This window comes from Dendrobates tinctorius, unplaced genomic scaffold (genome assembly GCF_039654945.1).
Source record: "Dendrobates tinctorius isolate UK_male_01 unplaced genomic scaffold, ASM3965494v1 ptg000116l, whole genome shotgun sequence".
Lineage (NCBI taxonomy): Eukaryota > Metazoa > Chordata > Amphibia > Anura > Dendrobatidae > Dendrobates > Dendrobates tinctorius.
The window spans coordinates 31,185,863-31,257,951 of record NW_027361784.1 but is presented as its reverse complement, the minus strand read 5'-3'; the positions used below and the strand labels follow the sequence as shown (position 1 = coordinate 31,257,951).

The window sequence follows — 72,089 nt, the reverse complement described above, 5'->3', positions numbered from 1 at the left end:
AATAAACTTATTTAAAGGCTCAAATTTCAATAAGGGTACCGTTACACTTAGCGATGCACCAGCGATCCCGACAACGATATGGATCGCTGGTGCATCACTAAGTGGTCGCTAGTGAGCTGCCACACAGACAGATCTTACCAGCGACATAGCAGCGGTCGGGGGTCGCTACTTACCTGGCGATAATGACGTCCTCCCGCCCGCGTCCACGCGTCGCTCGTCGGCGCCACAGGAAGCCCAGCAGGAAGCGTCTGACAAGAAATGGTCCAGGCCGTTCTCGCGCGATCAGCAATAACCAGCGGGGGAGCCGGTCGGAGGTAAATATCACATGTAGCGATATCGCTAGCAATATCGCTGCTGCGTCACAAAACCAGTGACGTTACAGCGATATTGCTAGCGTTATCGCTATGTGTAACGGGCCCTTAAGTCGGCTAATTTAAAAATTTACTTTGGCTAAACAATCTTGATCAGAATTAAGGAGCAAATCCTTGGTGTAAAAAATAAGTCTTTGAAGTTAATCCGAGCCAAAAATTCACCAACTCATAGTCTATGAGTCCATTATGTATAGATCAAACTTCTAAAGACAACGTAAGGTCTACGGATGATCAATAGTAAAGGGATAGACATGGATGTCCAGGCTTCCAACTGGGTAAGTAGGAAGTTTTAACCCCATGCCTGTGATAAAATCCAGCAAAGTCTCTTTTTGGCTTATGGCAATCCTTTTTTGGGACATGCTGGACATAAAGAAACCTGGTAGCTCTAGTGATTCCATTTGGTGATTTATTAGGAGGCTTTTTTTTCTCAATAATCTAGCAAAATGTTTTAGGGTCTTCTCTTGTGTCTTTGAAGATGACATTCTGATAACTAAAGAATGAAAAGGCCATCAAAGGGCATAGCCATAGCGATGGGGCTCTGTAGGAAGAGCTCCATCATTGCACTCAACCAAAAATTTGGGGGTCTTGTCCAAGGTTTGCTTTCACCACCACAGAACCAGAAGATCCTGTATTAGGTCCAATGATGGGTCCCCAGGGTCCAACAGATTACAAATTGTTACTTGAGTGCATCTCAAAATAAATAAATAACCTATTAGATCGTCCTGATGATCTGCCCTGTGTATTGACTGCAATTACAGTGGATGAGCACAGGCTCTGTATAGATCAGAGGTGTACAACCTTTTTGACGTCTCTGGACTATATTGGAAGAAGAAGAGTTGTTTTGGGCTGCACAATAAACACAAAAAACACTAACGAAAGCTGATAAGCAGACAATAAGTCCGGGCGTAATGTTAGTGATTTATGCCACCACAGATAAGTTAAAAAAGTCCCTACACAGTAACTCTAACTAAGCGGGGGCCCATTCTGAAATTGTTTTAAGATTGTTATCACTAATACAGAAAATGTAAAATAAGGAACTATACTGAGGCTGGGGTATACATCACATACGAGACACTGAGATTGCAGTATATACATCACATAGGATACACTGAGACTGCTGAATACATCACATATGAGGCCCAAAGACTACTAAATGCATCACGTAGAAGACACTAATAATGCTTTATATACTGTACATCACATAGGAGACACCTAGATTGCTGTATATATGTCACATAAGATACTCTGAGACTGCTGTATATATATCACATAGGAGATATTGAAACTGCTGTATACACATCACATAGAAGATACTAAGACTGCTGTATGCATAATATACTATACACTGAGACTGCTGTTATACATCACATAGGAGAAACTAAGACTGCTGAATATATCAGTTAAGAAACACTGAGACTACTGTCTATATATCACATAGGAAACACCAAGATTGCTAAAATCATCATGTGGGAGACACTGAGACTGCTGTAGATACCACACATATGAGGCACTGAGATTGCTGTATACATTATATAGGAGACACTAAAACTACGGTATATACATCACATAGGAGACACTGAGACTGCTAAATGTATAGTATAGGAAACACTAAGACTGCTGTATATAGTTCACATAGCAAGCAACACGACTGCTAAATGCACTATATAGGAGACACTGAGACTGCTGTATATATCACATAGGAAACACCAAGATTGCTAAATACATCACGCAGGAGAAACTGAGACAGCTGTATATCTACATCACACAGGAGACACTGAGATAAATGTATGCCTCATAAGTACACTGAGAGCGCTGTATATAGACTCACCTAGATCATGAAGATGCAGAGCTATGATACTACAGAACTGCGATGGCTAAGCATGCTAACTCAACTAACAAAGAATGTCCTGACATTGACATTGGCCAGTGTTGGACTTAATCCAGTTTGCTGTGAGCCATGGCAGCGTTCAGAACACTGGATGTGCACACAACTCTCTGCACAAAAATTAAATGGCCGGTGACCGAAAAAAAATGAATCGACCGCCCACTATTCAATTAAACACTGCGGCCTAGTGAAATCTGTGTTGGAGTGCATTAACACTCAGCCAAGTTTATATGCAGCCCCCAACCTGCAGGTTCGACACCCCTAGTATAGACGAAGGGTAGAAATTGTAAATCTAGCAGTGATTTTTTTTATATCAAGATCTTTCTTTAAAAATAAAATTAGTTATATTGCAATTTTGACAAAAGCCACTTGGGCTATTTTTTAGACTCCTACTACATGCCCTTTTAGGAAGAGTTTTCATATGACTCATTTATCATCACAGACAGAATTACAATGACGGGTAAACTCTCCATATTTGATCTTAACACAGGATCCACCAATCACAATATGTGATATCACACCTTATCCTACCCTCTTCTCTTCTCAACGACCTTTTCACACCCTCATTAGAGGCTTTAATACAATAGATAGGGTCTAGGTCTGCTCATTGTGGCTAGGTACATATGTTGTTTCCTGAAACAACAATAAGTTAGAATGAAAAAAGCCCCAGTGGCCAGTGTGAGAATTGCAAGATTACTATTTTGTCTATATAACAACAAAAAAAATTGTTAAAAAATGTTCGAAAAATATGTTTAAAGCAAAAATCTGATTTAAAGGGACATTTCTGATGATAGCTTTCCCTTACGTGGAGGTTTTAGCAAATCCATTTCTTTCTCCAGTATATGGAAATACTTGATAATCGGACACTCGTTGACCCTAAAGAATGCAAAATTAAAAGTATTATGCCATAGTAATAGTTTTATTGGTTCTTCTTGACAGGTAATAATCTGCACCGTGATCCTCTTCGCTGAGCTTTCGCCTCTCTTGTTACCTCCACCAGTGTATGAAATACGTTGTCAGTGCGCGACATTACTACGGATATGCGGAATTGTGAAACACTCCATGAATTATTATTATGACTGTTATTTCCCCGTTACAGCTGCAAGCTTTTCTCCTCTTCTTGATCCTTTTTTATTTTCATTGTTGATAGTCCTGGCACGGAGCGCGCAGAATGGCAAATTGCCCACGAAGGGGAGGACGCGGCGGAATTTCAATCCAAGCGGCAGCGCAACTCGTACAAGCATTTATCTAAATTTTCCCAGCTGTTGTCAGTGTGAACGAGCGCTTTCCCCCCAGATGGTCTTACTATGTAGAACGGCTACAGAATGATATTAATACAGGCTGGGAGGCAGAGCCGCTGCCTCGCCCGTTACTGCTGTATTCCCAGAGAAACACATTGGGGAAAGATAATTTGATGCATCATTAAATCTCGGTGTGCATCCTAATACGCAGAATTCTCTCCGTGCAGCGACGAGCAGGGAGGACCATTGACATTCTAGAGACATACAAGCCGCTGCAGGCGATTCAGAGCCCCGAAACTGACTGTAGGCAAAAGAGGCATCCAAATGAGGCACAAACCAGGGGGAAGGTACAGCAGAGCTGAGGAGGCGACAGGCAGTAGAACTAGAGGGATGAGATTATTATGGGTAAAGTCCCATTGTATTATACAGTGAAAAGTCTACGAATATATAGGTATATACAGTGAAAAATTATAGTAGTTATATTCTTGTACATAGGGGCAGTATTATAGTAGTTATATTCTTGTACATAGGGGGCAGTATTATAGTAGTTATATTCTTGTACTTAGGGGCAGTATTATAGTAGTTATATTCTTGTACATAGGAGCAGTATTATAGTAGTTATATTCTTGTACATAGGGGGCAGTATTATAGTAGTTATATTCTTGTGTATAGGAGGCAGTATTATAGTAGTTATATTCTTGTATATAGGGGCAGTATTATAGTAGTTGTATTCTTGTACATAGGGGCAGTATTATAGTAGTTGTATTCTTGTACATAGGGGCAGTATTATAGTAGTTATTCTTGTACATAGGGGCAGTATTATAGTAGTTATATTCTTGTACATAGGAGCAGTATTATAGTAGTTATATTCTTGTACATAGGGGTAGTATTACAGTAGTTATATTCTTGTACATAGGGGACAGTATTATAGTAGCTATATTCTTGTACATAGGAGCAGTATTATAGTAGTTCTATTCGTGTACATAGGGGCAGTATTATAGTAGTTATATTCTTGTACATAGGAGCAGTATTATAGTAGTTATATTCTTGTACATAGGAACAGTATTATAGTAGTTATATTCTTGTACATAGGGGCAGTATTATAGCAGTTATATTATTGTACTTAGGGGGCAGTATTATAGTAGTTATATTCTTGTACATAGGGGCAGTATTATAGTAGTTATATTCTTGTTCATAGGGGAAGTATTATAGTAGTTATATTCTTGTACATAGGAGCAGTATTATAGTAGTTATATTCTTGTACACGGGGCAGTATTATAGTAGTTATATTCTTGTACATAGGAAGCAGTATTATAGTAGTTATATTCTTGTACAAAGGAGCAGTATTGTAGTAGTTATATTCCTGTACATAGGAGCAGTATTATAGCAGTTATATTCTTGTACATAGGGGCAGTATTATAGTAGTTGTATTCTTATACATAGGGGCAGTATTATAGTAGTTATATTCTTGTACATAGGGGAAGTATTATAGTAGTTATATTCTTGTACATAGGAGCAGTATTATAGTAGTTATATTCTTGTACATAGGAGCAGTATTATAGTAGTTATATTCTTGTACAAAGGAGCAGTATTATAGTAGTTATATTCCTGTACATAGGAGCAGTATTATAGCAGTTATATTCTGTACATAGGGGCAGTATTATAGCAGTTATATTCTTGTACATAGGGGAAGTATTATAGTAGTTATATTCTTGTACATAGGGGCAGTATTATAGTACCGTTGTTATATTCTTGTACATAGGAGCAGTATTATAGTAGTGATATTCTTGTACATAGGGGCAGTATTATAGTAGTTATATTCTTGTACATAGGGGAAGTATTATAGTAGTTATATTCTTGTACTGTACATAGGGGCAGTATTATAATAGTTATATTCTTGTACATAGGAGCAGTATTATAGTAGTTATATTCTTGTACATAGGGGCAGTATTATAGTAGTTATATTCTTGTACATAGGAGCAGTATTATAGTAGTTATATTCTTGTACATAGGAGCAGTATTATAGTAGTTATATTCTTGTACAAAGGAGCAGTATTATAGTAGTTATATTCCTGTACATAGGAGCAGTATTATAGCAGTTATATTCTTGTACATAGGGGCAGTATTATAGCAGTTATATTCTTGTACATAGGGGCAGTATTATAGTAGTTGTATTCTTATACATAGGGGCAGTATTATAGTAGTTATATTCTTGTACATAGGGGAAGTATTATAGTAGTTATATTCTTGTACATAGGGGCAGTATTATAGTACCGTTGTTATATTCTTGTACATAGGAGCAGTATTATAGTAGTGATATTCTTGTACATAGGGGCAGTATTATAGTAGTTATATTCTTGTACATAGGGGAAGTATTATAGTAGTTATATTCTTGTACATAGGAGCAGTATTATAGTAGTTATATTCTTGTACATAGGAGCAGTATTATAGTAGTTATATTCTTGTACAAAGGAGCAGTATTATAGTAGTTATATTCCTGTACATAGGAGCAGTATTATAGCAGTTATATTCTTGTACATAGGGGCAGTATTATAGTAGTTATATTCTTGTACATAGGAGCAGTATTATAGTAGTTATATTCTTGTATATAGCAGCAGTATTATTGTAGTTATATTCTTGTACATAGGGGCAGTATTATAGTAGTTATATTCTTGTACATAGGGGCAGTATTATAGTAGTTGTATTCTTGTACATAGGGGCAGTATTATAGTAGTTATATACTTATACATAGGGGCAGTATTATAGTAGTTATATACTTATACATAGGGGCAGTATTATGGCAGTTGTGCCATATTGACAGCATTATAGTAAAATATACTGAATGGTGAATATAAAGTTCTACATAGTGATAGACAATATGCTGGATTTATCAGCATTTGAACTGTTCCCTACTTTCGATTCTTTACTGACCGATCTACTTTTCCATCTCTTTATGTTTTCTGACCTCTTGGAAACCCACCCTGCAGAGAGGTCATTGACTAGATTTCCTCTAAAGGTCACTCCTAATTCTTTGTAATGATTGAGAAAGTAGGGACGTCTTTCTAAGGATAAGTTCAGGGTCTCCGACCTATAGATAGATGGAAAATAGTCCTGAGACTAAAATCCCTTCAATACCTGGGGTTAATTCCATGAACCATTTGAAATTGTTTTGTCTCTTCCATGAAGGAAAGCGTGAGATTTGCCCTTTCATCAGAGACCACAACAAACAACGAGGCTTCAGCCTCCTCCGGCATCAAAGCTCCAACCTCAGACCCAAAGGGTCAACATGGACATTTACTTTGGATTGTCGCTGGCTCTGTGGGTCAACTTTGAAGTTCAACATCATTGACGATCTTCTATAGGTTGAGCGAGTCTGATGGAATTCCTCTGATTTGACATCTCATGGGAACCCGAGACTTAATTTAACCAAAATTAAGCATTTTAAAATCAATATTCTATTAAATCTCCGTGGACTTTTGACCTCGGCTTCTCTGCCCTTTAAAGGTGTTAATTTTAATAGAAAAGCATAAATCAAAAACAGGAGCATGTGACTTCGGTGAACAGAATTTAGATCTAAGTCAGGATTTGGTTTTGTTTATTTTTTTTATAGTTTTTTTTATCTTTACATTTAATAGAATTGCTTAACTTCCTTACATAATATTCACTGCTAATATTTATATCAAAAAACACGAAATTATTTGTAGAATTTAAAGTTAGCCAAAAAAAATTTTGTTGAAAAATGTTGAATTTCTCAAAGCCAATAGGTAAGTTTCCATCGTTATTAGTTTTTCTCTTAAAGTACTGAGGTCTTTCCCATTGTAAATGACCCTTAATGGTGATATTTGAAGGTTTACGAGACTAAAAGTGCACAGTGACAGATAAGATAACGGTTAGTAGGACTCTCGTTTATGCAACAGCTATTTTGCCCTTACTGACGTGCACGCTCAGCACAGCAGAGCGTGCATGTGTTTTCAGTGAGTGAGGAAAGAGCTGCTGTAATCACCTCTGTGGTTACTTACAGTATCTTCTGAAAGAACTAAAGGCAAACACTGACTCTGACCGGCGGTAAAAATCATTGCAACCAGTCATAATTGCATGTAACAGGAAATTGTCTCTCCTGAGGAAGCCATTAGTGGCGAAACACACTTTGATGTATTTGATTATACTTGCCTTATTCATTACTATTGTGATAGTATTTGGTGGTTTAGTGTTTCTGCAGCTTTTTAGTATCCATTTTATGCAAATTAATATTTGTTTTAGTTGAAATTCGTTGTTCTTTGACTGTTGCTTCTCTGTTGTGTTCTATATCATTGTTAGAGTCACTTCTTTGCCGTACTTCCATCAATATGTGAGTTCCATTGAGCGCTGTGAAATGTACGTGTTCAGAGAAAGGTTTAGGGTTTTTTTGCGATAATTCTTGTTTTCTTTAAGTTAATAGGATTTGGTCCTCTCTTCAGAAGTGTAAGGCTATGTGCACACGCTGCGGATTCACCTGCGGGTTTTTCCGCGCGGATCCGCAGGTAAAACCGCAGGTAAAGTGACCTGCGGTTATCCTGCGGTTTTGCCCTGCGGTTTCACACCTCTACTATGTTAAAGGTGTGAAACCGCTGCGGAATCCGCCCAAACAATTGACATGCTGCGGTTTGTAAACCGCAGCAAAACCACGCGGAAAAAAACCTGCAGCATGAGCACAGCGGTTTTGAAATGCCATAGGCTAACATGGTACTGTACTATGTCTGCGGAACTGCTGCATTTCCGCAGGGCCAAAACCGCTGCGGAAACGCAGCAGAATTCGCAACGTGTGCACAGAGCCTTAATGTCTCAGCACTTGTAAATGAATCCATTTTTTATTCTAGGATTGTTATAGGAATGAGTCACTGGAAATATCTCTTGTGTTCGTTTACTTCAGTCAACTCAATCTGACTCCTGACTTTGCTTTTTGTCTGCCGCCTGCCCTGACCATCTTTACTATGACCTGGACTGTTCTTTCACTCTCAATTCAGGGGTGAAATCTGTATTCAGGGAAGACAGGTTGTTACATTACTGAGATAGGAGATGACAGTTGGCATTTTTTAAATTTTATGGAGCTTGGCGGAGCTAGAGGCAGACACAGTGGTGACAGTTACAGTTCTCCATAGGACCTTATAAGCACCAACTGTCATCTCTTATCTCAGTAATGGGAAAGTCTGTATTCATTGAGAAGACATATTTTCTTGTGAATTAAGAACTCATTTCTTGTGAATTTGAGAATGAGAAAATCAGTCCAGGAGGAGAAAGCAGCAGATTTTTTTTTTTTAATAAAATAGGTTATAATGTTTCTAATTTTTTTGTGTACTATTGATTTATTTAATTAATTAATTAAGTAATTAATTAAGCGACGAGTATTCTTTAATTCCCTTTTTTTGCCGAGTACAATAATTTTTTATAACCCCTTAGTAAACCTCTATAACAATTTTTTTGGTATGGCCCACTGCTGAATTTGCAAATGTGTGATATTTTTTTTTTCTAATTTGCATCATGAGTAATGATGATATTTTTGAGACGTAATGGCGACTGGAAAAACCCTTAACCTGAGAAATACCGTGTTGTATGGAGTAAAATAAAGATTCATAAATAAGTGCGTGTAAAGGGAAAGTACTGTGCAAACGTCTGCTGTATAAGAGAACAGAAAACCTCACCTCTATGGTTTCCTCCAGATCTCACATCATTTCCATGTAATGTACAGAGAATAGTCTTATATATAGCTCCGAACAGCTGGCCAGCCACAAACAGCACATCAGTCTTCACACCTCGTTTCCTCAGACTTGATATTTAAACTGGGTTTATTGAGGCAATTTTCTGGTTTTTTTTTATTTTTTCCTTAATAAAATATGATTGATTTTCCAATGACATGTGTAGATGGTGTATTATTATTGTAATTTTTTTTAGAATTCATATTATTTAAAGTGAAATCAGCAAAACGATCAGATGATCGCCGCAGGACCAGCTTGATGATCAGTGCTGGTGTCCAGCCACACGTTTCCCAAACAGCGGCCACTACAGGGGAAATGTAGTATTACATGCAATTCAGTGACACAGCGAGTCCTCCAGCATCGACGACGCTCTTTCAGCTATTTGTTCTGGTGGATGATTTTTATATTCCCAAACAGGACACGTGATATGACATATTTACCAACTATCCCGCAATATCTGGTAGGCTCCTGGAAAGGATCTCCCAGACTTGAAAAATACTTCTCAAATTTACTGGAAACTGTTCGAAAGCCTCTGGAATACTACATATCAGTGATGGAGAGGTACGACAACATTAGCTGCAGCCCCGGCATTAACACAAATATTATAGGTGTTCTCCATTACCGGACACCCCCTTAGGCCGGGATCACACTTGCGAGAAACTCGCACGAGTCTCGCACCTCAATACCTGGCACTGCCGCCGGTACTCGGGACCGGAGTGTGCAGCTGTATATTTTTCTATGCAGCTGCACACTCCGGTCCCGAGTGCTGGTGGCAGTGCCGGGTATTGAGGTGCGAGACTCGTGCGAGCTTCTCGCAAGTGTGATCCCGGGCCCTATTAATAGGGTGCAGGGTGCAGCACAAAATAATGAAAACCCTCTATAATTACCTTCCAGTCTGCGGTCAATCAGAGAATGAAGGCATGGTGCCAAAACTGGGAAGTAAGTATAGAATATTTTATTTTTTGTTGCACCCTAGGGCTATTAAGGAGTTGAGTCCTAACGGACAGATGTTTGAAGGGGGACTGAGCGTGGAGACAACTCTTGTGTTATGGCTAATTTTTTTCCTGTGGGACATATAGTTTTTGTTTTTTTTGCTTCATCACATTCAGCAAGCCATGGTCTTTTCCGCAATGTAAATATGTGAACTCTTAATTTAACATAAACAAGCCTTTGATCTAGTTGATGCTCCACATCGTCATTCCCCGGCTCTTCCGCATCGCGTGTCTCTGTTGTGCTGGCGCTGCCGGAACCTGGTATTGGAAATTGCTTGTTGCGCCTGGGACAGTTACAGAGGCGATTTTCCCTACCAGGAGGATTTGATACTCCTATGCATTCATATACAGCTCTATGGCTTCAGTGGCTGCAATGTAATTCCTCATTTCTCCAGTAGGGGTGCTATAGGGAGATTAAACACTTGCTGCCAGGTTCTCTCACTGATCGCTGAGATTCCGCTCATAAGGATACCCCAGTGATCAGCTTTAAAGAGGGAAATTGTCTAAATGTTAATATCCTGTTAACTTTAAACTGCTCTACAAAGTATAGAATGAAACAGTTTGTGGTTTTCCCCCCGGGCGATGTTGTACTTTTCTCACGTGTGGGAACGTACACGTCACACGGCCTCCTATTGTGTGTGTTCATTAGGTGCTGGGACTGTACCTGTGTGGTGTGTCGTAAAGGACAGTGCGGCGAAATGCTCATACAGCCGGCAAATGTCACAGCATTTCCAGAGTCCCCGTCGCTCGCATTGTGTAAGAAGGGATCGGTGTAGGAGTTACAAACAGCAACATCTGAAGATGAAACTTCCTACATGCGAAATATTGTAAACCACAAAGAAATGTAGAAGAAGGGGAAATGTATCACAGTTGTCAACAAGTCAATCAATGTAAAAGGATTCTGTCCACACAAGACGAATACGGGCGACCTGTGCTCGCTGCAGCCTCTGCATCACAGGAACGTAGGGCAGAACCAGAACATTACCCTCTGGATCTGGCCGAAAAAAACCTCGATTTTCATTTAGGTCATTTCGACTTTTGTTTTCGGAACCACAACAATCAGATAAAGATCGGCCATCAATATTACATGTCTGGAGAACCCCTTTAAGTACAAAATCAATGTTGATGAAGGTTCCAATATATTTGGCAGGGACTAGTCATCGTGCTGGGATAAGGGGTCATCTGAGCATGCTCGGGTGCTAACAGAGTGACATCGGCGCCCTCGAATAATATGTTCGAGTCACCGCGACTGCATGTCTCGCGACTGTTCGACAGCCTGTTTGTTAGGGAATCCCTGCATGTGTTGCGGCTGTCTTTTTTAAAAAGAAATACAAATTTAAATCATACATAAAATATTACTGCCATATAATCCTAAATAATGCCGTCATATAGTGTCCAGCTAACAAACAGAGGCTAAGTAATACTGTCAGATATTGCCCATGCTGTTCTGTTATCCAATGTAACACTAAAACAGCAATATATTGCTTAAATAATACTGCCACACAATGTCCACCTAATGCCGTATATACAGACTACATACTGACCAGTCCAGAGAGGAGTAGGAGAGGACTGTGCAGCCGCCACACTTGTCTCTCTATAGCTCCACTGTTAGATTGCTCCTGAGAGTCCGGTCATTAGGAGGAGCCCCCAGGTTACAGAGGCCTTGGGCAATTGCCTAGTTTGCCGCCCACTAAAACCAGCCCGGTGATTTGCACTATTAATTCGTAGTCTGTGCACACGCTGCGGTTTTTGCTGCGGTTCCGCTGCGGTTTTGGCCCTGCGGAACTGCAGCAATTCCGCAGACATGGTACAGTACCATGTAACCCTATGGGTTTTCAAAACCGCTGTGCTCACGCTGCGGTTTTTTCCGCGCGGTTTTGCTGCGGATTCCGCTGCGGTTTCACACCTTTAACATAGTAGAGTTGTGAAACCGCAGGGCAAAACCGCAGTGCAAAACCGCAGGAAAACCGCAGGTCACTTTACCTGCGGTTCCACGGGGAAAAACCCGCAGGTGATTCCGCAGCGTGTGCACATAGCCTTAACCTCAGATTTAAGCTTTCTGAAGTCATCCTCACTTTGGCTAATGCAAGTGTCTGGGAAGAGCTGGAGGAGCCGAGTAGACTGTTTTCCCCATAATTCGACCGTGCACACATGTATACACACAATATATGCGTATATCATGTGGGCAAAGTGCAGGTGTATTTAGGCATTGCATGGCAAAGTTTTTTTATGCACCGAATGACAATGCTATGGGAACAATATATCTAATATATAAAGCTCGATGTGTGTGTGTGTGTATGTATGTGTGTATGTATGTCCGGGATTGGCATCCGCACCGTCGCAGCTACAGCCACAAAATTTGGCACAGTCACACGTCTGGACCCCGAGAGAGTCCTAAGCTATGTTGTGAGGCAAAATTTTAACCCCGCGCGTTCCAATTCACCAAACAATTTTGCCCCTATCTACATACTGGGGAAAAAGTGAAAGGAAAAGTGTTGGAGGCAAATTGACAGCTGCCAGATGTGAACAAGGGGGACTGAAAGAATGAGAGCGATGGCGCCAAAGAGTATATACCATACAGTTGCTAAGGTGGGGCCCTGACATGGGATACTCACCACACACGGGGATATGAACACACACACAAAATGCGCCACACCCTACCACGTGCTTCACCACATATACCACCCTCAGCACACATTTCACCACATACACCAACCTCGCCACTTAAAAGTCGAAACACAAAGTTGCCACTCAAAACTCGCCACGCTGTCCCAGAGCTGTTTAACAGAAGAAAGCTGAGCTGCGATTGGTCGCTATCAGCAACAGTTTTCTTTGTAGACAGTTGTGGTAACTGAGGCCTATTATTCTTATCTATGGTGTTATTGACCTTCTGTAAAGCTGGAAATAACACAATTTATTACTGTGCCAACACAGACCACCCTCTGACACAGACTGCAGGGGGAGCCCAGTATCACACAGGATAGGATAAGATACACAGCTCAGCAGTCAGTATCACATAGGAGAGGATTAGATACACAGCTCAGCACACAGTATCACACAGGATAGGATTAGATACACGGCTCAGCAGTCAGTATCACACAGGAGAGGATTAGATACACAGCTCAGCACACAGTATCACACAGGATAGGATTAGATACACGGCTCAGCAGTCAGTATCACACAGAATAGGATTAGATACGCAGCTCAGCACACAGCATCACACAGGATAGGATTAGATACACGGCTCAGCAGTCAGTATCACACAGGATAGGATTAGATACACGGCTCAGCAGTCAGTATCACACAGAATAGGATTAGATACGCAGCTCAGCACACAGCATCACACAGGATAGGATTAGATGCACGGCTAAGCAGTCAGTATCACACAGGATAGGATTAGATACACAGCTCAGCAGTCAGTATCACACAGGATTGGATTAGATGCACAGCTCAGCAGTCAGTATCACACAGGATTGGATTAGATGCACGTTTTTTATGTGCAACTAGCTGAAGAGCCCGGCGCTGCCCGGGCATAGTAACTAACTGTGGTTAGTAATAACAATTTATAATTATCCTCCATCCCATAGTCCCGTGCCCATATACCCGTCATACATATCCTCCATCCCATAGTGCCGTGCCCATATACCCATTATGACATCATCATCACCATGGCAACCATTGTGACAGCATCTTCGCCATTGCAACCTATTATGACATTAGCGTCGCCATGGCAACCATTATGACATCATAATGAAGGGCGGGGCTTGCAACCTATGATGACATCAGAGTCGCCATGGCAACCATTATGACATCATAATGAGGGGCGGGGCTTGATACACACACTTTTTCTCCATTATGTAAATAGGGGCAAAATTGTTTGGTGAATTGGAACGTGCGGGGTTAAAATTTTGCCTCACAACATAGCTTATGACGCTCTCGGGGTCCAGACGTGTGACTGTGCCAAATTTTGTGGCTTTAAGCTGCGACGGTGCAGATGCCAATCCCGGACATACACACACACATACATACACACAGACATACACACATTGAGCTTTATATATTAGATATAATCATTATAATTTGTTATAACCAACCACAGTTGGTTACTATGCCCAGGCAACGCCGGGCTCTTCAGCTAGTGGCAATATATAGTATGACGACACTGTACGGCACTGCTAGAGCAGTATATGGCACTATTAGAACATTTTATGACACTATTGATGCAATATGGAGCATTGTGTATGGCAATATATGAGCAGTGAATGAGGCTACTGGAGAAATATGGAGCATTATATTATTATTATTATTATTATTATTTATTGTTATAACGCCATTTATTCCATGGCGCTTTACATGTAAGGAGGGGCATACATAATAAAAACAAGTACAATAATGTTAAACAATACAAGTCACGACTGGTACAGGAGGAGAGAGGACCCTGCCCGCGAGGGCTCACAATCTACAAGGGATGGGTGATAATACAGTAGGCGAGGGTAGAGCTGGTCGTGCAGCGGTTTGGTCGATCGGTGGTTACTGCAGGTTATAGGGTTGTCGGAAGAGGTGGGTCTTCAGGCTCTTTTTGAAGGTTTCGATGGTAGGTGAGAGTCTGATATGTTGTGGTAGCGAGTTCCAGAGTAGGGGTGATGTGAGGGAGAAATCTAGTATGCGATTGTGGGAAGAGGAGATAAGAGGGGAGTAGAGAAGGAGATCTTGTGAGGATCGGAGGTTGCGTGCAGGAAAGTACCGGGAGACAAGGTCACAGATGTATGGAGGAGACAGGTTGTGGATGGCTTTGTATGTCATGGTTAGGGTTTTGTAATGGAGTCTCTGGGTAATGGGGAGCCAGTGAAGGGATTGACAGAGGGGAGAAGCTGGGGAATAGCGGGGGGACAGGTGGATTAGTCGGGCAGCAGAGCTTAGAATAGATTGGAGGGGTGCGAGAGTGTTTGAGGGGAGGCCACAGAGCAGGAGGTTGCAGTAGTCAAGGCGAGAGATGATGAGGGAATGGACCAGGGTTTTTGCAGATTCTTGGGTGAGGAATGAACGGATTCGTGAAATATTTTTGAGTTGAAGTCGGCAGGAAGTGGAAAGGGCTTGGATATGTGGTTTGAAGGAGAGATCAGCGTCAAGGATTACTCCAAGGCAGCAAGCTTGTGGGGACTGGGGAGAGTGGGCAGCCATTTACTGTAATTGATAGGTTCATTGGGGGGGTCACATGAGTTTGGGGAAAGATGATGAATTCTGTTTTGTCCATGTTGAGTTTCAGAAATCTAGTGGAGAAGAAGGATGAAATAGTGGACAGACATTGAGGGACTCTGGTTAGTAGGGAGGTGATATCTGGTCCAGAGATGTAAATCTGTGTGTCATCAGCGTAAAGATGATACTGAAAGCCATGAGATTCTATGAGCTGTCCGAGGCCGTAGGTGTAAATGGAGAACAGCAGGGGCCCAAGGACTGAACCTTGTGGGATTCCGACAGATAGGGGGCGAGGTGAGGAGGTGGTGTGTGAGTGGGAGATGCTGAATGTCCGGTCTGTTAGGTATGATGAGATCCAGGATAGGGCAGAGTCTGTGATGCCGAGGGATGAGAGAGTCTGTAATTATATGGCAATATACGAGCACTCTATGGCACTATTGGAGTAATATGGAGCATTATACGGGCGGAATTGTGTGGTGATACTACTTGGAGTCATGTTAGAAATGTAGTATTTGATAAGAGAAGGGGAAATATTTTACCATGGAGTGAGACGGCTCAACCCCAGTGCATTTCCTCAAAAGACCCACTTTCTTTCCACTAGGGTCAAGTTATGTTCTGAGATAATAATAATAATAATAAATTTTATTTCTATAGCGCCGACATATTCCGCAGCACTTTACATTTCAGAGGGGATTTGTACAGACAATAGACATTACAGCATAACAATAATCACATAGATCATAACAGATCTATTATAAAGCAATAATAAAGGATTTTGGGGATATGTCAAAAGTAAAAGAAAAGTCAAAGATGCTATAGGATTTTTACAGGATGAAAATGATGAAATGGTAAGACAGGATGTTGAGAAGGCTGAACTTTTAAATTCCTATTTTGCATCTGTTTTCTCTCAGAAAGGAAATGTAACATCAACTGTTATTCACTGTCCTATTAAGGGAATAGAAGAATCCAGGATATCTATAAACAGAAAGATAGTGAGGAAACACTTAGCTAACCTAAATGTATTCAAGTCTCCAGGTCCAGATGAATTACACCCCAGAGTACTGAAGGAGATAGCAGAAGAAATTTTTGAACCCCTCTCCATAATCTTTGAAAATTCTTGGAGAACAGGAGAAGTGCCAGAAGACTGGAGAAGAGTAAATGTTGTTCCTATCTTCAAAAAGGGGAAGAAGGTGGACCCAGGCAACTATAGGCCGGTGAGTCTGACTTCTATACCAGGAAAGATCTTTGAACAAATTATTAAACAACATGTATGTCAATACCTGGATAAGAATGAAGTGATTAAACAGAGTCAGCATGGGTTTGTAACTAATAAGTCATGTCAGACTAATTTAATTTCCTTCTATGATGGTATTACTGATTGGGTGGATCAAGGAAATGCTGTAGATATAGTATATCTTGACTTCAGCAAAGCATTTGACAAAGTCTCTCATACAATCCTTATTGAAAAAATGACTAAGTATGGAATGGACAAGGCAACTGTTAGGTGGATTCATAACTGGCTTAGTGATCGGACCCAAAGAGTGGTCGTAAATGGCTGCACATCCAGTTGGAAGAATGTCTCAAGTGGGGTACCACAGGGCTCTGTCCTGGGCCCTGTATTGTTCAACATCTTTATCAACGATTTAGATGAAGGAATTGAGGGTAAACTGATTAAATTTGCTGATGACACAAAGCTAGGAGGGATAGCTAATACTAGAGAAGAGAGAGAGAGGATTCAAAAAGATTTAAATAAACTGGAGAAGTGGGCAGCAACTAACAGAATGGTTTTTAACAGGGAGAAATGCAAAGTACTACATCTGGGCAATAAAAATGAAAAAAGCATATATAGAATGGGAGGAATAGGGCTAAGTGACAGCACATGTGAAAAAGACTTGGGTATACTAATAGATCACAGACTGAATATGAGTCAACAGTGTGATGCAGCAGCAAAAAAGGCAAATGCAATTCTAGGATGTATTAACAGAAGCATACAGTCTAGATCACGTGAAGTAATTATTTCCCTCTACTCCTCTTTGGTCAGACCTCATCTGGAATATTGTGTCCAATTTTGGGCACCACATTTTAAAAAAGACATCAACAAACTGGAGCAAGTTCAGAAAAGAGCGACCAGAATGGTGACCGGTCTGCAAACCCTGTCTTATGAGGAAAGGTTGCAGGATTTGGGAATGTTTAGTTTGCAAAAGAGAAGACTGAGAGGAGACTTAATAGCTGTCTACAAATATCTAAAGGGCTGTCACATTGTAGAAGGATCAACTTTATTCTCATTTGCACAAGGAAAGACTAGAAGCAATGGGATGAAGCTGAATGGGAGGAGACACAGATTAGATATTAGAAAAAACTTTTTGACAGTTAGAGTGATCAATGAGTGGAACAGGCTGCCACGAGAAGTGGTGAGTTCTCCTTCAATGGAAGTCTTCAAACAGAGGCTGGACAGACATCTAACTGGGATGATTTAGCGAATCCTGCTTTGAGCAGGGGGTTGGACCAGATGGCCCAGGAGGTCCCTTCCAACTCTACGATTCTATGATTCTATGATTCTATAAGATACCAAGAGGAATGAGGGCCCTGCTCGCAAGCTTACAGTCTATGAGGAAAAAGGTAGACACGAAAGGTGGGTGGTAACAGTTGCCCTGATTGTTTGGATCAGCCATAATGTTAAGTGTGTAACAGTACAGACACAGAGGGCTAATGGATGCATAAAGCATGTGGGAACATGATGCGGGGAACCTGGTTATGGTCAAACTTTTGGCTGTGCCACACAGGGATAGATTAGGTTAATGTGTTGAGGCGATAGGCCAGTCTGAATAAATGAGTTTTCAGGGCACGCTTAAAATTGTGGGGATTGGGGACTAATCGTATTGACCTGGGAAGTGCATTCCAAAGAATTGGTGCAGCACGTGTAAAGTCTTGGAGACGGGAGTGGGAGGTTCTGACTATTGAGGATGCTAACCTCAGGTCATCAGCAGAACGGAGGGTGCGAGTAGGGTGGTATACTGAAACAAGGGAGGAGATGTAGGGTGGTGCTGAGCTATGGAGGGCTTTGTGGGTGAGGGCAATAAGTTTATACTGGATTCGGGAGTGGATGGGTAGCCAGTGTAATGACTGGCACAAGGTAGAGGCATCGGTGTAACGATTGGTGAGGAATATGATCCTGGCTGCAGCATTCAAGACAGATTGGAGAGGGGAGAGTTTGGAAAGAGGGAGACCGATTAGAAGAGAGTTACAATAGTCGAGACGAGAGTGAATAAGAGAAACAGTAAGAGTTTTTGCAGAGTCAAAAGTAAGAAAAGGTTGAATTCTAGAAATGTTTTTGAGGTGCAGATGACAAGAGCGAGCCAGTGATCGAATGTGGGGGGCAAAGGAAAGCTCGGAATCAAGTATGACCCCAAGACAGCGGGCCTGTTGCTGGGGAGTAATAGTGGAACCACACACAGAAATGGCAATGTCGGGTATAGGTACATTAGAAGAGGGAGGAAACACCAGGAGTTCAGTCTTTGACAGGTTCAGTTTCAGATATAGTGAGGACATGATATTAGACACAGCGTTTAGACAATCGCCGGTGTTTTCTAGAAAGGCTGGCGTGATGTCAGGAGAAGAAGCGTATAATTGGGTGTCATCAGCATAGAGATGGTAGTGGAAACCAAATCTACTGATTGTTTGACCAATAGGGGCAGTGTACAAGGAGAAGAGGAGGGGGCCTAGAACCGATCCTTGAGGAACCCCCAACAGTAAGGGGAGATCTTTCCGAGCCCCAAGAGAATAAAAAGTGAGGGGTTAAAAAATAAAACCTATTGTACCCACCTCACCCTTCACCTGTTCTGGTAGCACAGATCTCCCGATCCTCCTCCAGATTGCTTCCTCCCTCAAGTTCTGGATTTCTTGACATCATCTTAAATTTTCAGCACTTCCAGCATTCACTAGACCCCATGTGACGTCATGACGTTCATCACACGTGGACATCATGACGTACATCACACGTGGACATCATGACATATATCACACGTGAACATCATGACGTACATAAAACGTGGACATCATGACGTACATCACACGTAGACATCATGACGCACATCACACGTGGACATCATGATGTACATCACAGGTGGACATCATGACGTTCATCACACGTGGACATCATGACGTTCAGCACACGTGGACATCATGACGTATATCACACGTGGATATCATGAAGTACATAAAACGTGAACATCATGACGTACATAAAACGTGGACATCATGACGTACATCACATGTGGACATCATGACGTATATCACACATGGACATCATGACGTACATCACACGTGGACATCATGACGTTCATCACACGTGGACATCATGACGTACATCACACGTGGACATCATGACGTACATAAAACGTGGACATCATGACATACATCACACGTGGACATCATGACGTACATCACACATCGACATCATGACGTACATCACACGTGGACGCCATAATGTCACTTTGACCATGGACAGTACTGACCAAAGGGTGAAGAAGCAGCAGATCACCAGAAGGGGAAATGCGTCAAATTCAATTTATTTTTTTGCAAAATTCAAAGAGAATTCGATTCCCCACAAACCAATTTGTTCATCGCCTATAAAGTTATAAACTTTTACTAACTTTTTAAGATCTCCAAGTAAGTCTTCCCCTGAATTCACTTTTGGATTTTTATCTTTTTTTTAACCCTTGAGAATATAATCTATCCAGAATCCACTTTGTCATCCTTCTTCTCGGCTTAAGGTTCTTAGGTTGGATATGAAAATAAATTCCACCAAAATTTTTGCAAATTTTCCTTTTAGTATCACAAACGTGCAAAACATTTATCGGCTGATTCTGTAAATATTCACAACATTTGAACTCTAGGGGGTGCCGTTCTCTTAATATAACGCTCATGGTGAGTTATTCATAGGAAAAAAAAATTGTAAGAAAAAAGGAATTTTTTTTCTTCAATGAAACTGATACTACTTAAAAATGTATTGTTTGTAGCGTATTTCACACTTCGCTCCGGGCGTCTGTGAATGACTTATACTAGCAGACCTCAGCCTCAATGACCGCCCACCCGCTTCTTCCGCCACTTACAAAAGTTGTCATTAAGACTTTCACCAATTCAGTAAAAGCCCCAATTTTCTTCTCTACGTTCCAACGAATGAGTCAATGAAACACGAGAAACTCATTTCTTCACTGCAGTTGGTGGAAAGTCTCTTTGCCTGGTGTCGGCACAGGGGTTTCCAGGTGTTATCACCACTTTATCAAAAAGGAGAAGTAGGTGAGAGGCCGAAAACATTCCACCGTAGAGTTTCCATTCATACATTTTACTGTTACATTGTAGTCACTGGTCACACGAAATAATTGGGTCTACAGAGACAATTAGCTCTAAATCGATCAATTTGCAACCAATTTCCACCAAATATTCTGATTCTAGCAAATCCCAAATTTGAGGGATTCCATTTCTCGAAACCAACAAACAGTGTTCAAGAAAAAGTAAAAGATTAAAGATGAGAGAATTAATTTCAAGGACTCTGGTTTGGCGGCATTGTCAGTAATCCCTACCTCCCCTTCCAGGTGGCACCAATGGAACCTCATCTGATTAGGAGGCCCACCGCATTGACCTACCCATCTCATGCTGCTGCAACGTGACACTGTAATGAGTTTGACTGTTGTTGTCGCATTCCTTTCCGTGAAGACATCAGTCACGTTATTGTAAATACTGTGCCATGTGAATTGTGTCCTGGGTCTTTTTGCAAATGCTGTTGTGTGATGCTGATGTGTAGTTTGACCATAGGGAGAGTTAGCGTTAACATTTGGGACTATCCCAAAGTGGGAAGTGATAAACTGAACGGAAAGTGACGAATTCCTGGCAGAAAGTCAGATAGGGCCTGGAGTGCGTAGTGAGTGGACCAAAAGGTCCAAAGTGAGCAGTGCCGCATTCCGGGGTGATTCTAAGTGAGAGGAGACCAAAGGGAATGGATATAGTGATCCGGATTATTTGTAACTAAGAGACAGAGCGACCTTCCGGAGACGCATTGCCACAAGATCCTGAGCTTATAATGCTGAAAAGTAACGGACCTGAACAGGACTGAGTACGTGGGCCGAGTAGGGTGTCCAAGAACTTTAGCATTACATCTTGATGGGAAACATGGACTCGGAACCGCAGAACAAGTGAAGGACTCTTGTTAAAGGTGCGTTGTGGTGAAGTAGGGAGAAACAGTGGACATACATTAGAAAGCCCTGGAGTAAACTATTGAGGAAGGAAACTGTGTGGAAAAAGCTGTGAGCTGTAAAGGAAATGTCCATAAGACTTTGTATCCCTTGTATATAACCCTTCTAAAGTTCCTGATCAGTAGAGTTTATTTTTGAATGGTGGTCTCCCTCAATGAACAATGAAACATCTGGTCCTGGCTAACCAACAACATCGGTGACATGTGGCCTAGAGTGGCGTAGCGCCCCACAACACAAGTCCACACATCCATCCAGGACCTCCACTTTCATGCAACCTGCCAGGACGCAAGAGACGAGAACCTCACCCCGTGCCATATTACAACACAAATCAGAAGAAGCCACGGGGATTCCGAGGCTCCTAAGACTCCAGTCTTGAGGCAATGGGCTACCAACATGGCCACTGGACCAGATGAGGAAAGGGATAAAAGGTAAGCATAAAGTTTCGGTTCAGGCAGAAATAGAATCAAATCTGATGGAAGAATTCAGACAAATCTTCAGAATCGAATTTCTAGAGATTCTGTCATCTCTAGTTGGGGACTATTAAGATTTGGCAAGTCAGTCCCTTGTCCTGGTGCCGAATGGATGCAACTCATATAAAAGTACATTGCCATTATAAATAGCACCTAGTAGGTGGGATTCCAGATTTTGCATTTGTAACACCTTTTTAAAAGCTTGTCAATATTTTGGCCGCCACTTTATATTCAAGACCTTAAAAAGGGTCATTAGCAAACCTTTTGAAAATTTTGCAATTGTTTATACAATATTAAGGCCATTTCCTGGATGTATGGATGGATACTTACTGGGGGGCATTTGCCCCGGGCCCTGCACTCAGAGGGGCCCACTCACAGCCAGTGCTACTCTTCACTATATCGACATGCACAGAAACGATCTCCCACCACTACCGCTCTCCGATCTGTAGACCGCATTAAGCCTGTGGTGGTGATGTAATCGCACTGCTGGTGTTGGACCACTATACAATGTGGGAGCTAATGTGGGACCGTTATACAGCATCGGAGCTAATGTTGGGGCTATTATTCAGTGTAGTAGCTAATGTGGGGCGATTACACAGCTTGGGAGCCATTATACAGTGGGGGTCAAACAGTATAGGGACCCTCATAAAGTGTGGGGACTACTGTGGAGTCTATTTTAAAGTGTGGGGACTACTGTGGAGACCATTATACTGTGTTTGGATAGAGCTGTGGGCCCATGATACTGTGTATATCAGTTCCAGGGCAACAAACAGTGGAGGTGGCTTGGGTGAGGCTGCAAGAAGCGAGCGCTAGAGTGGACCCTCTGGACAGTGGAACTGACCTACCTCTGGGCGAGCGGGCCTAGTGGTAGCCGACACCTATACAGGGATCGTCAGGAGCAAGCCCAGAGGTCACAGAACCACGGCAGCCGATACTAAGAGGGGCCGCTCAAGCAGAGAATGGGGAGTGAGACTAAGTGTAGGACGGAGGCTTTGAGAGAACAGGAGCTCGAGACACGGATTCCAGGACACAGGTGGATACAGGAGGGACTCCGGAAGAGGACATCCGGACTGAACCACAGGGGACGCCTGCAACAGGAGGTAGCTGTAGAGAGAGTAAGGGGATAACGTGGGCTAGAAGAACACTAATGAACGAGAGTGCGGTAGCAAGCAGGGCAGCGCAAGAATGCACAGGGAAAACTGTAGAGACGCAAGCGTACAAGGCAGCAAGCGCAGGCCCAAGTTATAGAGCGGTATGGACTGAATAACCAGGCACCTCCCCATAGAGGAGGTGTCCTGAAATAGCCCCTGACTAACCCAGATTGGCTGCCGAGTCTCACAGGGCAGAGGCATCCGAGGAAATAACAATGCTTGAGAGAGGTGCCGGTGCCCTTAAGGGACCTGGCGCATGCGCAGACGCCGGGAGGAACGAGAGGCCAGAAGCAGAGGGGAGATGCGGCACGACAGTGCAGGAACAATGCCCCGAGCCCTGGAAAAGCAAGATGAAACACTACCCGCAGCAGCGGCGGCGGGCACAGCAGCGGGCACAGCAGCGGTGACATCTTGTATGCTTCATAATAGTAAGATCACAGATGTCCATGTAAGCACCGTGTAACACGCATTACACAAGTCTGGAATGGTGGCCAGAAAAAAGGTGAAGAAGCCTCAACTTCAGCATTGTCATGAGAAGCGTTGGTTCGAGTTTGTAAAAAGCTACGAAAACTGGACAGTAGAAGATTGGAAATGGGTGACTTGGAGCGATGAGATGAAAGTCAGTAGATGAGGCTCTGGTGGGTGCAAATGGGTCTGGAAGAAACAATTGAAAAAGGGGCTAATGGATCAAGAAATTGAAGGAACTGTCAATTTCGGTGGAGGAAGCCTAATGATATGGGGTTGTTTCACTTGACCAGCATCGATGGCAGTCCAGGTGCTGAGCTATATTTGAGTATCCTACAAGATGAGTTACTTCATACACTCGGGTACTATGGGTATGAAAAGGACGAGATAGTGTTCCAGCAGGACAACGATCCAAAGCATACGACGAGATTGGGGAAGAAATGGTTCAATGACAATGAAGTAGAGGTGCTGGATTGGCCCCCACAGTCCCCAGACCTCAACCAAATCAAACACTTGTGGGTAGAATTGAAGAAAAAACTTGACACATACCAAAGTGATCGAACATATGCACCAACATGGGGAACGTGTAGTAGAGACCTGGGATCAGATTTCGGTAGAGACATACTTGAATCTGACTGAGAGCAACCCAGAAGGACTCAGGCAGTGATGGAAGCCAAAGGTGGATTTACAAAATACAATGACACAATTATAAAAATTTAGATCTTTTTGAGCGAAACAGTAACAATGCAGTGACATGACGAGAATCTGCATAACGAATCATATGCTAAATAGATGTAAGTCAAATTTATAAATGAGATAGCCAAGATGATTGTCTATAAAGTGATGGCGGTCTCACGTTCGAAGCAGAAGTGAATAATGAGATATGGAGCCTGAAAGTCAGAAGTTCAAAACATTGTTATCCTTTTACTCATCAGTGTATGGAGACTGACAGGATATTGTGATCGTCAAAGGTGCACATGGGGCATTATTAATTTCTAGGTGCAAAATGTGGACACTTTTCTAGGACACTTGCCAGGGCATTAATATTTTTTAGGGCAATTTCATAATCTTGAGGGAACAAAGGAGGCATTTTACTTTGTAAGGAGCTCTGTGGTGGGCTTCATTATGTGGGGGCAGAGTGGTGGGCAATGGGCATTACTATGTTTGGAAGTAAGAGGAGAGCTGCTATTGCGCTCACAGCAGGTGCAGTAACATAGACTCATACGACAGCAGCGGCTCAGTATTGGGGTATCAGCAGGATGAGGGGTTTGTGAAGGTTTGGAATAGGTACAGACGGTGCTAGAAATGTGGGAAGTCAGATGTGTCTGTGCTGTAATCTCTGCAGACGAGTCCTGGCTGGAGAAGTCGTCATGTCTGTCTGGGCCAGATGGAAAAGAAGGGAAAAGTGAATTACTCCACCAGAATCTATTTGTACTGTAGTCAGGGTTATTCGTAAGGGGTCTATTTAGATTCCCCCTTTCTGAACCTCTAGCTAGGCCTCTGAGATAGATAGATAGATAGATAGATAGATAGATAGATAGATAGATAGATAGATAGATAGATAGATAGATAATTGTCACACACAGTGTGGGAAGACTAAGAGGGGAAGAAAGCCCAAACTCTAGGGAAATGGAGAGTGTGGACCCCTAGGCAGATCTAATAGCACCCTACTGTCCCTATATTGGTTCCAAACCAATCTCCAAGCAGGAACCTAAGCACTGTATATCCCTAGAGCGAGGCCCTGAATAGGGAAGGGTGAGGATGAGCACTGGTCATTCCTGTTATGATTGGGTCACCGAGGAGGAAAACAAGACCAAGCTAAGCCACAGAAAACCAGAGAGGTTGGTAACTAAGCGGATTGCAGACCCTCTGATCCTATCCACACAACTAGCAGTAGCCGTGGAGTGTGCCTACAATGATTCTAGACGCCTCGACACAGCCGGAGGACTAAATAAGCCTAAAGCAAGAAAAGGGGAAATCTAAACTGCCCCAGAGCAGACCCCAAAGGAATAGACAGCTCCAAAACATATATTGTCGGTGAGACAAGATGAAAACACAAACACAGGTAGGAAAATAGGCTGAGTAATGATGGGGCCCACACTAACTAGAAAGGACAGGAAAGGAAAGATACTGTCTGCAATCATGCCAAAAAACCCTGCAAAAATGTCCAACACTTCTGATAGCAAAAAAAGCCCTGAAGTCTGTCATGATCTGAATTTGATCTGACAGTTTTAAAAGCACAGAGTGAAATTTTTTTCCTTTTGGCAAGTTGCCAAAGTGACTTGACTGTCCCCGGTGGTGGTTAGTGGTATCGCACTTTAGGTTTAATGCGCACATAATTATGAATCAGGTGTGGGGCTCTATAAATGAGTCTCAGGGTGTGTAATCACTGCTGGTGATATTCATTCTTTCATGGATTCTGAGTTGGTGAGAGCCTGGTGGAAGGATGGAGCTGAGGAGGAGTCCTGTGCAGCTTAGCCAGGGGGGAAGAGTGTCAGCTATGGTGTCTGGACGAAGGGCTGGCATGGCGTGGTGGGGTCGCAGTGATGGTGTCAGCGGGAAGTGTCTGCATGGACTGGTGGAGTGGCGACTATGGAGAGTGGCACTCACCATGTGGGACTTGGCTGCTGAGCTGGACTCAAGCATGCTTGACTTCGTGTCAGAAGCTGAACTCATCTTTGGGACTCTGTTACTAAGCAGCAACAACTGGTGGTGGACTCTGCTCCAAGGCTGCACTATGGTGAAGGATCCTGTTATGGTGATGGATCCGGGTGGAGGAGAAGACGCACGCAGGTGGAGGGCTCTGTTGCAGGAGCATAAGCACAGAGCATAAAGCTAAGTGGTGTCCCCCTGTATTGTCTCTTTCCCTCATGTGTGTTGTTAGTGCAGTGGTGGGATTAGTTTCCGCACCGACCAATTCCCTAGTGAGGGTTTAGGGTCAGGGCGAGCAAGGGCGTTGAGGTACGCATGCGGCGCCCGGTGCGGAACCGGCATAGGGAACCTTAGGAGTGCAGGGACACTGGCTCAGGGGAGCTCAGGAGGTCTCCATTTCCCTTTTCCCTATCGCAGGGCCCACCATTGTTTATGTTTCCCAGGTCCCCCTTATTATTTAAATTCGCCGTACTGGAGGCGGGGTTTCCAGAATTTATATTAACGTGTAATACCTAAATTCGCCAGGTGGAGGCAGTGTATCCATCTGCACGTTTTATTATTTAAATTCGCCCCACTGGAGGCGCTGTATCCAGGGTCACGTGTGTTATGGGTTCGCCTTGCGGTAACACCTGCGTCCAGACACACAGTGACCGTGACAAAGTCACTAGACTTCACCCACTATACCTCCTGCAACCACCAGAGGGAGCCCGTAAAGAGAACTCACTACTCCTCTGTCAATACAACCAGCTCCACCACCCTCAACCAGCAACCAGAGGCAGACCAGAAAGTGAATTCACAACACATTCCCCTCTGTACACTAGAGAGAAGGAAGACCAACAAGGTGGAATAAACTTCTCTTGAGCAGACTCAGAGAAGTAGCACCAAACGTCCTCCAACAGCACCAGAGAGGAAGTAAGTCGACTGCTATAGCTCCAAGCCTTCACAAGGGAAAATGTGAATATCACCGGCGACTCCCTGAAACAGACTGAGGATTTATAAACACCCAGGTCCAGGTGTGTCAACTAGAGCCGGAGGGAGGTTTCCACTGGGTCCAAAAGTCAGAAGGATTAAGAAGGTGTCTGCAATGAGCCAAACGCAGAGACTTTCTGCAGCCAGAGGCAGAGAGACTGCCTGTAGCATCTGACACAGCTGTGACAACAATAGGTAGGTAGATAATAGATAGATAGATAAATAGATAGATAGATAGATAGATAGATAGATAGATAGATAGATAGATAATGGGTAGATAGAAGGACGGATAAATGATTTTACCTGACACCAAATTTTTAAACCTCTATTTTACTATTTTTACTTTATTGGTTCCCTTTCGTTGCACAATTTTTATCATTCTCAGCTCTGACGAGTGATCGGTTGATTGATGATACCTCTGGTTTGTACAGTGTCAGTATGATATGAACATCGCAGTCTGGCATGGAAGAACCCTAGATGAAATACCTGGAGGAGACTTCGGAGCAGGATGTCTCGCTCAGGCAATGGTGAGAGGACAGCTGTGTGTCGCCGGCACAGGTCACATGTAGCACAAATGTCAGTCGTCTCTCAGCTCTGCACTTGAGAAACACTCTGTCTTGTAAGATTTGCTTATTTTACAGAGTGGAATTTTTAAAACAACATGAGTGGGTGGGACATGTCTATTCATAAGAAAAAAATGGCTAAAATTTTTCTAAGTCATTTTTTGGAATTTTCTATTAGAAATCTGAAACTTTCTAGAATTGTTCAATAGGCGAGAAACTGAAGATCCGATTTGGTATTTGGTGGAGCATTTCAGTGTGTTCCAGTAATTGTAAGATGATTAGGACTGAAGTTACGATACATGGCAAAAAAATGAAAAGTTCAACCGACTTTCTTTTAACTTTTTTTTTTTTATTGTGATACAAGTTCATTTAATTTGAAATGATTGGGATACAGGGGGCATTCGTAAAATAAAAATGAGAATGCAGCTGAATTACTGCTTTATAAATGGGGCCAGAAGAAATAATATTGTTTTTTTTTTATTCCCCTGGGGAGAGAGTATCTATTCACAGCTCGTTCCCATCCTTTCCTTCTCTAGGGTCTTGATACTGATTCTTTAGCCAGGAGCCAGTGAACTTCTCATATAGGGCCCTGTCGCTGCTTCTAACTTGTCAGCTTCAATTGATACTCAAATTCCCCATAAAATAACAATTCTGAAACATTTATTTCCTAATTCTACATTGTGACGTTCTTCTGTTGTTACGACTGAATATTAAAGTATCGTTTGACAGCTCGGCATTTCCAATCCACTTGTCCCAACAGCATCTGAGAAGATCAGCACTGATCGGACAGTGCGAGAATAAAGGAAGGAAGCCAGCTCATGGAACACAGAACATTGGGCAAGGAACATGGAGTACGGAACACAGAGCACAAAACAAACACAACAGAGCACGGAACACAGAACACGGAGCAAGGAACATGTTGTACGGAACACGGAGCACAGAACATACACAACAGAGCACAGAACACAGAACACGGAGCAAGGAACATGCAGTACGGAACACGGAGCACAGAACATACACAACAGAGCACGGAACACAGAACACGGAGCAAGAAACATGGAACTTGGACCACGGAACAAGGTGCATAGAGCAAGGAACATGGAGGACAGAGCATGGAACACAGAACACAGAGCAATGAACATGGAGTACAGAACACGGAGCACAGAACATACACAACAGAGCACGGAACACAGAACACGGAGCAAGAAACATGGAACTTGGACCACGGAACAAGGTGCATAGAGCAAGGAACATGGAGGACAGAGCATGGAACACAGAACACAGAGCAATGAACATGGAGTACAGAACACGGAGCACAGAACATACACAACAGAGCACGGAACACAGAACACGGAGCAAGAAACATGGAACTTGGACCACGGAACAAGGTGCATAGAGCAAGGAACATGGAGGACAGAGCATGGAACACAGAACACAGAGCAAGGAAAATGGAGTAAAGAACACGGTGCACAGAACATACACAACAGAGCACGGAACACAGAACACAGAGCAAGGAACTTGGAATACGGAACACGGAGCACAGAACATACACAACAGAGCACAGAACACAGAACACAGAGCAAGGAACATGCAGTACAGAACACGGAGCACAGAACATACACAACAGAGCACGGAACACAGAACACGGAGCAAGAAACATGGAACTTGGAGCACGGAACAAGGTGCATAGAGCAAGGAACATGGAGAACAGAGCATGGAACACAGAACACAGAGCAAGGAACATGGAGTACGGAACACGGAGCACAGAACATACACAACAGAGCACGGAACACAGAACACGGAGCAAGGAACATGCAGTACGGAACACGGAGCACAGAACATACACAACAGAGCACGGAACACAGAACACGGAGCAAGGAACATGGAGTACAGAGCACAGAGCACAGAAGATAGACAACAGAGCATGGAACACTGAGCACAGAACACGAAGCAAGGAGCTTAGAGTACGGAACACGGAGCCCAGAACATGGAAAACGGAGCACGGAACAAGGAGCAGGAAGCATGGAACATGGGGGGTGAAGCAAAGAACACAGAACACGAAACGCGGAGCACAGAACATTGCACACAGATGACGGAATATGGAACCCGGAACCCGGAGCAAGGAAAATGGAACTTGGATCATGGAACAAGGAGCACAAAGCATGGAACACGGAGGGCAGAGCACGGAACACAGAACAAGGAGCGGAGCAAGGAACATGGAATATGGAACAACGAGCACGAACCATTGAGCATGGAGCGTGGAACACAGATTACGGTGCACAGAACATGGAGTACGGAACATGGAACACGGAGCATGGAACACAGAGCACGGAAAAACATTGTAGGGTGCAGCACGCACCAGAAGCGCTTTGATTTTCCAGGCTATGGACTACACATGAATGTAGCAATATTATAACACTGTGTTAATACAGTTGAGGATTTTAGCTATTGAGTGTGAGAGTATACAGAGACACTCCGCCAACTGGCAACGCCCAGTTGTCAATTTATTCACGAAATTACAGGAGGAATAAAAGCACAGTGGAACAATACAGAGATCTAGGAGAAATAATAATTTCAAGAACAATAAAGGATATTTACTCACAGACGTGTCAGGAGCAGTGACAGATTCTATGTGAAGGTTACGTCCATCTTAGTGGCCACTTTGCTCCAATGTATCAGATAAGAGGGATAGTTCAAAAAATAAAATCTTATTGTTTCATGCTTACAGCGCCTATACAGGCCTATGTGTCACCATGGTCATGAATATAAACACTTTCATTCTTCCTTCCATCTATTGCTGTTTTCATTTCTATTTCACAAATCAATAGTCTACGTGAAATTAAGAAATGTTATAAAATGCGTTATCAGAGAATTTTGCATCTTTTCAGATAAACTGATTTTTACTCTCAATTAAAGGGGTAAAATCTGTAAAATCTCTATTCAATGAAGGACAGTTGGTGCTTTTAGAATTCAATGGAGAGAGAGGAGGCGCTAGAGGCAGGGACAAGATTTTACTTTTGGATTGTGAATTCTGAGAATGAAAGATCAGTCTAGGGGGAGAAAGAAGCAGATTTCACTATAAGCTACATTTTATTGCATTTTTGCAGCGTTTTTTTTTCTTGTTTGCTGCGAATTTTATGAAAATTAAAACCTATGAAATTACAGAAATCTCCTGCACACGCTTGTTTTTTTTCCCCCTGACTGAATTGCAATTGCAGCATGTCTATTATTGTAGTTTTTTTTTTACAATAGAAAGCAATGAAAATACAACCATGCAATTTTGCTGCTTTTTTGCCGCTTTTTTGGAGCATAAAACTAATTTTGTTAATCATGTACTGTAGACAAATGACACATATAATCCGTACCAAAAAACGCAGGAAAACCTGCTTTTTGTAAGAAGTTCTTTACTGCCAAGAGAGCAGGTTTTGCCTGCAGAAAAAAAAACGCAGCAAAAATGCAATGTGTGAACATAGTCTTATAAAATTTCTTATTTTGACCTGTGCTATTGATTTATTAAAAAAAAAAAAAATTGTGGTTATTCTTTAGGGAAAGTGTAAAGACCAGAGATGGCTTTAGAATCAGACTACACAGTGGTAGTTTGTAGTCTGTAACCATGGAGACATATAGATCTGAACAAGAAGCTGCATGCATAAAACAGTTGAAGATTTTTTTCCAAAGTGCATCAGTTTTTACTTTAGCTAGTTCAGGATTATGAAGACATGATTGGACAGAAGCATCTTATAGCGGCAGATCCTGACCACCTGCAATGATTTCCTGCCCCAAAGTGATCTGTCTCCCTGTAGTAGATCACTTATATGTGTAAACGGTATTATTAGCCCTTGTAATAAAATTTGACGCCTATTTCAGTTATTTAGTGACTTCCTTTCGGTTGAAAATAGGGCTAATCAGATAATGACTCACAATAAGACCCATATCAAAGAAAAGTGACGGATAATTAACCAGCGCGTTTGACTCATCTCTCATAATGGTTTAATTCTTCCTCTGCTCCCACCACGACTTGTGATCTTTCCAGTAGTTCTAAACTGTAGTTTGATATTTGGAACAAGAAAGATATTTCTACCTAAGATATTTGTGCTACGTCCTTTGTAAATAGCATAGGCGCGCCATCGCAGCGTGCTGCAGCCGTCGGGTTGTGAGTCTCTTGTTGACGGTGATTGACACTTTTGGCTATAGGGTAGATGTTACCGGTTTGGTGCAGGCTAAACCAGAGGATTGCCTGGTTTTGACCCTTACAGTCTTCAGAAAAGTGTGGTCTGCAGGATGATCCACTGGTCATGAACCTAAGAGTGGACTCCTGTTGGCAGTTGGATGTGTGGCACCCTGCGTCTTTGCCGCCACAAAAGGGTTAAATATGTACTGTTTTGTATGTGTTTTGAGAGCAATGGTAGTTATTTTTTCACTGCTAGAGACCACAACACACACACACAATTTACCTCACTCCCTTACTTGTCTGAAGCTTAGAGCTTTGCAGACATGCCCTAACAGGGTGGGGGAGGAGTCAAGTAGTTGCTCTCAGTGAAGAAGGTGGAGGAAGATGGAGAACACTACTGGAAGTCATGATATGGGCTCCCTCCAGGAGTAAAGCTAACAAGAATCACGGAATCAGCCCCTAGGCCATCCATGCTTTAGAGCAGGGTGGTAAGCTGAGAGACTGTGAGAGTTTATACAACCAACAGCAGAGTGTTTCCCCCAGGAAGACTGCAGCAAACTAGGATCAGTGAAGGATTGTGCAAGAAGAAACTTGTGCTTCACACAGGATCCAACCTGCAAGTTGCCAGAGGAGGAATACACAGTGAGTAGAGGCTATACTGGAAGTTCCCAACTCCGGGAAGCCTTGGTCCCTGAAGGGATTAGAATAGCAGGAAGCTTACACCGAGTCACAGCAGAGAGAAGGATGGTGAGAGTTGTAATATCTCCTCTGAACTGCACCTGAACTACAGTAAATGATAAAGTGACTTTTCTTGTCTCCTGCCTGATTACTCCGTGCCTTCTACTTCCATCACAATCTCTGGGGGTCAGCCCTGGTTGGAGAGGGTTAAATATCTGCACTGCCATCACCATCTACTCCCCCAGGGATCATCCGCAGTGCCTGCTATACTACAGTCGAACACTCCAACTGGAGTCACGTACTCTTTTCCAAACTTCTTTTATTTTTACTTTATTTTTCAACACCCATTTTACATGACCGCCTGGGGCCACGGACTGGGTCACCGCCACTGTGATACATCCCTTTAAGATGACCGGCCCGGTACCGAGTATCCCACAGCCCCTGGGGCGCGTCAGATGCACCTGACAGGGAAAGGGGTGTGGAGGTGAAATGGGACTGGTAGGTAGGATGTTGCACTGGAACGCACAGGAACATAAAGCCAATACACAAGTGTGAATCAAGTACAAGAATTTTGGAACAGAGGAATAAAATCTAGAAAGTGAAAACAAGAAAAGGCAAAATACAAGAATAGGTCAGAGACCTAACAAGGAAGGCAAGCACAGGAACAAAAGACAAGGAAAAGCAAAAATCAGAAAAAGAAAGGGAGGACTATGGAAGAAAGCTGGAGACAAAGAACACAGCCATGAATAGATTAGAAAACCAAGAACTACGCAAAGGAACTAGAGATCAAGGTCAAGAACAGAACAGGTCCAAGAATTAGGGAAAATAACTGGAGACCAAGAACACAGAAGGAAGCTAAGAACTAGGAAAATTAACTAGAGACAAAAAAATTAGGCCAAGATCACAAGCAAGAACTAGGAAAAGGAGTTACAGAGCAAGAATTAGGACAAGAACAGACCAGAAAACCAAGGACTAGTGGAAGGAGCTGGAGACCAAGAATTACAACAAGAACAGACCACAAAACCAAGAACTAGGGGAAGGAGCTGGAGACCAAGAATTACAACAAGAACAGACCACAAAACCAAGAACTAGGGGAAGGAGCTGGAGACCAAGAATTACAACAAGAACAGACCACAAAACCAAGAACTAGGGGAAGGAGCTGGAGAACAAGAATCGGGACAAGAGCAGAAAAGGAAACCAAGAGCTAGGGAAATGAACTGGAGACATAAAATTAGGTCAAGATCACAACAAAGAACAAGGAAAAGGAGCTGGAGACCAAGAATCAGGACAGTGAAAAATGAGGATGAATGAACTCAAGGAGATCAACATCCAACACTGCGGAGACACCATCACATGTTTCTCAACGCAGTGATTCTAGAGCATTGCCCCCATCCCTTATGGGAAATATGTAAAAACATGCAAAACACAAGCCGCGGAGACACCTTCACATGTTTCTCAACGCAAGCAATGACTAGCCAGGTCTTTCCCCGGGAAGGAACAACCACGGGAAAGGCAGTCTCCAATGAAGGAAACCACCTATGCTAAAACATGGTATCCATCCACAGACAGCTGTTTCGGGGTATTGCCCCTCATCAGTGTGGAGTAGGAAACTGGCCAGTAGGAGCAATGCCTAGTAGAAGACTGTGAAAAATGAGGATGAATGAACTCATGGAGATCAACATCCAACACAGAATCAGGACAGACCAGAATACCAAGAACTAATGGAAAGGAATTGGAGAACAAAAGTAAGACCGGGAAACCTACCAAGAAACTAAAAGTTAGGAAAAGGAACTGGAGACCAAATAAGAGGCCAAGAACAGACCAGAAAACCAAGATTTAGGGAAAGCAACTGGAGACCAAAAACAAGACCAAAAGACAGACCAGGAAGAACTAGGGAAAAGAACAGGAGACCAAGAACAAGACCATAACAATGACAAAGACCATGGGAGGAGCAACTGGACAGCAACAGATCAAGAACTAAACTTCACAGACACTCACCGGAATTGAATTGAATGCTTACTGGCAAAAGTCAACGGCATACATTTGTTGCAGAGGACAATGCAGGAGAATGGCTTTGGAACATGGAGCGGAGTACCATTGGTGTTATTGTAACAAAGCAATTATAGGAATGAGTGAACCCGTGAAAGTTCAGGTTATGGAACCTGACCTGAACTTTATTCCAAAGTTTGGTTCGAGTACCACAACTGTGCTGGAATTTGAACCAGAAACAGAACCTGACCCGAACTTTTGAGCCTCCTAGACTTCCCCCAAAAATCAGAACATTGTGACGGACTTCCAGTAGAAGTCCGTGTTCAGCGTTTAGCACTGGGCACTAACTGTCCAGTATGAACCCTGAATGTTTAAGTTCAGGTCCGCTCATCTCTACTTATTAATTGAATCTTCTGAGGCAACTGTATAACAGTTTAATAATTGTGCCGTGAGAAGTAATAGCAGAAAGTGAAGCGATAGCGGTAATAGCAGCTGCAAGTATAGTAGTGGTAGTAAAATTATCATTGCTATTATTAGTACTAATGGCAGGAAACAAAACTATAATGCTAGCATAACAGCAGTGCTTATAGTAAAACTGGTATCAGTAGTGGTCAGGTAGTGATAATAGTGGTAGCAACATGACCGAGTAGTAAAACTATTAGGAGCAGTAGAAAAGTAGTAATGGTGAAATAGGAATACCGTAATAAATAATTGTAATCTCAGTACCAGCAATGATAGAACCTTTACAGTAACAATAAAAAAAAAGCTGGGAAAGTAATAAGAGTTTCAGCAGAGCAGCAAAAATAACAGAAATGTGAGTAATTGTAACTTAAAAAAGTAATAAAATAAAAATAAATAAAATAAACCTACATTCTGTAGCAGCAAAGGCAGTATTAATATAAGCTGTAATATAATGGTAATTGTAAATAATAATCAGGAAGTAATAAAAGAATAAAAGAGAAATACAACATTGTAAATTGAAAATTATTAATAATCAAGAGTGATTTCTGCAGCAGCAAAGATAGCAAGCAGTAATAGAAGTAGTATAGTAGTGGCAGTAATTTATAGGAGGTGCTGGGTGCGAGTAGAGCTGGAGTGACCGAGGCTTCAGATCTACCATACACTCCCTGACAGAAGTTATGTCGCTTATCCATGTTATGTAAATAAAAGCTTATAACCTGAGGGTAAATTCATCCATTGGTTGTATAAATTATTCTTTTGAAAGCTGAAACCCTCCGAAATGTGGTTTACGTTAAGAAAATAAATTGGCATCAAAGAAGAAATATTGATCATTTAATGGACACAGAATGGTCAGATTTTGGCAAGACAAAAGTTTTGTCACCCACAGAAAGTAATGTGATATTCAAACAAATAATTAACTTAAAATACAAATATATGTTGCATCAAATTGGTGAATGAAGTTCTGGTGCTATTAGAGTCATATTTAATATTTTGTGTGACTTCCATGAGCTTGAAGGACTGCATCCATGCGGTTCAACAATGATTCATACAATTTATTAATGAAGTCATCAGGAATGGCAAAGAATGCAGTCTTACATGCCTCCCAGAGTTCATCTGGATTCTTTGGTTTTGTCTTCCAAGCTTCCTCTTTCATCCTACCCCAAACCTGCTCAATGATGTTCATGTCTGGTGACTGGCCTGGCCAGTCATTGAGCACCTTGATCTTTTTTGCCTGGAGGAACTTTGTTGTAGAGATGGATGTATGCGATGGAGCACCATCCTGCTGCAGAATTTGACCCCTTTTATGATTTGGAATATAAGAGGTAGCTAATACTTCTTGATATTTTAGGCTATTGATATTGCCTTTCACCTTGCAAATGTTTTGCACACCCCCATACTGAATGTAACCCCAGACCATGATCTTTCCACCACCAAATTTATCTGTTTTCTGGGTGTATTTTGGATCCATGCGGGCTCCAGTAGGTCTCCTGCAGTATTTGCGGCGGCTGTGGTGTAATTCTACTGAAGATTCATCAGAGAAATCCACCTTCTGCCACTTTTCCAGCATCCATCTGTTTAGCAGGCTGTGGGACTTTGCAAATGCCACACGGTTTTTTATTTGCCTTTTGTTTAGTGCTGGCTTCTGGGCACTGATTCGACCATGGAGGCCATTTTGAGACAGAATCCTACAAACTGTTCCAGTTGACACAGGGACTCGAGGTGACCAGGCCAGTTGGAGCTCCGCTGCAGTGGAAGAGGGGCTTGCTTTGGATTTTCTAACCAACAAACGTTCCTCCTGAGCAGTTGTCTTGCGGGGTCTGCCGGACCTGGGCTTGTCAAATACATCTCCAGTCTCTTCGAATCTTTTTTTAATTCTTTATACTTGACGCTGAGACACATTAAAGGTGCCAGCCACCTCTGCAGTGGATCTGGTCTTCAGCCTCTTGATAATCCAGGCTTTGGTCGCAGGGTGGATTTTTGGCATGTTGTCAGAGCTCAAGTGAAGGTCTGGGGTGCTGGGTTTCTTTTTATACACACCCACTAATTAACAGATCATTTACTGAGCACAGGTGAGGATGTTAACTAGGATTGGGTGCATTATATGACCAGGCGACAAAACCTTTGTCTTGCCAAAATCTGACCATTCTGTGTCCATTAAATGATCAATAATTCTGCATTGATGCTAATTTATTTTCTTAACCGAAAACACATTTCGGAGGGTTTCAGCTTTCAAAAGAATAATTTATACAACCAATGGATGAATTTACCGTCAGGTTATAAGCTGTTATTTACATAACATGGATAAGCGACATAACTTCTGTCAGGGAGTGTAGTCCTTCAGCCTCATTTACATACCAATAGAAAAGCTGATTTCTCAGTGATGGAGGAAGGGGCTGAGCATGTGAAGGTATTGCTGCACTAGACTGAAAAAGCTACATGCATAAAGTTTTGGGGGGGGTGAAATCCTGAAGACAGGAAAAATGTCAGGTAGTAGTAATAGTGTCTTATAATCAAAAAAGTAATAAAATAAAAAAGTAATTTGAATAGTATTAAAATTAATATAGTAAGAGTATATATTAACAGTAGAAGTAAAAGGTTTCAGAAGCGGCAAAATTATAGGATTGGCAATAAGAATTTAGTGAAAAAAAAGTTTTAATTTAGTGATAATAGCTGAAATTAATAAAAATAATTGTAGGTTTAGCCGAAGTAAAATTAGTCATAGAAATAAAGCAGTAGTAAAAATGATAAAGGTAATAGCAGTCGTATCAGTTATAGTGTAGAGGCAGCAGCTGAAATCAATGAAAGTAGTGGTAATTTCTGCAGCTGCAGAAACAACAAAAGGCCCATACAGTAATATTAGTCTCAGCAATGCGAGTATCTACAGTAGTAGTAGTGGTAGTAATAATATTAGTAATATACGAGTAGGAGTAGTTGTAACAGTATTCAAAGTAGTTAGTGTAGCAGTAGTAGTAAGAGTAGTAGTAGTTATAGTACGAATAGTAGTCGCTGTAGTAGTATTAAGAGTAATTGCTATAGCTATAGTACTGGTAGTTGCAGTAGTAGCATATCAATCATAGTAAGAGGAAGGAGTAGTAGCAGTTGTAAGAGTAGTAGTTATAATATTAAGAGGATTAGGAGGAGGAGTAAGAATAGTAATATTAAGAGTAAGGGTAATAGCTGTAGACTATACCCTATGAGGAGGGCAGCATTATTCCCTATGAGGGGGTGCATTATTCCCTATGAGGGGGGCAGTATTATACCCTATGAGGGGGCAGCATTATACCCTATGAGGGGATGCATTATTCCCTATGAGGGGGGCAGTATTATACCCTATGAGGGGGTGCATTATACCCTATGAGGAGGGCAGCATTATTCCCTATGAGGGGGTGCATTATTCCCTATGAGGGGGGCAGTATTATACCCTATGAGGGGGGCAGTATTATACCCTATGAGGGGGGCAGTATTATACCCTATGAGGGGGCAGCATTATTCCCTATGAGGGGATGCATTATTCCCTATGAGGGGGGCAGTATTATACCCTATGAGGGGGCAGCATTATACCCTATGAGGGGGTGCATTATACCCTATGAGGAGGGCAGCATTATTCCCTATGAGGGGATGCATTATTCCCTATGAGGGGGGCAGTATTATACCCTATGAGGGGGTGCATTATACCCTATGAGGAGGGCAGCATTATTCCCTATGAGGGGGTGCATTATTCCCTATGAGGGGGGCAGTATTATACCCTATGAGGGGGGCAGTATTATACCCTATGAGGGGGCAGCATTATTCCCTATGAGGGGATGCATTATTCCCTATGAGGGGGGCAGTATTATACCCTATGAGGGGGCAGCATTATACCCTATGAGGGGATGCATTATTCCCTATGAGGGGGGCAGTATTATACCCTATGAGGGGGTGCATTATACCCTATGAGGGGATGCATTATTCCCTATGAGGGGGCAGTATTATACCCTATGAGGGGGGCAGTATTATACCCTATGAGGGGGGCAGTATTATACCCTATGAGGGGGGCAGTATTATACCCTATGAGGGGGCAGCATTATTCCCTATGAGGGGATGCATTATTCCCTATGAGGGGGGCAGTATTATACCCTATGAGGGGGCAGCATTATACCCTATGAGGGGATGCATTATTCCCTATGAGGGGGGCAGTATTATACCCTATGAGGGGGTGCATTATACCCTATGAGGAGGGCAGCATTATTCCCTATGAGGGGGTGCATTATTCCCTATGAGGGGGGCAGTATTATACCCTATGAGGGGGGCAGTATTATACCCTATGAGGGGGGCAGTATTATACCCTATGAGGGGGCAGCATTATTCCCTATGAGGGGATGCATTATTCCCTATGAGGGGGGCAGTATTATACCCTATGAGGGGGCAGCATTATACCCTATGAGGGGGTGCATTATACCCTATGAGGGGGCAGCATTATACCCTATGAGGGGATGCATTATTCCCTATGAGGGGGGCAGTATTATACCCTATGAGGGGGTGCATTATACCCTATGAGGAGGGCAGCATTATTCCCTATGAGGGGGTGCATTATTCCCTATGAGGGGGCAGTATTATACCCTATGAGGGGGGCAGTATTATACCCTATGAGGGGGGCAGTATTATACCCTATGAGGGGGCAGCATTATTCCCTATGAGGGGATGCATTATTCCCTATGAGGGGGGCAGTATTATACCCTATGAGGGGGTGCATTATACCCTATGAGGAGGGCAGCATTATTCCCTATGAGGGGGTGCATTATTCCCTATGAGGGGGGCAGTATTATACCCTATGAGGGGGCCAGTATTATACCCTATGAGGGGGCAGCATTATACCCTATGAGGGGGTGCATTATACCCTATGAGGGGGGCAGTATTATACACTATGAGGGGGGCAGTATTATACCCTATGAGGGGGGCAGTATTATACCCTATGAGGGGGCAGCATTATACCCTATGAGGGGGTGCATTATACCCTATGAGGGGGGCAGTATTATACCCTATGAGGGGGGCAGTATTATACCCTATGAGGGGGGCAGTATTATACCCTATGAGGGGGTGCATTATTCCCTATGAGGGGGGCAGTATTATACCCTATGAGGGGGCCAGTATTATACCCTATGAGGGGGCAGCATTATACCCTATGAGGGGGTGCATTATACCCTATGAGGGGGGCAGTATTATACACTATGAGGGGGGCAGTATTATACCCTATGAGGGGGGCAGTATTATACCCTATGAGGGGGCAGCATTATACCCTATGAGGGGGTGCATTATACCCTATGAGGGGGGCAGTATTATACCCTATGAGGGGGGCAGTATTATACCCTATGAGGGGGGCAGTATTATACCCTATGAGGGGGTGCATTATTCCCTATGAGGGGGGCAGTATTATACCCTATGAGGGGGGCAGTATTATATTCTATGAGATGGCTGCATTATACTATGTGAGGGGGCTGCTTTATATTCTATGAGGGGGCTACCCCAACTCCTGCTACATAATTAAGACATGTACAACCTTATACCCGGATATTAGCGTGTTTTACCGCATAATTGGTGGTCTGGTATTTAACTCTATGCAGCTACATAGTGGGCCCCAAGAATGATTTTCTCTGGTGGGCCCAAGGTGTTCCAGTCTGACGCTGGCTGTAGTGGTGGTAGTAATAAAAATAGTAATAGTAGAGGTAGTAGTAGTAATATCAGTAAGAGTTGTTGTAGAATAGCTAGTAGTGGTAATGTCAGTAAGAGCAGTAGCAGTAGAAATATTAGTAGTAATGTCAGTAAGAGTACTAGTAGTAATATCAGTAAGAGTTGTTGTACTATAATTTGTAGTTGTAATGTCAGTAAGAGAAGTAGTAGTAGAGGTAGTAGTAGTTATGTCACTAAGAGTAGTAGAGATAGTAGTAGTAGTAGTAATATCAATAACAGTTGTAGTATAGGTAGTAGTAAGTAAGAGTAGTAGTGGTAGAGGTAGTAGTAATATCAGTATGAGTTGTTGCAGTATAGGTAGTAGTAGTAGTAGTAGTAATGTCAGTAAGAGTAGTAGTGGTAGAGGTAGTAGTAGTAATATCAATAAGAGTTGCTATAGTATAGGTAATAGTAGTAATGTCAGTAACAGAAGAAGTAGTAGAGGTAGTAGTCGTAAAGTCAGTAAGAGTTGATGTAGTATAGGTAGTAGTAGTAGTAGTAAGCAAGAGTAGTAGTGGTAGAGGTAGTAGTAATATCAACAAGAGTTGTTGTAGTATAGGCAGTAGTAGTATTGTCACTAAGAAGTAGTAGTAGAGGTAGTAGTAATAGTAATGGCAGTAAGAGTAGTAGTAGTATAGGTAGTAGTAAAGTCAGTAAGAGTTGTTGTAGTACAGGTAGTAGTAGTTATGTCAGTAAGAGTAGTAGTGGTAGAGGTAGTAGTAGTAATATCAATAAGAGTTGTAGTATAGGTAGTAGTAATATCAGTAAGAGTTGCAGTATAGGTAGTAATAATGTCAGTAAGAGTAGTAGTAATGTCAGCAAGAGTAGTAGTAGTATAGGTAGTCAGTAAGAGTTGTTGTAGTACAGGTAGTAGTAGTTATGTCAGTAAGAGTAGTAGTAGTAGAGGTAGTAGTAGTAATATCAGTAAGAGTTGTAGTATAGGTAGTAATAATGTCAGTAAGAGTAGTAGTAATGTCAGCAAGAGTAGTAGTAGTATAGGTAGTAGTAAAGTCAGTAAGAGTTGTTGTAGTACAGGTAGTAGTAGTTATGTCAGTAAGAGTAGTAGTAGTAGAGGTAGTAGTAGTAATATCAGTAAGAGTTGTAGTATAGGTAGTAATAATGTCAGTAAGAGTAGTAGTAATGTCAGCAAGAGTAGTAGTAGTATAGGTAGTAGTAAAGTCAGTAAGAGTTGTTGTAGTACAGGTAGTAGTAGTTATGTCAGTAAGAGTAGTAGTGGTAGAGGTAGTAGTAGTAATATCAATAAGAGTTGTAGTATAGGTAGTAGTAATATCTGTAAGAGTTGCATTATAGGTAGTAATAATGTCAGTAAGAGTAGTAGTAATGTCAGCAAGAGTAGTAGTAGTATAGGTAGTCAGTAAGAGTTGTTGTAGTACAGGTAGTAGTAGTTATGTCAGTAAGAGTAGTAGTAGTAGAGGTAGTAGTAGTAATATCAGTAAGAGTTGTAGTATAGGTAGTAGTAATATCAGTAAGAGTTGCAGTATAGGTAGTAGTAATATCAGTAAGAGTAGTAGTAATGTCAGTAAGAGTAGCAGTAGTTGTTGTAGAGGTAGTAGTAGCTATATTAGTAAGAGTAGTAGAAGTTGTAGTAGTAGCAGCAGTAAGAGTAGTTATAGTATTTGTAGTAGTACTAGTAAGAATACTTGTAATAATAGTTGTAGTCACAATAAGAGTAGTTGTAGTAGTAATATAGTAGTATTAGTAAGACTAATAGTATTTGTAGTGGTGATAGAATTAGTGGTAAGAGTAGTAGTAGTTGTAGTAGAGGTAGTAGTAGTATCATTAACAGTAGTAATGGCTGCTCTGACCTGTCTGAGTTCTTGACAGCTTGCGGCCTCCATTGAACAGACTAGAGGCCCCTGTGTAAGTCCAGATCCTTCTACAGAAGTTACAGGGTGAAGGCAAGAGCAACCCCTAGGATCTGGAAAACAAAGTAACTAGTACCAAGCCTGTTTGTGGAAGCCATATTGGAGCAGCCAGGTGCCCTCATGACACAAATATATAAACTCTGCAAATAAAAAGGAAAACAAAATACATAAACATTGAAAATAGCTTGACTTTTTATTCTTTTTTTGTGTGGTAAATGTCTCAATGAAGAAGGGAAGTGACTCTTCAGGATGGTTCAGATGTTGGACAAGGAAGCAATGCACATCTCTGGAGAGGTAAGCTTGGTGTTTGTAATCGGAGAGGATTAGAAGGCTTGATACAGGAATACCTTCCCGGGACCCCGCGGAGAAACGCTGGCACAATCTGCCTCCTGGTCAACCGTTCAACCATTTCTATTGTGCTTGTGATCTTCACTAATAGACATAAAGGCAAGGGTCAAGGAAATAAATTGCTGCGGTTTGGAACGTACGACTAAATCTGGGCACCAGGACAGTAATCAAACAATGCGGCTGCCGGGATGAAACATTCTGCAGAGTTCTGAACCCTACTGGTCTTTGTCATCTACGACTGATCCAATATAAAGTATTGATGAATGCTCCCGACAAACAAAAGACTAATAGTCTCCTGCCATTGTTGGAGATATCTATGAACCCCAGGGAAGCGAGGAACCGTCCTGTCGGTTCTAAATAAATAGTGAAAAAATAATAGTATTAGTAACCAAAAAAAGGGGCAAAGTAAATAAAAAGAATTGACCAGATATACTTTTCTTGTGTTTGTAGATCATGTCTTGATGCAGATCACAAAAGCATAAAATTCTACTACATTCTGTCTTAGATTGTATTTATAGATAGGTCTTGATGCAGATTATTATTATTATTATTATTATTATTATTATTATTTATTTATTTATAAAGCACCATTGGTTCCATGGTGCTGTATATGAGAAGGGGTTACATACAAATTACAGATATCACTTACAGTAAACAAACTTACAATGACAGACTGATACAGAGGAGAGAGGACCCTGTCCCCGGGGGCTTACATGCTACAGGATGGTGGGGAAGGAGACAGTAGGTTGGGGGGTTGCAGCAGTTCCGGTGTTGGTGAGGCGGTAGCTCCGGTAGTGGTGAGGAGGTAGCAGGGAGCATTGCAGGCTGTAAGCTTTCCTGAAGAGGTGGGTTTTCAGGTTCCGTCTGAAGGATCCGAATGTAGTTGATAGCCGGACATGTTGGGGCAAAGAATTCCAGAGGATGGGGGCTATTCGGGAGAAGTCTTGGAGGTGGTTGGATGAGGAGCGAATAAGTATGGAGGAGAGAAGGAGGTCTTGGGAGGATCGGAGATTACGTGAGGGAAGGTATCGGATTAGCTCAGAGACATATGGGGGAGACAGGTTATGGATGGTCATGTAGATCAGTATTAGTAATTTGAACTGGATACGCTGAGGGAATGGAAGCCAGTGAAGAGATTTGCAGAGGGGAGAAGTGGAGGAGTAGCGAGGAGAGAGATGGATTAGTCAGGCAACAGAGTTAAGGATGGACTGGAGAGGTGCGAGGGTGTTAGCAGGGAGACCACAGAAAAGGATGTTGCAGTAGTTGAGGCGGGAGATCATGAGGGCGTGCACAAGCATTTTAGTAGATTGAGGGTTGAGGAAAGGACGGATTCTGGAAATATTTTTGAGCTGGAGGCGACAGGAGGTGGAAAGAGCTTGGATTTGCTGTTTGAAGGACAGGCCAGAGTCAACGGTTACTCCGAGGCAGCGGACTTCCTGTACTGGGGAAAGCGTGATGTCATTAATTGTGATAGGTCACGTAAGGAAGATCTGTGAGAAAGAGGAAAGATGATGAGTTCGGATTTGTTCACATTGAGTTTGAGGAAGCGAGAGGAGAAGAAGGAGGATATGGCTGATAGACATTCTGGGATTCTGGACAGCAGAGAGGTGACGTCTGGGCCAGAGAGGTAGATCTGAGTATCATCGGCATAAAGGTGGTGCTAGAATCGGTGGAACTTTATGAGTTGACCCAGGCCAAGGGTATAAATTGATAAGAGTAGGGGTCCTAGAACAGAGCCTTGGGGGACTCCAACAGAGAGAGGGCGGGATGAGGGGGTAGTGTGAGAGTGGGAGACACTGAATGTGCGGTTTGAAAGGTATGAGGAGATCCAGGATAGGGAAAGGTCTTTGATGCTAAAGGAGGAGAGGATCTGTAGTAGGAGGCAGTGGTCAACTGTGTCGAATGCAGAGGACAGGTTTAGAAGCAGGAGTATAGTGTACGTCTAGACGCAGGAGTATAGTGTACAGTATTGTCCGTTTGCTTTGGCTGTAAGTAGGTCGTCAGTAATTTTGGTCAGGGCTGTCTCAGTGGAGTAATGGGGGCGGAAACCAGATTGTAGATTGTCAAAGAGCAAGTTAGATGAGAGGTCACATAAGCATAAAATTCTACTACATTCTGTCTTAGATTGTATTTATAGATCAGGTTATTTATATTTGTTTTTATTGATTTTTTATTGACTTTCAAAGAGAAAAGTAGCGTATTTTACACATAAGTAGTAACAGGAATAATGTTAAGATGCATAAATTTAGTTTTCCTTTTAGCCCTGGAGGGGCATCAATTTTATGTAGATCTATGTACTGTGACAGCTTAAGGCCTCTTTCACACATCAGGTTTTCGCCGTCAGGCGCGATCCGGCGCTTTTGACAGAAACCGGATCCGGCGAAATGCAATGCCGGATCCGGTTTCCCCCCCATTGACTTGCATTAGAGCTGGATCGAGCCGGATGGCCATGCGTTTCATCCGGTTTTCGCCGGATCCGGCAATGTGTCGCGATCCGGCGTCTGGAAAAAACGGCTACTGTAACGTTTTTTGTCTCCGGTGAAAAAGCCGGACACGCCGGATCCGGCGTGTCCGGCTTTTTCATACAATGAAAGCCTATGAGCGCCGCAATGCGCCTGATCCGGCGACAGCCGGATCCGGTGGCCGGATCCGTTTTTTTTGGTCTGAGCATGCTCAGTAGCTCTGCCCACAAGACATATATAAAAGCAAGACAGTGGGACCCTCAGCCACACCCAACATGCCACCCAAGAAAGCAACCAAGCGCAGGAGAAGGCAGGAGACCACTGCAGCACCATCAGCACCACCACCACCCCAAATGGAGCAGCAAATGGAACATGCTGAGGAGGGGAGGCCAGCAGCAGATGAGAGACGGTAATTATCAAATCCCCCATTCCTCCAAACTAGGGCTATTGAATATCAAGATATTCATTGGCCCTTTGTTTCTCTTTATTCAACAGCCGCCCAATAGATGCAGCAGCAGCAGCAGCAGCAATGGCAGCAGCAGGAACACCACCCACAGCCATGGAGTCTGGCCAGCAGGAAGACAGCACATCTTCTTCTGGGAGCCCTCCCTCACATCGTCAGCATTTGACGGTAAGTTTTTATTTCCAAAATCCATCATCTCTGTAATATATGTCTATTCATTGCCTTTTATTTCAAAACAGGAATCACAAGATGAAGAGGAGCTCCCAGAAGAAGAAGGAAGGGGTGGACAGACACCTGGAGTGGGCTCACAATTGGTAAGTTTTTGGCATCAAACGCAGAAACACAACATCACACTACACACAACACATAGAAAACAATGTTCTGCAGACCACACACAGCAAACAAATGCCTACATCCAAAAACATAACATTTTTTGTTTTCTTCTCTAGTCTTCCCAATCTGGTGCTCGGCCAAGAGGTCCTCGCAGTGCCTCCCAGGGTCGTCGGCTACAGCAACGCGGCGGTCACCAGCGTGTAAGTATAAATATTTTTGCTTTGTTTTTTTGGCTTTTTTATTTCATTTCTTTTGTGGAGGCTAATTATGTTATTTTTGTCTTTTTCTTTAACAGCCTTCACAGCGTGCTCCCGACTCTGACGGTGAGGATGGAGGACTCGATGTGGACCACCTCATCGATCTCGTCAGAGAAAGGGAGCCGCTCTGGAATATGGCTGACCGCCGCCACGCTGACCTGATCGTTACCCGACGACTCTGGGAGGAAATCTGTTCGCTCCTTGTGGACCGCTGGGAGGACCTCGATGCTCGGGCCCAGATTAAAGAGCGTAAGTATATACAGTACCGGTTGCTTGATGTAAACCAGTGTTTCCCGAACTCCAGTCCTCGTGGTCCCCACGGATCATGTGTTCAGGATTTCTATTTACTTTGGAAATCCTGAAAACATGACCCCTGGGGACCATGAGGACTGGAGTTTGGGAAACACTGATGTTGTATACTAACCACTCCTTTCTCGTTTCAGGGAACAGAATTGTGAAGCGGTGGCGGTCTGTGAGGGATCGTTTCAAGAAGGAGTTCAATAAAGAGATGCGGGCCCCGAGTGGATCTGGAGGACGCAGGAGCAAGTACAAGTACGCCCAAGCCCTGTCGTTCCTCCGGGATACAATGGTCACCAGAAGGTAAATATTACACACCACATGTGACAAAAAAATCTTTAGATGTAAATTTTTTTTTTCAGCCAGGGCCATACCATGTCACTATTTTAATTGTTTTTTTCTCTCTTTATTCCACAGCACGGTGAGCAGCACTCGGGAGCCTGCACGATTGAACCCTTCTGAGGCAATCCCTGAGGAGACCGGCACCGAGGGACACTTCGACCGCCCCGGTACATCTGCACCTTCCCAGCCTTCCCACACATTCGACCCATCTGTCCCATCCACCAGCACAGGAGCATCGTGGCCGCCTACATTACATGAAGCTGCTGGTGAGGAGATCGCTTTCCCTTTACCCCACCCTTCTGCCCTTGCCACCTCTAGTACACCTGCGGGTACTGGGCGGCAGCGGCAGAGGGGTCAGGAAAAGACTTATGCACCAGAGTTCTTGCATCTGAATGCATCTTTCCAGAACTGTCTAAAAGTCTTGTCAGAGCAAATCTCCGCAGGCTATCAGCAGATCAACTCCAGCATTCTGGAGGTGAAGACACTTCGGCAAACCATGCATTCAGAAGCAAGATCTTCGCCAAACCACACCTTTTTCAGGTCTGTTGTGGAGCGCATGGAAACGCTCTCTCCTGCCCAGCAGATGCATGTAATGCATTCATGCCACGCTGCTCTCCAGCAAGTTACCTCCCAACCTCCTCCTCCCACCACAGTAGTTCCTCCACCTGCACCCCCTCCAGCCACTTTCCATCCTCCCCCTCCTATTACATCTACACCCCCTCCAGCCACTTTCCATCCTCCCCCTCCTATTACATCTACACCCCCTCCAGCCACTTTCCATCCTCCCCCTCCTATTACATACCATCCACCTCCCCAGCACCAGCAACCTCCCCAGCACCAGCAACCTCCCCAGTACCAGCAACCTCCCCAGTACCAGCAACCTCCCCAGTACCTGCAAACTCCCCAGTACCAGCAACCTCCCCAGTACCAGACATCTCCCCACTTCCAGCAACCTGCCCCATACCAAACTCCTTCCCCATACAACTTGCCATCAACATCATCTTCTCCTACAGTCCCTGCCCAACCCTCCACTCCACCGCCCACCACCTCTTCTGCTTCCCACATGTCCACCCATTCTGTAGCTTTTTCCACACCTTCACCTCTAACTGTTCCTTCCCCACCACGATCCCAGTCCTCTCTCCACACTCCCAGTGTCGAAGTGTCCCGCAGCCCCTCCAGCAGTATTTCCACCACACACTACACAGATTTATAATGTGTGTATTTTAATAAAAATGACCAGTTTTATGGTTTCAAAGCTTTATTAAAAAAGTTTATTAAAATTTAAAAACAGTTTACTAAAAAAAACATTTTTCAATAAAAGTTAAATTATTTTACACTGGTTGTCTGTCATTTCTTTCTGCGGCCAAAAAGGTTAAATACAGGGTATTTAAAAGGTAAAATGGTATTCAAAACTAGGTATATAACTGTGGGTAAATTTTAGCTTTTTGCCACAGTTGTGTTCCTGGTTGTGTTTGAAGCAAAGTATTTCACCTAAAAAGTTGTGTTTATTGTTGGTGATTTCCTAACAATGTACACAACTTTTGTTAAAAGGTGAAATACTTTGCATAAAACACAACCAGGTACACACCTGTGGCCTAAAGCTAAAAATAGTAAGACCATGACAAGATAGCCAACTTTGGTTGGCAAAGGTATATACTGTTGGTACAGAAGGTACACAAGTTTAGGGCACAAATCTTTCACACTCTGTCATCCTGACAGTGTACTCTGCCTTGAGGTGACATAAAGTATAGTGCAAAATTGTCCCTCATTACTGAAACCGTCACAGAACTTCTAGTGGTAATGTCCTGGTAATCTTGCAAGGTGGTTTCTTCAGAGGTGTCCTCAATGGAAATGGGTTCCTTGCAGATAACAAAATTGTGGAGTACCACGCACGCTTTGATCACCTCGTCCACAGTTTCTGTCTTGAGGTTGATCGCAGTCAATAGGACCCGCCATTTGGCTGTCAGAATACCAAAGGTACATTCAACCATTCTTCTTGCTCTTGTGAGGCGGTAATTAAAAATGCGTTTTGGTCTTGTCAATCCTCTGCTAGAGTACGGTTTCAAAAGGTGTTCTGACAGCTGGAAGGCTTCATCCCCTACACAGACAAATGGCATAGGTGGACCAGATGTTTGCGGCAGCGGTCTAGGTGGTGGGAACTGGAAGGTGTTTCCATACAGTTTACGCCGCATGGCAGACAGTTTGAAAACTTGAGAGTCATTGGAGCGGCCATAGGCCCCAATATCAACAGCAATAAATTTGTATTCCGCGTCAGCGATGGCCATGAGGACAATGGAAAAATATTTCTTGTAATTTAAATATTCCGATCCCGATCCGGCTGGCTTTACAATGCGGATATGTTTCCCGTCCACAGCGCCCAAGCAGTTGGGAAACTGACATATCTGTTGAAACTTGTCAGCAATTTCAATCCACCTCTCTGTTGTGGGCTCTGGTAAAAACTCTTCAGCTAAGGAGTCCCACAGTGCACGGCATGTGTACTTCACTATTCCAGATATGGTGGAAATCCCGAGTCTGTACTGGAAATGCAGTGACGAAAGGGATTCTCCAGTTGCAAGAAATCTGTGGGGAATTAAAAAACAATAAATTAGTTTTAAATCACAGCATTACATACCAAAACTGAGCTATAACACTTGGAGATACAAACTACCACCAACAAGATTGCAGTGAAAGTGTGCTCTGATGCGATCACATCCAATAAATGTGGCTTACCTTAAAGTCACCATCAGACGCTCTGCGGGTGAAACAGAGAAGCGGCAATAGGTGTCCGCTTTTCTTATGAGGTGTGCAATGCGCTCCACCAAGTAATCAAAATTCTCCATTTTCATCCGAACATATCCAAAAAATTTATCCGAGTTTCGTCGAAGGTCCACGCAGAGTGTAGAATAGACCCCACGCGTCATTCTCTTGGCTGTGATGGGGTGGATCCACAAACGTCGTCTACGATGCCTGATGCGCTGCTGTCTCGCTCTCTCCTTCTCCAGAACAATCACCCTCAAACGATTCGCCTCCGCTGTAAAATCCGCCAAATTCTTCAAAATATTTGCAATGACAACATCCATCTTCGCCAGTAACTTGCTCTTCTCTCCAACCTGCACTTTCTCCTCTACAACCTGTCAAAGAAGGGCTGTAGGAACACGCTATATATAGTTTTCCAGTAGCCAATCCCGTTCGGAAGGCCACAAGGGTCAATTTTAAAAACCGGATCCGGCGTAATCCGTCGAAAAACGGATAGAAAAACGGATGAACCGGATGAGACGGATCCGGTTTTGTCTGTCAAGAACAAGACGGATCCGGCAGAAAACCGGATCCGGCACATCAGGTTTTACAAAACATTTGCCGGATCCGGCATTCCGGCACGACGCCGGATCGCGCCTGATGTGTGAAAGTAGCCTAAAAAAAAAGTTGTAAAAAGTTTCAAGTCCAAAATTTTTTTAAAAAGATGAATGTATAAAAACAATGGCGCCGATAAGCTTTTCTTATGCTTTTAGATCAGGTCTTAATGCAGGCCACAAAAGGATAAACTTCTTATGCTTTCCGTCATAGATTGCTTTTACAGATTGGGTTTTTTATAGGTTTGTTTAGGGATTTTTTCTGAGACCTTTCAAGGAGAGAGTGGATTTTGCGCAGGAATAATATTATGGTGCGCACATGTCAGTTTTCATTTTAACCAAGGAGGGGTCTCGGTTTTAGGGCTCGTTCTGATCTGCGTATATATACAAGTGCAATGTGATAAAAGAAAAATCTCATTGCGCTCGCACCAATGTTAATCAATGAGTCAGTGCTGATCTGCAGATTTTTCTTCAGCTGAGAAACAAATGGCAGCATGCTGTGAGGGGCTGCGGACATCAGACGAGGCTCACCAATGCAAGTCTATGGGAGCGAGAAACAAAGCAAATGGCTCAGGGACCAGCCATATGCCGTACGATTTTAACACACACATCTAAAAGGAACCAAGAAATTGCATCAGACAAGTACAGAAAGTTCACAGCCGAGGATCATCCTGGCAGCAAAGAAAAGCTTTTTATGAAGACATAGACGATAAATGATAGAAAGATATTAGATATATACTGTGATAGATAGATAATAAATATATAATAGATAGATAATAGATAGATGATAGATGATAAATAGATAGGTAATAGATATATAATAGACTAACTGAAGAGCCCGGCGCTGCCCGGGCATAGTAGCTAAGACACCAGAAACGCATTGAGAACGCAGGCATCTATATCTTCTATGCTGGCATTTTAACCTCTACCCTGTATCGATTGAAGTAAATAAAAGAAATTTGTTTTCACTACATCGTGGAGCTGGACAACTTTTTTCCATGTCAGAACCAGAACGCTGAGTGGAACGGTCCTAACTTCCATACCCGAGATCCCTTTAAGAGAGGCCTGGGGTCAGTTCCAAAGCACAGAGTGGATTTGCCCTAACTTCCATACCAATGATCCCTTTAAGAGACCCTGGGGTCAGAACCACAGAGCTGAGTGGAACGGTTTTAACTTCCATACCGGGGATCCCTTTAGAGAGGCCTGGGGTCAAAACCAAAGTACTCTGTGCTCCTTTCTGTGAGGCAGACAGTGGCTGGGAGCTTATGTTCCCAGGGGTGCCAGATTTCTCCCACCCAGTTAGTGTCTGCTGAGGTGTTGTCAAGTGGGAAAACTTGCTCATAGCAACCAATCACAGCTCAGCTTCTTTTGAACAGCTCTGGCGAAATGAAAGATGCTTCATGATTGGTTGGTGATACACACACACATACATTCAGTTTTAGATAGATAGATAGATAGATAGATAGATAATAGATAGATAATAGATAGATGATAGATAGATAGATAACAGATAGATAAATAGATAATAGATAGATGGATAGATAGATAATAGATGGATAGATAGATAGATAAGAGGTAGATAGATATTAAATAGATAATAGATAGATAGATAATAGATAGATAGATAATAGATAGATAGATGACAGATAATTGATAGATAGATAATAGATAAGAGATAGATGATAGACAATATATAGATGATAAATAGATAACAGATATATAATACATAGATAATAGATAGATATCCGGATATCCTGCAGAGATATAATTTTACAACCCCTATACATATTATAAACTTGCACCCTTTAGTGCCATTCATGTGGAGTTTATTCTGCAGCTTTTTCTGCTTGTTTAACAATAAAAAAAACAACAAATAAATGAAAAGAACAACTTGGGGCCCTCCCCATTTTACGAAACCAGCCAAGGTAAAGCAGATAGCTGTGGGATGATGTTATCAGGCTGGGTAGGTTCCTGGTTATTGGTCCCTTCCCAGTCTAAAAATACAAGACCACAGCCATTCCAGAAGTGGCACATCACATGAGATGTGCCCATTCTGGTGTTTCACCTTAATTCTTCCTGATTGCCCTGGTGCATTGGCAATCTTAGTAATGGTGGTTGGGTTTGATGTCAATTGTGAATTATCCAAAAACACAGCTGCAACCAGCCCTGGTGCTAGTAATGGAGGGGTGTCTATCAGACATCCCCATAACTAACCCAGTCACTAACCTATCACACACTCGCATGACATATGAAGTGAGACGCATGTGACTCTCCTCCAACTTTTTGGGATGGACATCAGAGATTTTTATACGCAGATGTTAGAGAACCTTTATGCAGATTTAGGCACTGTGCCACTTTTAAAAAAAAAAGTTATTAAAAAGTTTCAGGTATAACGTTGTAAAAGTCGTAAAAAGTTGTAAAAAGTATCAAGTGTGAAAAATAAAGTTGCATACATGAAAACATTTGTTTTTCTTGTGCTTTTTGACCATGTCTTGACCAGGTACCACGATGAAGGTCACCAAAACACAAAATTCAAGCATGTTACTCCCTTAAATTGAACGCGAAGAAAAAAGCTACGGACACTTATGACTGTGGACTTTGGTTGATGTTTTTGACATTAGTGGTAGAATTTACATTTTTTTATTTATTTTTTGCATTTTTTAGGACATTTTTCAATCCAATTTTATAAAACGTTGCAAAAATATATCATAAAATATTTTTGCTGTAAAGGTTTTATTAATTGTTTTCACGTCATTTTCATTTTTTGGACCATCTGTGAAGGATGTTTCTAGATTATTTTTTTGGTGCAGTATTTGTTTTTTTTTTTTTACAATGGATCATAAAATAAGAAAAATAAGAAATACTTTTCTTATTTTTCTACTTTTTCGATCTTGTCTTGAAAAATGGATAAAAAAAAGACTTTTGTGAATTCAGCCTAAAACAGGGTGACTTCCTGATTTCCCTAATAAATATTTATTTCCTATGTTAGCACATATCTGTTTAATTGTATTTTCGTTAGTCAATATATTTCTAATATTTTTTAAGAACCCTTGTGAACACAGTTTTCCATGTTGCAGCCATAATACCTGCAGCTAAATAATAGCACTCGCCAAACCGAAAATTTGGGGCAATTCCTTCCCCTTTTTACGACTCAGAAACCATAAAGAAAAGTATAGCATTCATGAAACAATAAATTAATTATCATGCGATTTCCATGTCATGCTCGGCTTCCTTCCTAGGGGAAAATACGATGTTTCACGTTTTCAGCTGACCACATTACACTTCTGCTTTTTAAATACTTTGTAAAACTTCCTTCTACTTCCGTTCTCTCTTTATATATTTCTTTTTTTACAATTCAGCTTCATCTGTAGCTCTTTGATGTAGTTTACTTGCAAAGTAAAAAAGAAACCGATTTTTTGATACCCGGGTTCACGGGCACTGAAATTTTAGAACGTTAAAAAAAAAAAACACTGCTCAAAAAAATGAAGGGAACACTAAAATGCCACATCGTAGACATCTCTGAATGAAATATTCCAGTTGCAAATTTTTATTCATTGCATAGTGGAATGTGTTCAGAACAATAAAACATAACAATTATCGATGTAAATGAAAATGAATTTCCCATGGAGGTCTGGATTTGGATTGATACTCAAAATCGAAGTGGAAAATCAAATTACAGGCTGATCCAACTTCAGTGGAAATGCCTCATGACAAGGAAAAGATGCTCAGTAGTGTGTGTGGCCTCCATGTGCCTGTATGACCTCCCTACTGTACAACGCCTGGGCATGCTCCTGATGAGTCGGTGGATGGTCTCCTGAGGGATCTCCTCCCAGACCTGGGCTAAAGCATCCGTCAACTTCTGGACAGACTGTGGTGCAACGTGACGTTGGTGGATGGAGTGAGACATGCTGTCCCAGATGTGCTCAATCGGATTCAGGTCTGGGGAACGGGCAGGCCAGTCCATAGCTTCAATGCCTTCATCTTGCAGAAACTGCTGACACACTCCAGCCACATGAGGTCTGGCATTGTCCTGCATTAGGAGGAACCCAGGGCCAACCGCACCAGCATATTGACTCAGAAGGGGTCTGAGGGTTTCATCTCGGTACCTAATGGCAGTCAGGCTACCTCTGGCGAGCACATGGACGGCTGTGCGGCCCTCCAAAGAAATGTAACCTCACACCATTACTGACCCACTGCCAAACCGATCATGCAGAAGGATGTTGCAGGTAGCAGATTGCTCTCCACGGCATCTCCATACTCTGTCACATCTGTCACATGTGCTCAGTGTGAACCTGATTTCATCTATGAAGAGCACAGTGCGCCAGTAGCGAATTTGACAATCCTGGTGTTCTGTGGCACATGCCAAGCATCTTTCACGGTGTTGGGCTGTGAGCACAACCCCCATCTGTGGACGTCGGGCCCTCAGACCATCCTCATGGAGTCGGTTTCTAACCGATTGTGCAGACACATGCACATTTGTGGCCTGCTGGAGGTCATTTTGCAGGGCTCTGGCAGTGCTTCTCCTGTTCCTCCTTGCACAAAGGCAGAGGTAGCGGTTCTGCTGCTGGGTTGTTGCCCTCCTATGGCCCCCTCCTTGTCTCCTGGTGTATTGGCCTGTCTCCTGGTAGCGCCTCTGGACACTACGCTGACAGACACAGCAAACCTTCTTGCCACAGCTCGCATTGATGTGCCATCCTGGATGAGCTGCACTACCTGAGCCTCTTGTGTGGGTTGTAGAGTCCGTCTCATGCTACCGCGAGTGTGAAAGCACAACCAACATTCAAAAGTGACCAAAACATCAGCCAGAAAGCATGGGTACTGAGATGTGGCCTGTGGTCCCCATCTGCAGAACCACTCCTTTATTGAGGGTGTCTTGATAATTGCCAATAATTTCCTGTCAATCAGTGTTGCTTCCTAAGTGGACAGTTTGGTTTCTGAGAAGTTTTATTTACTTGGAGTTATATTCTGTTAAGTGTTCCCTTTATTTTTTTGAGCAGTGTACACATATATGCCAGGTACGACCGGAACATGGTTGAGATGGACGCAACGAACTGGAAGTTACTGTATAATGAACTTCAACATACTGGGATCAACCATCGCTCAAGATGCAATGAAGACAGCAGAATAGGAGAAGAGCTATGGGCAAATCAACGATGAATTTACTGGACACGGTCATCAAATCAAGGAAGGTTTCACTGTCGATGAAGACACGGCTCGTACATAGTCTGGTCTTTTCTGTAGTAACATAGGATTGTGAAACCTGGACGATAAGGAAACAAGACAGAAGACGAATCCAAGAAGTATCGTTTCTCCTTGTGGAGAATGACATGCTCACCATGCCGAGATGAGGAGACTAAAAGTCGCAATGCTACTCTGGGAATTATGCAAATTGTCCTCTTCCTCTTTGAAGAGACAATTTGCAGAAGAAGAATCAACACCTTCGAAATAGAATGCTGGAGAAGGAGGTTATACCATGCATGGCAAGGAGAACAAACAAATCAATTTTGGAACGAATCAAGCCAGATATGTCAGTCGAAGCAAAGATCCTCAAGCTACGACTTGTCTACTTTGGTTTCAACATACAAAGTGAGCAATCACTGGAGAAGGACATCGTGGTCGGAGGAATAGAAGGAACAAGGTAATGAGGAAGATCAGCAACTTGATGGTTTCATTCTATCAAGATAACGGAAGAGAAGACCCTGGTGGACCCATCTAGACTTGCACACGATCTTTCTAAAGAGCTTTCATTCATCAAGTCACCATAGCTTGAAATCAAGCCAAAGGTATATATTGATATCCGCATCGCTAGTTCCAAAGAAGGCAATATTGTGCCAGCTGTACCCGTTGAGTATTCCAACAATGGACCTCAATTTTAATGTCAAAACGAAAGGTCAATATCTACCTATAAATAGAGTTGAGTGAAACGGGTCGAAAAATTTCAAAAGTCGCCGACTTTTGGCAAAGTCGGGTTTCATGAAACGAAACCCGACCCTAGGATGAGGTCGGCCACGAGGTCGGCGACTTACGCGCCAAAGTCGCGTTTCAAAAGTTTGTTTTGCGCTCTTTTTCAGCCAATCAGGATCCACGGACACTGTAGGCAACGTGATGACATAGGCAGGGGTCACCACCATCTTTCAGAACGGCATGCAAGTGATTGGCTTGCTTTGGTGGGTGTCACAGGGGGTATAAAAGGGCGTGCACGCCGACCGCCATCTTACTTCTGCCGATCTCAGTATAGGGAGAGGTTGCTGCTGATTCTGTAGGGAGAGCGTTAGGCAGGGAAGAAGACAAAAAAACTGCTTCTGCTGCTAGCGATTTGGCCTGCACAACACACCAGTCACTGTGTGTGCAGTGCAAGGGGAGGCTATATAGTGGTGTATCAGTGGTGTTGGTTGTTGGGCTGCCTTCTAAGGCTTCCTGACATTCCTGCATTGCTGTTTACCCACTGCTCCGCAAACTGCTTTTTTAAAAGCAATCCCAATTTTTTTTTTTTGTCCTGCTGAGAAGAAAAAAAAACTGCTTCTGCTGCTAGCAATTTGGCCTGCACAACACACCAGTCACTGTGTGTGCAGTGCAAGGGGAGGCTATATTGTGGTGTATCAGTGGTGTTGGTTGTTGGGCTGCCTTTTAAGGCTTCCTGACAGGCTGGCATTGCTGTTTACCCACTGCTTTGCAAACTGCTTTTTTAAAACGAATCCAATCTCCCTTATCCTCTAGTCACTTTGGTCACAGCTGTGCCATCGAGCCTGTCACATAGCGCTCAGATATTCATTGGGCCTCACACAATCCAAAAGTGTCCAGTGTCCAAAAGTGTGTGCAGAGATTCAAAATCTCCCTTATCCTCTAGTCACTTTGGTCACAGCTGTGCCATCGAGCCTGTCACATAGCGCTCAGATATTCATTGGGCCTCACACAATCCAAAAGTGTCCAGTGTCCAAAAGTGTGTGCAGAGATTCAAAATCTCCCTTATCCTCTAGTCACTTTGGTCACAGCTGTGCCATCGAGCCTGTCACATAGCGCTCAGATATTCATTGGGCCTCACACAATCCAAAAGTGTCCAGTGTCCAAAAGTGTGTGCAGAGATTCAAAATCTCCCTTATCCTCTAGTCACTTTGGTCACAGCTGTGCCATCCAGCCTGTCACATAGCGCTCAGATATTCATTGGGCCTCACACAATCCAAAAGTGTCCAGTGTCCAAAAGTGTGTGTAGAGATTCAAAATCTCCCTTATCCTCTAGTCACTTTGGTCACAGCTGTGCCATCGAGCCTGTCACATAGCGCTCAGATATTCATTGGGCCTCACACAATCCAAAAGTGTCCAGTGTCCAAAAGTGTGTGCAGAGATTCAAAATCTCCCTTATCCTCTAGTCACTTTGGTCACAGCTGTGCCATCGAGCCTGTCACATAGCGCTCAGATATTCATTGGGCCTCACACAATCCAAAAGTGTCCAGTGTCCAAAAGTGTGTGCAGAGATACAAAATCTCCCTTATCCTCTAGTCATTTTGGTCACAGCTGTGCCATCGAGCCTGTCACATAGCGCTCAGATATTCATTGGGCCTCACACAATCCAAAAGTGTCCAGTGTCCAAAAGTGTGTGCAGAGATTCAAAATCTCCCTTATCCTCTAGTCACTTTGGTCACAGCTGTGCCATCGAGCCTGTCACATAGCGCTCAGATATTCATTGGGCCTCACACAATCCAAAAGTGTCCAGTGTCCAAAAGTGTGTGCAGAGATTCAAAATCTCCCTTATCCTCTAGTCACTTTGGTCACAGCTGTGCCATCGAGCCTGTCACATAGCGCTCAGATATTCATTGGGCCTCACACAATCCAAAAGTGTCCAGTGTCCAAAAGTGTGTGCAGAGATTCAAAATCTCCCTTATCCTCTAGTCACTTTGGTCACAGCTGTGCCATTGAGCCTGTCACATAGCGCTCAGATATCAGTGGGCCTCACACAATCCAAAAGTGTCCAGTGTCCACAAGTGTCTGCAGAAATTCAAAATCTCCCCTGTCCTATAGACACCTTGTACCTTGTTTTACATTACTATATAGTTTGTTGGATTTTGTCTACATTTCTACCAAAAATGAGGAAGGCTGGTGGAAGAGGCCGTGGAATTGGGCGGGGGTTGGCAGCTGGTAATGATGGTGTTGGTGGTGGATCTGATGGTAGTGGCAAGAGCAAAATAGGACCGAATGCAGGAGGTGTTGAGCCTGCGTCATCGTCTGGCTACATAAGGCCTCGAACGCTTAGTTTTCTAGGAGTTGGCAAACCGCTTTTAAAGCCAGAGCATCAGGAAAAAGTTTTGTCTTACATTGCTGACTCAGCCTCCAGCTCTATCACCTCCTCTTCTTCAGTTGTAAAAAGTAAAAGCACTGAGTCGTCATTGGAGGCTCATATTCATGAACCACACCTTTCCTTGTATCCTTCACCCCAACCAAGATTGAAGGATGACGCAGGCCATACTACTGATTACTCCATGGAGCTGTTTTCACATACCATGCCTGGATTATCAAGTGAAATGGTGAATTACCCAGGCCAAGATGAATCTGACATGGAGTGCACTGATGCACAGCCGCTGATGGATGATTCTGCTGGTACATTCACTCAGAGCACTACATTGTCCTCGCAGTGTACAGAGCCAGATTCTGACCCTGATGAGACTCAGGTGCCCCTTCCCGCACACTATACTACCATACACGGTGACACAGAGGAAGGTGCACATGACATAGAAGAGGAGGTGATGGATGACCCAGTTGTTGACCCAGATTGGCATCCATTGGGGGAAGAGGGTGCTGCTTCCAATAGCTCAGATGAGGAGCATCCACAGCAGACATCAACATCGCAACAGCTGTTATCTGGCAGGCCCGGAGCACTCCAAAGACAGGTTCCAAACATCAGTTGCTGGACAGCTTGTCCAGAGGGTCAAAAGATCACAGCGTGCTAGGCCGCAAAATGTCTGCCAAAGTAGGAAGAGTGCAGTGTGGCACTTTTTTGAACAAAATCCTCATGATCAGGCCAAGGTTATCTGTAAGAAGTGCGCAAAGACCTTTAGCCGAGGGAAAAATCTGAAAAATTTGAATACCAGTTGCATGCTTAGACATTTAACCAGCATGCACTTGCAAGCGTGGACACAACACCAAACCTCAAGTGCCACATGTGCAACTGATCACAACGAAGGTAGTCAGCAACGCTACATTGTTTCCCCCACTGTAAGCCCACCGGTTAGCACAGCAGCAAATGTTGAGGTGTCGTTGCAAGGCCACAGCAGTCAGGGAATCCCACTGTTATATCAACGAAAGACTGATTCTAGGCCATCAGAAAGAACAACAACTCCATCACCATCATCAACCCTCTCTCAGTCCGCCCTGTCCACCGCTACTTCCACCATATGCAGCTCTCAAGTCCAGCTCACCCTCCCAGACACTATGAGTAGGTCAAGAAAGTACTCAGTCTCTCATCCGCGTACACTGGGTTTGAACGCCCACATTGCCAAACTAATCTCGTTTGAGATGATGCCTTTTCGGTTGGTGGAAAGCGCAGCTTTCCGCGAACTCATGGCCTATGCAGTACCACGCTATGACATACCCAGTCGCCACTTCTTCTCTCGCAAAGCCATCCCAGCCCTCCACCATCATGTGAAAGACCGCATTGTCCATGCACTCAAGCAGTCAGTGAGCGGAAAGGTGCACCTCACAACTGATGCATGGTCCAGTCGGCATGGCCAGGGCCGTTACGTGTCCATCACTGCGCACTGGGTTAATGTGGTGGATGCAGGGTCCACAGGGGACAGCGGTGGTGGGACAGTGCTGCCTAGCCCACGGTATAGGAAACAGTTGGCTGTAGGCATTCGACCCTCCTCCTCCTCCTCCTCCTCCTCCAGAAGCGAAAGCTCGTCCACAGAGCGCAGTCGTACGAGCACTCCATCTGCAGCTGCCACTGTTGCACACGATGTGTCCCCCTATCGAGCAGCTAGTGGAAAGCGTCAGCAAGCTGTGTTGCAGATGATGTGTTTGGGCGACAGACACACCGCCGAGGTGCTGGCCGAGTACTTGAAGCGACAAACTGAGTCATGGCTGGGCAGTGTACATCTTGAGGCAGGCAAGGTAGTTAGTGATAACGGCCGTAATTTTGTGGCAGCCATAGCCCTTTCAAAACTCAGCCACGTACCTTGCTTGGCTCACACCTTGAACCTGGTGGTGCAGTGCTTCCTCAAAAATTATCCGGAGTTAACAGTCTTGCTCCAGAAGGTGCGAAGACTGTGCGCGCACATCCGCCAGTCGCCTGTACACTCCGTTCGTATGCAGAAGCTGCAGCGATTGCTCCACCTTCCCAACCACCGCCTCATTATCGACATTGCAACAAGGTGGAACTCCACCCTGCACATGGTGGAGCGGCTGTGCGAGCAGAGGCAGGCCATAATGCATTTGTGGGAGGATACACGGCCAGGCACTTTGAGAGCAGACATGGAGTTGACAGGCGTGCAGTGGTCGAAGCTGAAAGACCTTTGTAAAGTCCTTCAGTGTTTTGAGGAATGCACATGGCTGGTAAGCGCAGACGACGCCATCCTAAGCATGAGCATCCCACTTATGCGTCTGCTCATGCAAACTTTGATGCACCTTAAGGAGCAGGCGTCTGCAGCCAATGTTGATGAGGAGGAAGAGGAGGAGGGAATCCTTGATGACATTCAGCCATTGTCTGCTCAGGGACCTCTCCTGGACGAGGTGGAGGAAGAAGAGGAGGAGGAGGATGATGATGGGGATGATTACTTAGGGGAGGAGGATGCATCTCGTGGGGCAAGTGAAAATGTTGGTGTGGCAAGGTCTGGTACAGGGTTTGTGCGTGACTGGAGGGATGTGGATTTGCCAGAAAGTGCTCCTCCAACCAGCACTCGCAGTGCATCATTGACACCGGGAACATTGGCCCACATGTCAGATTATGCCTTGCGGATCCTAAAAAGGGAACCCCGCATTGCCAAAATGATGAACGATGACGACTACTGGTTGGCCAGCATCCTGGATCCACGCTATAAAGGCAAATTACAAAACATCATGCCACAGGAGAACCTTGACCTAATATTGGCTAATAAACAAGCAACTCTGGTAAATCGGTTGCTTGAGGCATTCCCAGCACACAGCAGCGGTGATGGTTCTCACACGAGCCGTACGGGCCGGGGGCAGCTTGGCAGAGGTGTTCGTGGTGCACACAGCAGAAGTGGCGTTGGAGACAGGGGTTTCATGACAATGTTGTGGACTGATTTTTCAAATACCGCTCACACAACTGGTAATACTGCATCGATGGAAAGTGACAGGAGACAGCAGTTGTCAACTATGGTTACAAACTACTTTTCCTCCCATATCGATGTTCTCCCACACAGGTCATTCCCCTTTGACTATTGGGCCGCTAAACTGGACACCTGGCCTGAATTGGCCCAATATGCCTTACAGGAGCTCGCTTGCCCAGCTGCAAGTGTGCTATCGGAAAGAGTCTTCAGTGCAGCTGGATCAATCCTGACAGAAAAAAGGACCCGTCTGTCAACCCAAAATGTGGATGATCTAACCTTCATTAAAATGAACCATGCATGGGTTTCCAAGGATTTTGTCCCACCTTCCCCTGATGACACATAGGGTGACAGAAAAATGGATTGCTTTGGTCCACCTCTTCCTGGGACTTCACCTATTTCGCCTTTTGCATCAGCTGAATGTCCAACATCAACATATGCCACTTTCTAAAACTCCCTAACTGGGCTGCCTCCCCCCCCATGGCCGGGGTCACCACCTAGCGCACGACACCGTGCGAGTGCCGTTGCCCTGGACAGGTGGGTAGGCCGACTCTTGGGCGCGGGCACTGGCACAGGGTCCCTCATAGTGCAATCAAGTGTCTCTGACGGTGGTGGTGCACACCCACCGTCAGACACACCGCTGTACTATGAGCGGCCCAGTGCCAGTACCGACGCCCACGAGTGGGCCCCCCTTGCTTGGGCAGGGCCCCAGCATTTGCAATCTTTACCTCTCCCTGCTCCTCCGCTGTGTAATCTGGGCCGTCAAATCCATACTGTGCCTGACACCGTCTGAGCCTGCCTCCTGATGTATAGACATATATTTTGAATGTGTACGCTATCCATACATGTTATCCGGGGATACGGTACCCTTTCTAACCTTTGTGCAATCACGTGCAATCCATACTGGGCCTAACACCGTCTGAGTCTACCTCCTGAGACATATATTTTGAATGTGTACGCTATCCATACATGTTATCCGGGGATACGGTACCCTTTCTAACCTTTGTGCAATCACGTGCAATCCATACTGGGCCTGACACCGTCTGAGCCGGCCTCCTGAGACATATATTTTGAATGTGTACGCTATCCATACATGTTATCCGGGGATACGGTACCCTTTCTAACCTTTGTGCAATCACGTGCAATCCATACTGGGCCTAACACCGTCTGAGCCTGCCTCCTGATGTATAGACATATATTTTGAATGTGTACGCTATCCATACATGTTATCCGGGGATACGGTACCCTTTCTCACCTTTGTGCAATCACGTGTAATCCATACTGGGCGTGAGAACGGCTGGCGAGCTGTTAAGCAAGCTACAGCACCTGTGGTTTGCACACGTAAGTTTTTCATTTTTTCAGGAATGACGGTTAGGCCTAATTCCGGAACTGCGGTTGACCTGCACTTACTGGGAAATCATTGTTCGCGGGTAATAATTGTAATCAGTGATCCCCATCACTAACGTTGTTCAGCGGGTTATCTGCACCTGTAAGCGACAAACGCTGGCCTTTTCAGTGTAGCGCACATGCAGCCACGGACATGTAAGGGCATGACACACCAGTTATTGGCCAATCTCATGTGCCAGAGCCTCACGTGTCCCTCTAGTAAGCCGGACTCGGACCGCGGGGCATGACGGAGTCTCGTTCGTTAACGGAATTAAGCTTGCAATGTGTGCATCTGTTCTGTAGCTGGCATGGTTGAGGTTTCCCAGGTGGAGTCAAATTTAACCGTAGGCTCCACTCCTGGTGGTGCCCTTCTGGACATTCCTTTAAGGTTCAGCTTTGCAACCATACTGCCCACGTAAAACAAACACTTTGCCTTCATGAACGCTGTTTGGAGGTTCATGACTCGTGGGAATAACGTCGCCCAATCAGTTAACCTGCTAGAGAGATCCTTCGTTGCTCCCAAGCATGACATCACATTCCCTAGGAAGAAGGTAATGCCACTGTGGCGACCGTACTCCTGGGGGCGACACAAGTGCACTGATGCCCAGCCACTGCTCGATGAATCTGCTGGTACATTGACCCAGACCACTACATTCCCCTCGCATGCTACACGACCTGAATCTGACCCTGATGAAACTCAGGTTACCCTTCCCATATACAGTTCCATCTTACACGGTGACAAAGAGGAAGCTGCAGATGAAAGTGCAGGTTCGGCCCACCTGCCATCAGACACACCACCGTACTATCAGGGGCCCTGTGCCAGTGCCGTCGCCAACGAGTGGGCCCCCCCTGCTTGCCCAGGATCACAGCACTTGCAAAGTTGAAATACTGTGCAGTGAGATGGAAGATGGGGACGACGAGGAATCCAGACAAGTACAGGGATTCCCTAGCGAGGAGACTTATTTGATTGTTTTCAATGTTGGGACAGCAATTTTTGGGGAGCACTATACTCTGGAGAATGATAGATGGGGCCCACCATACACTGGAACATTCCAAAGGTGGACATCAGACACTGGAGCAGCATTTACAGGGCCCATTATACACTAGAGCATTAGAAATGAGGCCCATTATGTTTGGAGCATTATTTGGGCCCATAAGACAGTGGAGCTTCATCCATGGGGACCAACATATACTGTAGCATTATGTGGAGCTCATCATATACTGTTTCAAACATTATATGGGACCAATGATTCTGTATGGAGAAATAGATGGGCCTCGTCATGAGATGTAAAAAGTGAGGTATTTTTCATTGGACTATACCGCTATTTCTCTGCCGTATCGGAGCATGATGAGTTGTGGTATTTGTTAAAGGGGCGCTCTTTCGCCCAGGGCACATGAAAACCTGGAGCCAGCCCTCCCCCCCCACAACTTTAGCCAAATAACCCCCATTTTTCAGTGCGTAACTTGTATTATGAAGTTAATTAAGGTTGACAAGCTTAAGTAAGAAGAATTGATGCTTTTGGCATTCAAATGGGCACTCTAGGTGTGTTTCCTGTCCTCCTCTCACTGCCGACTTTTATTCCCCATTGACTTACATTGGGTTTCGTGTTTCGGAACGACCCCGACTTTTCCCTATAATCGGACGATCTTGCTCGACCCGACTTTTGGAAAAGTCGGGTTTCACGAAACGAAACGCGACCCTAAAAAACCAAAAGTCGCTCAACTCTACCTATAAACATTCACTGTACACAAGCTGATGACTGCTCATTTATGGCACTGTTCACATGTCCCAGTATGAACTGTATGGGGACAGAAGGATGGTATCACGCCTCAGCATGTATATTGTTAGCCGCACATTCCCTGTTTCCTTGAAGTGACAGCGATGATTAAATGGCCCACTAGATTGGTCTTATTCAGCCAAAAAATGAAAATGTTCCTTTTGTGAGAGCTGATGGTTGGCAAGTTTATATAAGCTGATTATATGAATGATTATTATGTGCCCATTATTGGTCCGTGAAATGGGCCCTAAAGAGTAAACTTGTAATTTTTTATTTTATAAATCAATAGCAAACATGAAAATAAGAACATTTGTAATATGTCTCATCAGAGAAAACCACTGCTTTCTCCCCTGATCTTTCAGCCTCTGGATTCTCAATTCAGAAAATGTGTCTTCAGTGAATGCAGACTTTCCCATTACTGAGATTAAAGTTGACAGTTGGTGCTCGTAAAGTTCTATGGAGAGGGGAGGAGCTAGAGGAATACATGGACATTCTATGGAGAAGGGAGGAGCTAGAGGAATACACAGACATTCTTTGGAGAGGGGAGGAGCAAGAGGAATACACACATATTCTATGGAGGGGAGGAGCTAGAGGCAGAAACAAACAATCTATGGAGAGGGGAGGAGATAGAGGAAGTCCCAGACATTTTATGGAGATGGGAGAAGCTAAAGGAATACATGGTCGTTCCGTGGAGAGGGGAGGAGCTAGAGGCAAGTTCTCTCGAAACAAGTTACATCTTAAATCAATGGAAAAAAAACATTTAGTGTAACTGTCATTTCAGAAATACTTGTATAAAATTGTCTATGACTGCCTCTACCTACTCCCTCCCCATAGACTCTTATGAGCACTAACAGTCATTTCTTGTCTCAGTAATAGGAAAATTACCTCCCTTGTCTCTCCTTGGATCTTAGTATCGCATGCTACTATGTATTGGATGAGGCTCCCTCCAGGCCTTCCTTGGGCTTTGGTACAGTCATTGCACCACCCAGCCCGTTACAAAATCCAGTCTTGTTAGCCAAGAGGGTGTTACCCTTGAAAGACATCCATCCTGAGAGGAGCATTGAGGACACCGCCCACTTACATAGAAAGTTTAGATTTATTGGCATAGATGAAAGAGCCATACCTCAGGAACAGAGAGGCGCAGGAACTAAAGGAAAACATCGCTGGATTCAGGAGAGCAGAGGCACTTACACCAGGTAGCACGGATTACATATTTATGGTAAGTGACAGAACCTCTTTAAGGCCGGCCCTATATAAGAATTCAAGTCTGAAGAGATCTTACATGTTATTGCTCCTGTCATTTAGTGGAAATGACTTATATAACATGAATTGAGCTATTTACAGCACCACCAATGATATTTATTTCCATCCTTTTTTATTTTGGGTTATGGGCACTATCAAACTTATTACCAATATTAATGTGTAAGTGGAAATTCTCAGACACCAAAATAGATATTCTCAACTTTTTTCTTACGCTCATAAAAACTTATTCCGTGAAACACACCCGAAATGTAGCTCGGATGCCACTTCAAAAGAAACCATCTCTGAGCGCTTCCTCTTCCTCTAAGCTGGTCGATGTCATCGTGTCTTATAATAAATTACTTCTACGAAGTGAATTCTTTTATCTGAGGACGGCAGGAGAAGTTTTTTACATTGGCAAGCAATAAGCAATTTATTACCGGGAAATTTTTTTCCCATGTTATAAGAATATAAAAAAAATATAATATTATAGGACATATCTAGGTATATACAACATTGCATGGGCTATCTGCATTGGACAATCCTTTCGTAACAAGGTCTACCAAAAATAAACTGATCACGAGGAGATTTGCTCATGAGTCTCTCAATGGTTAGTTGAAATCAGAATGAGAACCTGCAGGCAAGTGTTACATTCCCTGCAGCGCCACCTCTGGAGAAACAGAGCATGACACAGTGTCCGGTGAAGTAAATCGGCTGATCACATGATGCTTAGATGTGTTGAGATCTCCATAGCAGCAGAGACCAAGTAAGGTCAAAATTGGACAACTCCTGGTGATGGTTTATGTCCATGTGCAATAAACTGAGAATATGATTGTCTAGTATCCTACTCTCATCACTTGGCCGATGTTCTCTTCTCCTCCGTGCATCAGGATGCTGTGGCAACCTGATATACTGTTATGACCTACTGGGTCGATAAGCCCGGCTCGGGTGTCTGAGAATTCGGGTAGTTAGTGTACTCTGCCTAGAACCTCATTACAAACTCAGCTCGCCTATAATGGTTCTTCTTTACGGAGTCTACTCTGTTACATCACTGTGCCTGCTCTGTCAACAACCTCATTAGAAACTCAGCTCTAAATTGGTGGAGTCTTCTCAGTTACATTACTGCGTCTGCTATGCTTAACCTCATTAGAAACGCTGCTGTACTGAACCAGTTCCTATTTACAGAGTTTACTCTGCTACATCACTGTTCCAGCTCTGTTAAGGACTTCATTACAAATTCAGCTTTACTACTCCAGTTGCTGTTTGCTCAGTCTACTCTGCTACATCACAGTCCCAGCTCTGCCTAGTACCTTCATCATAAACTCAGCGCTGCTACTCCAGTGCCTGTTTGCTGAGCCTACTCTGCTCCATCACTGTATCTCCTCTGCTAAGAACCTCACTGCAAAATAAGCTCTACAGCACAGATTCCTATTTGCTAAGTGCACTGTGCTACATCGCTGTACCAGCTCTGCCTACTAACTTCATCATAAACTCAGTTTACTCTTTCTCGCATGAAAACACGGCACTGCCGCCGGCACTCGGACCGGAGCGTGCGGCTTCATGCAATTCTATGTAATCATGTGAGTCTCTCGCAAGTGAGTATGAGCCCTAAGGAAGTATATAGCAAGCTGTGCTGTGCTGTGAGAGGGAGGAGGGGCTGAACTGAAATATTAACAATTTTTTTTCTGGGGTGATCCTGGGTTTTTTTGCTCCACTTATAGTAGATGTTACTTTTTCACTATGATTAGAAATCAGCAGATCTTTTAGAATTCAAATTCATCAAATTTCCAGGGAAATTGCTTAGTCGCAGCCTCCAATTGCCCTAAAAATGGGCATGACACGATTCCCTTTTCATCACGCACTAATCTTCTTCAGCGCTTTGCTGTCACACACTATCTGTACTGTTTCTTCAGTGTTTATGGCTTTCTCGGCCTAGCTAAACTATGAGCTGAGGCATTGACCAAATATTCTAATTCACCCCAATTTGGCTGCTGCATTCCCTACCTTTGCTTTTATACAGGCTATTAAAATCCCTCCTGATTGGCGGTTCTGTACCAAGTGGTGTAACAACAGAAATTAATTCTGGGAATTCTTCCTGGTTGCTCCTGAGGTCATGTAATGTTTTCTTGCAGTCAGTGAAATGGCGGCGTTCAAATCTGGTGGGCTCAACTAATTCCTAAAAATTGGTCATGAATATGATTCACGTGGAATCGATAAATACATCTTTAATTGAAACATCTCCTTACGTCATTATCTAAAATACTTGCTGGTACAAGTAACAATATCTCAACCAAAATCACCAACTCATGTAAAAATTAGTTAAAAGTAAAAATTCTGTTTAAAAAGCAGGTAATTTTCAAAAAGGTTTTCCTACTTACTGACAGTTTTGTGTTTCTTTACACTTCCACCTACTGTAGTCTGTCGATAACGTAGACCGTTCCGTCGCATTTCAGACAATCGGAATCCTACGCTTCCAAGAAGCCGGTTATTATTTTGACGCATTTCTTTGCTCTCGTGTCTATTCCTGTCTCTTTAAAAAAAAAAAAATCTGTAACAGATCAAGCAATATCAGTAGCCAGAAGCTGTTCCATTTTTGACTAATTGCCCTCGGTTTCTTGAGAGTTAAAGAAATGGGACAGCACCGATGAGTGGCTTACAGTTAAGTATCTGATGATGAATCATATTCAGAAGTCTGGGTTCTCCCTGCAAGATGGAAATAATAGAGATTTTTTTTGTTCATCTGCCATTAACTGCTGATTGTATCATTGTAGATTTTACATTTTTGTAAAAGGATTCACAAAATGAAGCTAAATTAAAGAGGACCATTCACTAACGTTTTCAATTTTAACTGGACAGAGTAATAGTGACTGCAGCATGGGATAAAACTTTTTTTTTTAATATGATACAACTCTGTTGTAAAAATATTAGTTATCAAAGTATTTGGCACCTAGTGGGTTAACTTTTTTAAGTCCAAGTGGTTGTTGCCAGACAGCTTTCACTGAGGGTGTGCACTTCTGCCCCTGTATGATGCTAACCAATCACAAGCAGGCAGCAACACTGAAAGGAAAAAAGAACACGTCCCCATAATAGGTTAGAGCAGGTTCTCAGTGTGTGAGATGTAAGAATACAACCCTGATCTCCCTCCCGATGTAATCTCCTGCAGGAGATACCTGAGACCCACAACTTGGTTATCTTTCAGTCCACAGTTTCTGTGTACAACACGCTAGACCTGCCATTCTGGCTTTTTCCTCTCCTGAGCTCCTATTCAATGGTCTTTAGTAGGAGAATAGAATAGAATCATAGAATGTTAGATTTGGAAGGGACCTCCAGGGTCTTGTATCTAACCACCTGCTCAATGCAGGATTCACTAAAACATCTCAGACAGATGTCTGTCCAGCCTCTGTTTGAAGGCTTCCATTGGAGGAGAACTCACCAACTCTTGTGGCAGCCTGTTCCACTCATTGATCACCCTCACTGTCAAAAAAAATTTTTCTAATATTTAATCTTTATCTTCTCCCTTTCAGTTTCAGTCCATTGCTTCTTGTATTTCCATGTGCAAATGGGAATAATGATGATCCCACTACACTGAGACAGCCCCTCAGATATTTGTAGACAGCTATTAAGTCTCCTCTTAGCCTTCTTTTTTGCAAGCTAAATATTCCCAGATCCTTTAAATGTTCCTCATAGGACATACTTTGCAGTCTGCTCACCATCCTGGCACCTCTTCTCTGAACTTGCTTCAGTTTTTCAGTCTTTTTTAAAATCTGGTGCCCAGAATTGGACACAGTATTCCAGATAGGTCTGATCAAGGAGGAGTAGAGGAGGATAATTACGTCACGTGCTCTAGACTCCATGCTTCTCTTTATACATCCTAGAACTGTGTTTGCCTTTTTTGCTGCTGCATCACCCAGTTGACTCATGTACAGTCTGTGATCTGTTTCTCTTGGTGAGTGTTTTTTTTTTTAAACTTTTTGACTGGATTGTGCCTGGTTTGGAGCATTTGCCATCAGCGGCTGATTCAAAGTAGTAATTATTATTATTATTATGCATTTATATAGCGCCATTTATTCCGTGGCGCTTTACATGTGAAAAGGGGAAATATAGACAAGTGTTATGAATGAGTCACCGTAGGAGGCAAAAATAGAAATGCTAGCTAAGTCCAGAAAACCAGAGAAGTTGGTAGCTATCGGATTGCAGACCCCTGAACCTATCAACACAACTAGCAGTAGCCGTGGGGGGCTCCTATGATGCCCTAGGCCCCTCGATCACAGCCGGAGGACTACATAGCCTAAAGACAGAAAGGGAAATCTAAACTGCCCCAGAGCAGACCCCAAAGCAAAAGGCAGCCCCCCACATATAATGACGGTGAAGCAAGAAGAAAGAACAAAACACAGACAGAAAGATAGACTGAGCAAAGATGGGGCCCATGCTAGCTTAGATAGGAAAGGACAGGAAGGCTGCTGTCTGCAATCCGTGAAAAACCCTATGAAAATAAGAGCCAACAAACTGACAGTAAAAAGGCCCTGAAGACGCTAGGCTTCAAAAAAGCTATGTCAGTACTTAGGAATATTCTGAAGACAGAGCAACAGGCAAAAGGAGATTCAGCTCACCCCAGCAGGGAATGGCAGAATCCAGAAAAGCAAGGAAAACAAAACACTAATGCAAAAAGGCAAAGCAGAAATCTTAGCTTTAGATGAGCAGGAATCAGACTGGTTTCCTAGAAGTCCACAGAGAAATCACCCGCAGGCCAGAAGGGCGTCGGCAGCCTTATATCCAGTCATTAACTCCACTCAGCCAGTCATCATCATCAGCCCCAGGTGTTTGACAATCAGGCTCACTACCTTTCTTCACCAGAAGAGGGAGTTCCTCGGGCCTCAGTAGTGAAGGGGAAAATGAACTCACAACAGTACCTCCCCCTTGAGGAGGGGTCACCGAACCCTCAACCACGCCACCAGGGCGATCAGGGTGAGCCCGATGAAAGGCACGCACCAATCTTTTGGCATGAATATCAGAGGCAGAGACCCAGGAATTATCCTCCTGACCATAACCCTTCCACTTAACCAAATACTGGAGTCTCCGTCTAGCCAGACGGGAATCCAGTACTTTCTCTACCTCATATTCCATGTTACCTTCAACCAATACAGGGTCTGGAGGTGCAACCCCCGGAATAACAGGTTCAACAAACCTCTTCAACAAAGATTTATGGAACACATTATGGATTTTAAATGTGACAGGAAGAGCCAAACGAATGGAGACCGGATTAATAATCTCCAAAATCTTGTAAGGTCCAATAAATCTAGGCTTAAACTTAGGAGAAGCCACCTTCATAGCAATATGTTTTGATGATAACCACACCATATCACCAACCTTAAATTGGGGACCAATGGTCCTATGTCGGTTGGAAAACCGCTGGGCCTTTTCCTGGGAGAGAGATAACTTATCCACCACTTGGTCCCAGATCTGGTGCATTCTCTCCACCACAGTGTCAACCCCTGGGCAGGCAGAGGGCTCCACCTGCCCTGAAGAAAATCGAGGATGAAACCCAAAGTTACAAAAAAAAGGAGACATCAAAATGGCAGAACTAGCTCTATTATTTAAAGCAAATTCGGCCAAGGGCAAAAATGAAACCCAATCATTCTGATCAGCAGAAATAAAACATCTCAAATATGACTCCAAGGTCTGGTTTGTTCTCTCTGTCTGCCCATTGGTCTGAGGGTGAAAAGCAGAG

The 72,089-nt window shown here is 43.4% G+C and overlaps 1 long non-coding RNA gene across 1 annotated transcript; it reads left to right on the top strand.

Moving 5' to 3' along the window:
* Nucleotides 1-46,307: 46,307 nt before the first annotated feature.
* On the top strand, nt 46,308-46,934 carry LOC141101385 (uncharacterized). Its single transcript, XR_012234961.1, has 3 exons — nt 46,308-46,417; nt 46,553-46,636; nt 46,732-46,934. It is a non-coding gene; the product is annotated as an uncharacterized lncRNA (long non-coding RNA).
* Nucleotides 46,935-72,089: the final 25,155 nt, after the last annotated feature.